The sequence below is a fragment of the Cricetulus griseus genome, chromosome 2, assembly GCF_003668045.3.
Source record: "Cricetulus griseus strain 17A/GY chromosome 2, alternate assembly CriGri-PICRH-1.0, whole genome shotgun sequence".
NCBI lineage: Eukaryota > Metazoa > Chordata > Mammalia > Rodentia > Cricetidae > Cricetulus > Cricetulus griseus.
In genome coordinates this window covers 390,420,805-390,492,893 of record NC_048595.1, presented here as the reverse complement: position 1 = coordinate 390,492,893, position 72,089 = coordinate 390,420,805, and positions in this window count along the sequence as shown.

The following is a 72,089-nucleotide window of genomic DNA, read 5'->3' as shown; positions in this document are numbered from 1 at the left end:
GTAACTAAGTCATCAGGAAACAAACCGGAGTGGAGAATGTACATTTTTCTAATTTTCTAATTGTACTGAATGTACATTTTCTAATTGTGTAGCTAATGAAAATGACTAATTTAGTCATTCTCTTGCTAATTGGCATAGCCTTTCTATAAGTTGTATATTACACAGAAGTATGCATTTTTATTTAAATACAATTATGCCTTTGATCAACATTAGAATTTTGTAGAAACTATCTTAAAGAAGCAGGAAATGACAAAGTATTTCTTAGGATTTTTATATAAGGAAATGGTATAAACATCTAACAATTAGAAAGTGTATCATAGAATGTATATGAAGTGATGGGTTTATAGGAACTTAAAATTGTGTTTAAAATGTTTATTGATAAGAAGAAATAATCTTGATAAAATAAGTACAAGACAAAATATGTCATAAGATGTCATCTAACTGAAAGATAGATTAGTGAATTTCAACCTCTTGATATTTTTGGCATTTCTCAGTTTCCAAAATTCATGCAATAAGGAAATTTATATAATCAAAGAGTTTGGCAGTTTATTTCGAATTCTAAGATGTCTCTCATTCTGCTTGTTGAGCAGCTCAAGGAACACTGTTCTGAAGACACACTGACATACTGGTTACCATGCATTAAATTGAGTGCTGAGTTTAGGCATCATCTTGATGACAAACTTGAACACACCCTCTCTACTCCAGTATGTCTGAGTAACCTTGAAATTGACTACTTCCTTACACCACATCCTCAGAGTTGCCACCCACCAACGCCTGCCTTGTATCACAATTGTTCTTCTTCTTTCTGGTTTTTAGAATTTAGGCACAGAAATTATTTTATAATGTCTAGTATCTCACTTTTCCTTGTACTGAATAACTGTGACTGTATAGAGGAGCTCCTGCATGACATCGCCTATCCAACAGGACTACACAGTCCTACTTAGTAATTGTATCTGCTTAAAGGACCTGAAACTCTCTTATTCTTGGTTGTTGGCATTAAAACTATCTACCTTCTCCTCTGTTGGTTGGTCCCTTCAACAAATACTCAACATGTACCTACTATGTGATGGCCATGCTTATGGACACTGTAGATAGAGCAGTAAGCAAAACCAATGATATGCTTTCTTTGTGGATCTGACTCTATCATGAGAAAATAATTGGACAATACAGAAGACAAAATATGTAATAGTCTAGATAGTAAGTTCAAGGAAAAAGCTAAAGCAGACAAAGGTGATGGAGAAGTTTGAGACTGAATTTTAGTAGGATCACTACTGAGAAAAAATAATCTTTGGGGAAAATCCAAAAGCACTATGATGGCAAACTATTTGAAAACTGGGGTTAAAAACATTTCAGATAGGAACAATAGCAAATTCAAAGGTCCCAGGGTAAGCCTAAGACTTATCTGAGAAAGAACAATGCCAGCTTGGCTAGAGTTACCTGCCTACAGAGTCTAAGTAGCAAAAAGTGAAAGTCAAACATTGATAGGGGTCAAGTTGTGAGTCCTGACAGGATGTAGCTCTTACTCTCTAGAAAAAGTAACTGGTGTATTTTGAAGAGATGAGTGATAGAGCCATTGTGCTCTAAATAAAACTTAGCTGGTGTGCTGAAGGAAGAGACAGGACAAGAAAAGATTTGAATTTCCAGGGATGCTTACAGTCAAGGTGGAGATGTTTGCTTTCAGATGGGAGTGAGCTTAGATGGTGTTGACAAATTGCCCATGAGATAAAATCGAAGGGGTCTGGATAGCTCCAAGGTTTGAACATGAGCAGCCGCAGGGTCAGAGCTGTGATTAACAAGATGGGAACTTCACAGCAGCACATGTGGGGGAAACACAGAGAGAGCAATAAATGTACACATATACACATATGTACACACACAGGCACACATGTACATACACACACATAATAATCAAAATTTTGAGATAGACACTGAAATATGTAAAGCAATGAAGTTTAGGCCAGGCTTGAAGTCATACAACCAGTAATTACAAGGTAATGAAAAAACAAGCAAATTTTTACAAAGAATCCCCCCTTGCCTCAAAAAGAGAGAGAGAGAAAAGGACAGTTGACTTCATATGCAGCAAGAAGTTCACTGAACCTCAGAAACGTGAGGCACCCCAGTTCTTCAGCCAAACGCTTACCACCAGACTTCAACATTTGTCACCAACTGCCCTAGGCTTAGTACTGGCGACACATGCAGCACAGCTGAAAACAGGTGTTTGCATCAATAGACCACAGGCTTTCTCATTGCCTAGAAGCTTGCCAAAAATATAGACTCCCAAGGCCAGGGAAATGACTCAGTAAAGAGACCATATCAGAAGTATTTGGATCTGAGTTCAGAACCTAACAGAACCTAACAGGCTTGGTGACACACATGTAAGCCTAGTGCCAAGCACATACAAACAGGCAGGTCTGTAGAGCTCACTGGTCATCCAGTCTAGCTGATTAGTAAACTCTAGGCTCAGTGAGAGACCCTGCCCAAAAGATAAAATGGACAACAATAGAGGAAGATACTCAAGACATCCAGTGTGGACCTCTCCCTGTCAAACTGCACAAACAAACACACACACACACACACACACACACACACACACACACACACACACACACACACGTGGAATCCCATGTCTTATTCTATACTTTTTCACATATACAATGAAGGTTGGGACATGTTATAACAAAGAATGCCAGATAGTTCCTAGAACCAGTGGAAATCCATGCAATCATCTTGAAGATTCTGCATCTGGGAATTATGAATAATTGAATAATTATGAATAAGATGCCTGCAGCTGTGAATATAACTTCTCAGGAGCTGGGGGATAGAAATGGGAATTATTTCTCTCCCTGAGAATTCCTAGGATAAAACAGACCTGCTGAGGCCTTCACTATTGTTTCCAAAAATCTGGTATCCATTGTATTGGGGTAAGTTTGATAATACCCACACCACTGGGAGCCAGAAAGGGAGGTGCGGCTTGTATTTTGAAATAGAAGAATGCATGATGTGGAGAAGGTGTTTCAACCATTCTGGCAGCATACAAATATAGCAAATATTCCCTATGAACTTGTGCTGGCTTTTTTTTTTTTTTGTCAGTTTGACAAGCTTAAGTCATCTGAGAGGAGGGAAAGTCAATCAGAAAAAAAAAAAAATGCCTCCATAAGACCATAGGCTGTAGGCAAGCCTATGGAAATTTTCTTAATGGGCCCAGCCCATTGTGGTTGGTACCACCCTGAACTGGTGGTCCTGGGTTCTATAAGAAAGCAGGCTGAGCAAGCCATGAGGAACAAACCATTAAGCAGCATCCCTCCAGGCCTCTGCATCAGCTCCTGCCTTCAGCTTCCTAGTCTGTTTGAGTTCCTGTCCTGGCTTCCTTCAATGAGCAACAGTGATGTGGAAGTATAAACTAAACAAACACTTTCCTCCCTACAGTGTTCATCTAGTTCTGATTCTTCAGCACTCATGACTAGTTGTGGCTATATAATTGGCCCCATGGAACAAAACTGTAAGGACAAGAGCTACAAATGTGGATTTCATTGAATTAGACTTAAAGGCATTACTGACTGCCCAGTGGCAAGAGATGCTGGCTGTCCATGGCATGCAATGGCAAAGCAGTCACATATGTTGCCACCTATCATCCTTTTAATCACATATTTAGAGATTACAAGGCCTGGAATGAACAAGGAGTTTCTGCTACCTAACCTTAGTGGAAGGCAAGAATACTCTAGGTTGTTTTTTTTTTTTTTTTTTCATGGAAAGAAGGAAAATCAATGCAAGCCTTAATTTCCAAGCTGCAGGCCTGAGTGAGGAGTAAGCTGTTAGTTCTCTCTGTGTCAACTTGGCTAAGTTATAACTGTTTTCTAAAAGGTGGGTGTTTATCCATAAGGCACTAACCAGCCCTGCAAAGCAGGGTGCAGGTATACCAGTTGGAGCTCAAGTACATCTGGGGCTTCTAGTCCAGTGTAAGATCACACAGGGACTGATGAAAAAGGCCAAGAGAGCTGCTGCCTCTGCAGAGACTGTGCTTCAGAAACTTCCATCTAAATGTCAAAGTCAAAAACTAAACCTGTAGGTGGATGAATTGCAATGCAAATGCCATTCACAAACTCACACTCTAAGCTTGCTAATGTGCCCTGTGCCCTGCTGTTTTCCTTCACCGAGAGCTGTGTCATGAGTACTAATCAATAAAAGATACATGGAGAAACCAAGAAGTTTTGTCCATAGGAACAGCAGAACAGTTTAACTTCTAAAGCTTTCAGGAATAATTTGCCCTATTAATGTAAGAATACACATAGTATGAATAAAAGCAGTCAGTTAAAATAAAGGAGTTGGGTACTGGACTGAATTCCAAATTTGCACTGGATTTTATGGAAACCAATTATTTTTTATTTTATAAAGTCCCGCAATATTGAAGTATTGAAGGAATAGGATATGGGGTGTGTGTGTGTGTGTGTGTGTGTGTGTGTGTGTGTGTGTGTGTGTGTGTGTGTGTGTGTGTGCTGCACTGTACTTCCATGTATACAGCAAACATGCATGTAGTGGCCATACACTCCCTCACTATACCTGAAGCTCACTAATTGAGACAGGCACCCTCACTATACCTGAAGCTCACCAATTCAGCTAGGTTAGCTGGCCAGAAGCTAGTTCCAGCATCTAGTCTCAGCCTGTCTCAGGTCCTCCAGTCCTAGGGTTACAAGCACATGATGCTGTTGGCTTTCTAAACTCAGGTCCTCATGATTGCAAGCACATTACCCACTGTGCCTTATCTTCTGCCCACAGTGTCTTCAACCTCTTTTGGGGGTGTTAGAAGGGCAGCGTTTGTACTATTACTTTGCACCACTCTCTATGACTAAAACATCTTATCAAAATAAGATGAGAAAAACACCTTTATCTTGGGACTTATAAATACACTTCGACTGTTTTACCTTTGGTACAAAGCTTTTAATAGAAGGTGTTTTGTGCTAGAGAAAAGCCAATCAATGAATTATACAAAGCAACTATTGGGAAATCTGGTTTCCACAGATACACTTTCTCAAGATTTAAATAAAATGTTATAGATAGAGAAATTAGAACATATCTTATTTGAACCTATACAAAATGACTTATTTAGGCTGCAAGCACTGCATGGAATTGTCTCTCCCTTCCTCTCCCCTACAGGAGGCAAACAGTGACTGAATAAGAAATAAATTCTTGCCAGAAGTCTGGCCTCTGCTAGTACTAAGCTTCCAGCTGAAGGCATGTTCTGAAAGGCCTTTGCTGACTGAAGAATTACCAAAAGGAAGAGGAGGGTCCCGGCACGAGGGAGAAGAGGAAGAAAGAAAGAAAGAAAGAAAGAAAGAAAGAAAGAAAGAAAGAAAGAAAGAAAGAAAATAGCCATTGGATTGTCCCTTGTTAGCACTAAGTATCTGTACAGAAACAAGGACCAGTTAGAGCATCCACTTGTCACAGATTAATCAAAACAGTCCCAGTGTTTGGAAATGATGGTATCTGGGCCACTTTTTAGTTGCCTTTAAAAAGACTTCTAAAGACAGCATCATGGAGTCGCAATTCCAATGGCTCCCTCACAGCATACACATGGCTTTTGTTTATTCTTGTTTGACTTGGTTTTCACATCTTTATACATGGCCTCAAGGAATGACTTTGATGCTGGATTTTTTTCTGGGAAAAAATGAATAAGTAAATACAGAAGTCACATACACATAAAATGCAAAAGTAGAAATCTCTCTCATGTTTTTCTTAGAAGATTCTGTTTCAACAGCAATTTGCTTCTCCTGAGTACTGGTATGTTAATTTCTGGATTTGTGAACTGGGCATCTATTCAGTCACATTATGAAATGTTGTAACTGTAGAGACAAAAATGTATAAGAGGCATAAAACCATTTAATTTGAGTTTTCCTCAGTAGACTACGAAACAAAGTCTGGCTGGATTCCATGAGGCACCCTTTCTCAAGGGTAGCTAATTTATTACCTGTCGCCCTTGAGAATTTAACTCTACAAGGGTTTTTGTTTGTTTGTTTGTTTGTTTTCTTTTATTCTGTTTGCTCTTTTATGAGAGTAGTTCCTTTGACTTTCTAATTTATTCCATTTATTCATGGAATTTTTCTCCCTCTTATTTCTTTCCCTTCTGTTTGAATCCCTTGTACATCAAGGTGGGTGGCATTCAGCTGAAAATTTTCTTTCAAGAAACATCATAAAAACGTATGAAAGCAGGATTTCATTTGAGCTGCCAAGCTTAAAGAAAACTGTAAGCAAAGTGAATAAACACTCTTCATATGACTTATGGTCATGAAGGAGCTACTTAAAGGAATACATTCAGTCTATTCAAAAAATTATAAAAGGAGACATTTTTCCAGCAGGACTCTGACAAACACAGGATGAGCTCTTCCCCAGCTCCTCAGCCTGCTTGTCCACGTTTAGCCCCCTTTCCATCAAATCCCCTAAAAGGTTTACTTTTTCATTAGCTTACAGAGGACGGACAAGGTTGACCAAATGTTTAGTATTTGGAACAATATACCTACATTCTAAGACATTGATAACAAAGTCAAATCTAAAGTCTGCTTTCAAGTACTTATCCGAGGGTAAGAACTTTGATGTGTATGCTGCATGGCAGGGCATGAGGGGACAGTGACTTTGTGAGCCCACCTGACTCAGACTTTGAAACGTTCTGTCCTCATACACATTGGTACATACTTTCTATTTATATTTTTGCTGTGAGTCCACAGACATGAGTAGATTTAGCAGGAAAGCTAGCAAATGCTGATGTTAATCTCTCTGGATGCATCTTTCCTTCTTCCTTTCTTCCTTCCTCCTTCCTTCCTTTCTTTTTAAAGGAGACAAAGCAGTAGATGGTGAGAAATTTCAGAGGGGGTTGTGTGGGTCTAGCTGAGGGTACATAGTGAAGGGACTATGCTCCCATGGTTGAGAAATGCAGTGGCATCCAGGAGGAAGTCTTCTTAGTGGAGAAGAGGCCACATAAGATCACACTCAAAGAGTCATCCAGGTAGGAGCACGGATATCTATTTCATTCATGGTGACAGGCAGACACCTGGCATATAGACACAAGTACAAGTGCGTTGCCAGGTGGGTGGGAGGAATAGGTGATATGATTTTGCAGTAATCCAGAAAGCAATACTGGCAACAAGTGTGAAGAGGGGAGAGGCTTAAGGGGAAGAGAAGGGTGCCACATTTTGGGTCACTGTAACGGAAGATAAGAGTGGGAAGACTTACTTTGCTGGCAGCTTCAGAGGTTTCTGCCCATCGTGGTGAGGAGGGCACGATGGAGAATCGCAACTTGGACTGTGTCATCAGAAGGCAGATGCTGAGAATGTCTGTGCACGCATAGCTGTGTCCCCCTAGGCCTCCAGCCTTTGGGGTGGTGCCACCACATGCAGGACAAATCTTCTCCACATGATTAATACTCTCTGGAAACACTCTCAGAGACATGCAGAGGTGCATTTTATTAATCCCATGGGTGCTTCTCAAGTCAATCAAGTTGACAAACAAGATGATCTGATCTGTCATGAGAAGAAATGATATATTCAACTGCATGTCATAGAAAGACAGACAGGGGCATGAGGTGTTATTGTGAGACATTCAACTAGCACGTGATATAAAGATAGACAAGGGCATGGAGTGGTGTTATAATATATTCAACTGGCTTGTAGAGAAAGAGAGAGAGGGGCATGGGGTGGGATTATTGGGCAGCTCTGAGAGCCTCTGTCCCAGGAAGGAAGCTTGATGGGTTTTTTGGATTTTGAGTTGTGGGCAAAAGTCAGCTCTAATAGCACTGGTTTCTATTAATGTAGAGTTTGAATTCTCAAAGTGCATACAATGAAAAGGAGTCAGGTGATGAAGATGATAATGATGACATAAAACAATGGAACCTGAGTTTAATGAAGAGAAAAAAGGCAGGGAAAGCAGTGGTGCATGGTTGTAGTAGTACACCCCAGTAAGATTTGCTGAAGAGACAGAATATGAGTAAGAGGAGTTCAAGGCTACCCTAGGCTACACCTTGGGCTGGCAAGATGGCTCAGCCTGTGACTCTGATGAGTTTGATCTTTGGAACCAACATGGTAGAAGGAGAGAACTGACTTTCCCATGTTGTGTTAAGTTGTCCTCTGACCTCCACACAGGCATGGAGACACATGCATCCTTCCCCCACCAGCACCTCTAGGACACAAAATAAGTAAATGCTTATTTATTTATAATAAATTAGAGAAGGGGATGAAATCAATGAGCTAGTAGTAAAAATCAATGGCTTGCTGTATTCCAGTGGGCTTAGAGGAGTATTTGAACCAATTTCTAAATGGAACATGATGGAAAGAAAAGATCACTATAGCACTATAGCACATGATATAAATATATGACCACAGGAATATGTGTAAATGGAGAGAAGCAAAACATGAAAATTGGAAGAGAAGAATTTCAGGAGTAAATATTAGAAGGATTGTCTATGTGGATGAGGAAATAATTGTGAATTAAGAATGGAAAACCAGAAGACAAAAGGTATGGGTGTTTCCTTGTATGTATGTCTAAGGAGCCATGAGGTGGCTGCTGCCCTAGAGATCTGAAGAAGGTGTCAAGATTCCCTGGAACTGGAGTTCCAGGTGGTTGTGAGCCACCAAATGGGTGTTGAGAGATGAACCTAGATCCTCAGCAAGAACAAGTGCTCTTAACTGCTGAACCATCTCTCCATCCCCAGAATATAAAATTCTTAAGAAATGAGAGAAAGCAGCCATGGCTTATGGCATCCACAGTAAGGAGGAGGTGGAGGTGTTAGTGTTTGCAGAGATGAGAAACAAAGCTAGGGTTGTCTTGAAGAAGGATCAGTAGAGGGCTGGACGAGGTAGCAAGGAGCATGGAGAATGCCTATCCCCACCCCATGGACAACACCTACCTCCAGGGACATAGGAGAGTAGGAGAAAACAGTCACCACATGTGGGGTCACTTGAGCTTCTGGACAAAGGGTCACATTTAGAGTGCTACTGTGGTCTTGTACATGTATCTATGCTATCTATGCTTCTTTTTGCTTTCCAAATTTTCAGTGTTCTCCTTTTAACAATTATATTGTGAGAACTACTGCATCACCTCCAAGATATTTCTCAGGTTATGGGAAATAAGGATGAAGCATTGGTGACCAGAATAACTGACAGGACTACAGGTCAAATCTTTTTTTTTTTTCTTTTTGGTTTTTCGAGACAGGGTTTCTTTGTGGCTTTGGAGGCTGTCCTGGAACTAGCTCTTGTAGACCAGGCTGGTCTCGAACTCACAAAGATCCGTCTGCCTCTGCCTCCCGAGTGCTGGGATTAAAGGTGTGCACCACCAACACCCAGCCAGGTTAAATCTTGAATTCATCATTGTAAGATACAGAAGGAAGGAAGGAAGGAAGGAAGGAAGGAAGGAAGGAAGGAAGGAAGGAAGGAAGGAAGGAAGGAAGGGAGAGTTCTTACGTTTGTTGCTTGTGTTCTTTATCTAATTTAACTTTGACCAGTTCTGGGAATACGGGGAAGCTTTAGTACAAGGAGAGGGTTTGAATTCCACACACAGCTGTTAACCACCCCTCCTCTAACTACTCTGAGTAAAATGAAATAATGTTTCTGAATACAGACCCTTGACATTTCTTGGTGTTAATAAGGTGTGAACACAGGCATCTGGAAAGAGAAACTATTACTTTAACTGATTTATAAAATTTCTCTAAATAAAAAAATGTGCTTGTCATGCAAACATTGTCTTCTCACCACCACACATTCCAGGTCTCCACCCTAAACCCCACTGTAAAATTACTTCGTAGTCACTGTTCACTGTTGGCATGCTCTCACTGGCCTGTGGTAGGAGTGTAAATGTCACTTAATTTGTAGATACAACAATTCAATTTCTGACAGTGAACTTGATCTATCTTGAATTTTATCCGAGTAAATTTAGTTACAAAAGTCTTGGAATGTACTGTGTTTGTGCAGTTGTGTGACTTGAACCCTAAAATGATGTTCTAATGAGGTCTCAAGAATATTGTGTGTTTTGATAAATACAGTAAATTGAATCCCTTTGAAATGATTTTCCCTCTCTGAAACCACATGTGATAAATGTATTCCAAACAGAGCAAAGCACAGACTGTTTTGAAGATCCGTGGACTCCACAGAATCAGGATGAGCTGGAAATGTTCCCATCTGACATGCAAGTTACAAATCTAAAAAGGCCCAGAGTGATCTGACATTAAGGGAAATGCCCTATCCTGATCTCTTTCGTTTGCCTTTGGAAGTAGGAAAACTGATGTCTGCTCTTCTGCTAATTACAAAAGGGTGTGCATGGAAGTGGGGTGCTGCAAAAGGAGATGAAATCGAGATTAAAAAAAAAAAAAAAAGCAAGAAATCTCTCTGCTCTGATGACACACTCAACCAGGCTGCATCCACCAGGAACTTCAGAAGCAACCCCTGAATTGAGACCTAGCAACCCTGTGTGTTCAGAAAAGGTAGCTAAGCTAAATATGAAGAACCTGTGGACTTCTCTGGTGATTATAATACTAAGACCTGGAAGTTTTATTTAGTAATGTAGAGAGGGAAGTCATTTGATTTCTTTGCAGATTGTTAGGTGGATCGTTAAGTCATTGATGACTTAATTTCCATGTAGCTCTCAATGTAATACACATACCCATTCCCACAAGCACACAAATTACAGAAGAGTTAATTTTCCACAGGTGTTTTAGCCAAAACCTCCTAAGTGGTTACAAGACTAAGAATATACATGAACTCGGCTTCAGAGAATATTGTGAAGGTAAAAAAAATTGGTTTTTAATTCATTTTGTGGGTCTCCTAAGTCAATCATGCAATGCAAAGGGAATGTAAGTAACATACCACCACCAAGTTAATGACTAAATGGTGAACTAATTTAATAAAATCTAATATTAAAATATATATCACATGTAAATTTCACATTTATGATTGCAATAAAGTTATAATAAAATCCTAGTGTACGCTTGCAATATTATTAAGTTTCCTTTCCATCTCCAACTCCTTACTTTTTAAAAATATGTAATATTATACTGTGCTTTTGGCTTTAGGTGGCAACTGCATTTGCTCTAACTTTTCCCTGGGGGAAGATTGAATCATTTATTTCATTTTGAAAGAAATGGATTTCTGCATCAGAATGGCATAAAAATGATTAACTGTGAAGTGAATCACTTAATCCTGTTTCTTGGGTCAAAGGGCATAATTATCTCCTGCTGAGATACTTAGAAAAGTGTGATGATGTATCAGAACATCAAGTAAGAGTAGCTTCAAAATGGTAAGTTGTGAAGAAGCTCACAAAGGCCTGAGTAGGTAACAAGTGAAGGCTTCAGGAAGCACAACGTAGGAGGCCACACATGGTGGGTTAAACTCACCGAAAGACATTCCTCTATTGGATAGCTGTGCTTAATTCATCTAGGTCTTTGTTAGAATTCTCTGTGACGCTATGTATTTTTCTCTGGGCTTGAAAGCCACAGGCCTTCTATGATGTTGACTGGGCCCACCCTTTTTAGTTCAGATGAAAATTTAGACTAGTCAAGTAATAAAGTTCCCCCATGAGTTTGCTGCATTCCAGGGTGGCCTGTGTGATGGCTATGAGATGGATATAATACGAGGAGTGAGAGAGAGAGAGAGAGAGAGAGAGAGAGAGAGAGAGAGAGAGAGAGAGAGAGAGAGATTGGGAAACTAGGGCAGGAAACCAGACTTTTTTTTTTAGTAAGCTGTGTGGCTTCCATTGAATTGCTCTCTCTCTCTCTCTCTCTCTCTCTCTCTCTCTCTCTCTCTCTCTCTCTCTCTGTCTGTCTGTCTCTTTGTCTTTGTCTTCATCTGTGAAGTGGAAACAAAGACTTAGGTAGCAGAATAGCATAGACACTAAAAGAAGCAGCAGCATATGAAGAGCATCAGCACATACTAGATGCTTGACAAACAGCAGCGTCACTGTCACTGTGCCTTGCACCGACTGACTGAATATCAGAAGCAGTGATGTCACTATGAGGGAGCATTCATTCTACTTTGATGGTTCTTGAAACATCAGAATGAACATCCAAGACATTCCTGAGGCCCCTGCATGCCATTGGGCCAGTGCCATTTTTGCTCTCCAGAGTCCATATTTTGACCTAAGGCCAGTGGCCACCTGTACCAGCATACCAGCACCTGTCTTTCCTTGGGTGGTTTGAGCAGCCAGATTCTCCAGTGTCTAGACCCCATGCTCTTTGCAGGTCCATGCCTGTGTCTTTTCTGAGGGACTGTTATGTCAACAACAAAGATCTGTGTGGAGCCTGCATGGCTACAATTATGCCTCCTAACTTGTATGCTGGATTTGGAAACAGTACCTCAGACTGTGGCCTTATTTGGAAATGGAAGTCTTCACAGAAGTTACTGAATTGTAGTCAGGGCTGGGGATATAGCACGGTGATAGGACGAGTAGTATCCATGAGAGCCTAGGATCAATCCCCAATATCAAATACAATACCAATGGGGGGGCAGGGGGAGAGGAGTCCAGGGTCATTCATTCTTGGTAGACTCCAATCCCATATGAATGACACCCATAGGAAAGAGAGAAATTCAGAGGCAGGCTTTCAATGCAGACAGTGTGAAGAGATATATTGAGAAAACAGCCTTTCACCAGGCAGGGAGATAGACTGGGGGTGGGGTGGGGTGGGGATCCTTTCCCTCAGCCTGCACACCCTAGCTAATACCATGGCTGGGACTCTGCCTCCACAAGGGAGGGAGCAAATGGGTCTATAAGCTGCTGGTTTTGTATTGCTTGCTTACAGCACCCTCAGCAGACAAGCAGTCTAGAAGAAGAGGTTTGCTGAGTGCCCTTTCCCAACTGAATTTTCTTCCCTAGAAAAATACCACTTTTTCCCAGATATTGAAATGGAGACTCTTTCTGCTCACTGTCCCCTATGCCTCTAGCTTGTAGTTGCATGTCATGGGAACCTTTAAAATCCAAACTGTGAACAATGACACACATGCCCAATTAGCACTAGCAACATCTATCAGAGTCAGGGGTCCATTCCTGGAAAGCTCTTCAGGATTGCCCTTCTAACTGCCTAGAAATTATAAATTATTAACACATTTGTCTGGAGCACATAATAGTACAGTGTTATGCAAGATCTTCATCTGTGGAATTCACTAGCCACTCAGAGGCTCGATAATTCGCTCTCTGTTCCTTAATGTAAATATATGCATGTTCCATAAATCAAGCTGGTTTTAAAGCAATATTTTTCTTCATAGTAAAAGCACTGTGCTTTCCTGAGTAAGTCCAGCCGGCCATCACCCATCCACCTCTACCCCACACACATATCCACAGGCATGAAGAATTTAGAATCAGAAATTTGGGACTTGTGTTTTTAAAATGTTCTATCTATCTTTCTAGCCACTTTCAGGTCACAGCAAAGTACAGACACTAGCAACTAGAAATACCAGCTTTTGTCTATATAAAATTTTCCTTTGAAAACAAGGTATGTTAACATCTCTCTAATCTATCACAAATGTGTCAACAAGTTGTTTTGGATTAATGTCAAAGATGCACTGGAAATGTATGCAAAGAGGAAGGCACTGTAAGAACAGTCTTGATTTCCCCTCTCACAACACATCTGTCACAAACTTCTAACACTGTCAGATAACCCTTTATTCAGCAACTAAAAAAAAATCATTTTTAAACTAGAAACATTATTCTTTTCCACCAAAGTGTCTGACAACCCCACTAATTCGTGTGTGTGTGTGTGTGTGTGTGTGTGTGTGTGTGTGTGTGTGTGTGTGTGTGTGTGTTCCTGTTTTTCAAGAGCAGGCTCTCACTATGTGGCCATAGTAAGAACCTAAGGCTCAATTTTCTAAGCATGAAATTTCAGGTGTGCCATACCACCTGGCTGCATTATATTTTTAGTGCACTCCAATAGGAAGGAAGGAAGGAAGGAAGGAAGGAAGGAAGGAAGGAAGGAAGGACAGAAAGACAGAAAAGCCAGAAGAAAAAATATAAAAACAGTAAGAAAAAATGACATATGTTATGTAGGAACTTTCTCATTTCTCAAGTGAACACATATTTATTTGAGTTTAAATAATCTCTTATAACTTGCTAATTACAGTTACTAGTTAAAACTAGTTTTATTAGGTGCAATTTTCTCTTTTCCCTATATAACATAATATAAAAATATCACACTATGGCAGGAATGCAGGTTTTGGAATAAAACCAATCCATAGTACAATGCTGACTCTCTGTAAGCTGTGTGGCCTCCACCAAGTCCCCAGGCTTTTTTGGACCTCTGCTACATTAGCTTAGAGATGAGGGCAATGTGTACCTCACATGGGGCTAAGAGGCTGGGAGCTCGCATGTGTCACTGTGAGTCACCCTAATGAGTGACAACACCATGACAGGTGATGCAGGCCGTTTCTTGAATGTGACTACTCTGTTAACTTTGCCCCCATATACTTCTCTACAGAAGATCATGGTCCCTTCAAGAGGTAGAGGTAACTCCCTGTCTCGTGGCTTGCTCATTACCAAGAGAGGGTGGCAGAAGTAATGCTTCATGACTTCTGAGCCTAGATGAAGAACACAGGCAGGATATGGGAGCATGCAGCTCACTGCTTGCTCTGGGAGCATAGGAGTCTGAGCCATATGGAAAGGAAACATGGAGGCGTTTGGAGAAATAATGCCCACAATGCCCAGCCTCAGAGTAATTTCAGCTCCTGTGGTGATAAGTGAGCAAAGCTGTCCCAACATGAAGCTAGCTCTGGCACCCCAGTCCTGGGAGCTACTCCGGGCATTTGTGTCTCCCCAGCTGACACCCAGGTACCCCATTGTTAGTGTTGTGTAACATGAGTTCTAATCGATCTTAACAGTAAAAACCTGGAGTCGGATATTAGCGGGTGAAAGCTGAAAGATCAGAGAAGCAGCTGGCCACTAGAACTCTTACCTCTACAAAATCCTCAGACTGAAAAGAGAGTGAGTTCCTGTCTCTTCCCACCTATATTCTTCTTTCTGTCCAACCATCTCACTTCCTGTCTGTCTGTACATAACCCAGACCTCTATGGTTAGTTAGTGGCAAGCTCTGCCCTTTGATCTTCAGGCAAGCTTTATTTGTACAAACAAGATATCACCACAGTGTTGTGTTCCCCGTGATGCCTCAACTACCACAGTAGAGAGGATATACAAAAACCACCAAGTTACACCTGCATGGAGTGAGATTTATTCAGCAGTAGGAATGCTACCAATGCACTCAATGGCTAGTCAAAGGAATGATGATGATATGGACCCATATTTCACCCAGTTAATCATGTGTTCAATGTACTTATCTTTAAAATGTAAACACCTCCTAGGAACCCAGGACTCATACCCTTCCCCCAAATGCAGGAATAATCTGAATTTTTTCTTCAAGTTGGAGAGTAGAAAAAGGAACATTTTAGATGATAGGTTTGAGTCTGGAAAGACCATATATAAGCTAGAGGCCATAATAGGACACCAACTGCCTAAAAAGCAAAAGAACATGATGTTATGCTAGAGAACAGAGAGGAAGAAAGGGGGGCCTCCCATAAGCTGGGTGCCTGCTGGGCACTAGCAACAGATGAACAAAACTTTTATTGCAAAGGCACTGAAGTTTCCTTTATCAGAATGTGTTTGTAAAACTAAATGGCTCTCACAGCCTTCACAGCTGCCCCAGTGTGCATTTCCCTCCTCAATACATCCGCAAAGAAAGGAGGAAAAAAAGTTGGAGAGAACTTTCTAAACTAATCTATCTAGTTTCTGAACCATTTTTTTCTCCTCTAGGTGCAAAAATCCTTCATGCTAGGACTGTTATGCCTACATTATCACTCTGCAAATAATTCACATCTAATAGATTACCTATTAGTGGAATGGGACTAAATTTATGCAATATTTGAAGAGACTACCATTCATAGGATTTATGGAATACACAAGAATGTGAAGGGCTCGGTGAAGAAATCCTTCCAGTCCCCAGGAATTTGCACTCTAAATGACCTTTCCTACAGTGGGAAAAGGATGAGCTCATTAAAGAACTCAGTTTGGTTATAGGTATTGTAAAGTGTTACAAGTCAAGCCTTCAAGAAGAGACATAAAGATGTCTTAGCACCAAAGAAAATAAAATGTTAGGGCTAGAAAATGGCTCTATGGTTAAGAGTGTGTGCTGTTCTCGAAGAGGACCCTAGTTTGGTTCCCAGAAACCTCATCATCAACCCCTGTAATAACAAATGCACTAGGCCTGAAACCTTTTTCTAGCCTTCTTGAACAACTGCATTAAAAAAAATAAATATTCAGAGAAAAAGAAAATAAAATTCCAATTTATCACCAAAGCCATTTTTAGTCCCATGGTCATTGTTTCAGTAGAATCCTATGTGGAATTATTCCAGGCACTGGCACTTTCCCTCAATGACTTTAGAATGTCATTGTAGATGGGAAGATGCTTCTTCCACAGGGGAGCATCAACAGTTCCCAGAAACCCCAGACACACATTGTAAGGCTACTTCTCCTATCTCAGAGAGCCTCTGATTGAAAAAGTTCTTGGTACTGAGCTGAAATCTGCCTTCCTTTTGTAGTCCAAGTATTTCATAAAGCTTAATGAAGTCATTCTAACTTTATTTCCATAAAAATTATTAATAGAAACAGAAACATATAAACTAAAACTAAATGAGGATGTGCCCTTGTTTACAAAGGCCGACATGAGCAGACACTTAACTAAAGAGGAACTGTGGGGTAGCATTCTCCTTCAGTAAATACTCTTATTACATTGGTTGCTATAAACTCTATATGCTAAGGTAACGAAAGGGGAATAGAAGAAAATCTAAAAAAGACATAATGTTAACACAATGAAATATAACATGAACATATATATATATATATATATATATACACTTGTAAAACATTCCTAGTAAAAGCAAACATTAGCATGGGTTTTAAAAGAAACATAATTCCAAGCACAGGGCTTTGATTTACATCAAGTACAGAATAAAACTTCTCAAAGACAGCCCTAAGAATGCTTTCACAATTCAAGATGTTTTAAAAAATAAACTGCAAAGACAAAAAGAAAAACCACCAGAACAAAGCAATGTCCTTTGCATTCTGTTCATAATACAGAATAAAAAGGTGGTTTTCTATTCTGAGAATGTTTAGAGGTTGTGTGAGTTTAATTTATAAATAATTCTGAAACATTAAAAGAGACATGCGGGGAGTTTGTTCTGTAAGTTAAATAGGAATTTGATCTCAACATCATTAAAAATAAGCTTTCACCTGTTACTAATTTTCTTCTTGGTTCCAAAGCCATTGTTTGTTTAAATGAAAAGAAAAAAGCACCCTGATGCTGTTTATATAGTCCAAATAAGAGAACAAATTGCAAAGGCCCAGGCAGGCTAAAAAGCAAATAAAAGAACTTTGCAACAATATGCTGAAAATTTGAGCCGGGCTACAATCGATTCTAAGTCCTCCATCCAGAGCCTCAGATACAACCACAGGGAGCACAGTGGCAAGCCACACTGCAACATCTTTATGTGGGCCATTTTTAATTGTAGACTTGTAATAAACTGAAAATCGAACCTTGCATTACAAAAAGTCGTCCACAACCTCTTCCAGCAAAGAAAAAAAAAAACACTTATTTTTTGCACGATGCCTTTGGCTTCAGTTTTATTATTATGAAGGGTGTGTCAGATCATATGTGTGTAATTGTGTGTCTGTTTATAGTTTACATTTATATCATGTTGGCATTGGCTTCCATTTTCCATAGCAGCCTATACCCGTGCCCAACAACAAGCAGAAATGGCCCTTAGGGGCTTCCACATCATAGATGGAACTAATCAGGTCTTCGTCATTCACAAGAATGACAAGACCATGGCTGCCATTTACAAGAATGACAAGACCATGGCCAGCACTTCAACATGAATTTTTTTATAATTTGGAGCCAACCAAACTGGTAGAGTAGGCACCTCCAGAGAATGCTGTAGCCAAGCAACAGCAGGACAGAGAAAAAAGAAAAGACATCTCTCAAAACTTGAATTTGAGTCTTGACAAAAGCTACAGTCCAGGTAGTCTGTCATTCCACACAGGAAAAAAACAAAAGACGACTCTTTATTTACTGAACGTATCATCCAGGCCTCACTGGAAGAAGCATGGTATCCAATGATTCCAGTGACCCTCCCTTCCTTCCTCCCTCTCTCTCTTTTTAAACTTTTAAGCACAGTACCCAGCAGGGTATGACCTTTGACTTTTGCCTCTAAACCATCTGCATCAGTGACCTACCCTGCTGCCTGACAGCCATGCTTCCATCTTCTTTCCCTGAAGAACCACCTGTGAACTCTCTGTCCACAGAGCTGTTCCCTCAACTTACACCCTTCATCTTCCTGAAGTACTAGAGGCTCCTAGGATTCTCCAAGTCATCTTTTGGTTTCAAGATGGCACTGCCTGTTTTCTCACACCTCTGACAAATTCTCCCTGCCTCTTCTTCTCCAGATCTTGTCATCACCATGATGAGGTCCTTTCCCACTCCACAGTCAATTTTACAGTCTCCACTCAGTTTTGTGCAAAAGTTCAAAATCCGTTTCTTACTCCGGTTTTCTTCCCAAAGTCAGTCTCTGGCTCTATGTCAACAATTATATTCACATACTCCACAGAAATCACTAGGGTTTAAAGATGGTTTAGGTATTGAAAATGTTATATTAATAGGGTAGAAACATAATTGACAGATTGGGATTAGATAATCATAAGGGTACAGATCCAAAAATGAGAACTGGGGGGTCTTACTAGGAAGAGAGTGGGGGAGGGAGGGAGAGAGGGAGAAAGAGAGTTTGCATGGTACTTTGAGCAGGAGAGTCAATTTCAGTTTTATACTTGTAAAGCATACTCATCCCTAATCTCAAAGATGCATTTATTGATGCCATGTGGCCATTGCTAATCATATAAGTGTACAATGAGGTCATTGTTCCCACCAAACATTTTCCCACATTGGCATTTAAGCTTGATTAACTCTACAGGCCAACTGATGACTCAGTCATCAGTGTACCCAGCTTGCTGAGTAACCCCATCATCAACCCATTTCTTTCCAGATTTCCCTGTAACCCTGGGCATCATAGAGTGTCACAGGGACCCGGACTTTGAAGCATCTTGGCAGACAGTACTCATTGGAATCGGAAGCCTTCTGTATAAGGGTTCTATGGTTGTCCCAAGTTCTATTATTGCAGTATAGACACTGCAAGTGTGCTCCTCAGGAAACAAAAAAGAAATGAATCAATATGGCTTCTCTGGCATTGGTTCTAGAACCCCTTGCTTTTCCCCCTAATTCTGACCTTGAGTTTTCTATTTTCAATCTATGCCTCTTGCCACACCTCACTCGACACTATACTGAGACCCAGACTTATTCTTACAATCTTGCCCTGCTTCTCTCATAACCTAGGTTGCCTGTCCAACAGATACGTGAATTTCATGACCCCCGTGAATTAAAGTTGTAGGGAGGATAGTGCTGACTCCATCTGGTCACCTGGCCTTGGACATCATTATCATATTTGCTCAAGCAACAATGTGAAAATTAATCCTTTTAAAGACTGCATGTCTGAGAGCAGTTGGGTGTCATCCTCTGAGATATTCTGGGACAGTCACACACTAGCTCCTGGCTGCAGCATTATGCCTTGGAAGCCAAAAGAATTTTATCTCCTATAGGTTGCTCTCCCTCACCCCTCCCTCTGACTAGATGTCACCTCTGTTGAAACAAAAACCTTTCCATCAACTGAGAATCAGGGTCAAACCCATTTGAACTTAATAACCCCACTTCTCACTTCTTAAAATACATACCTGCTTCTCAAGTTCTCTTGAGCTAACTACTAAACATGGAGATCTATGTGCTGCCGGCCATGTTTTAAGAGGCTACTTAAGAACATCTGCCTTCTTTACCACGAAGGTTTTCATCACATCCCAGTGTATAAAGCCAACCCTTCTAGGAACTGTGCAGTGCTGGTGCAGTGCAGTGAGCCGTGGTGCTGTGTATTCTGCAGGAGCAACAGAGGCTCTTATATCTATTTTGAGCAAACCATCTTTGCAGCCTCTGATGCAATTTATTCAAGGATACTGCACACAGCAGGATCCTGCCTCAAATAACTAACCCTGTTACCTAGTGTTTCCTGAACAAATTCCTCTGTGAGGAACAAAACTGGGGCTTCATGTTCCTTTTAAGGAAATGAGGTTTTTTATTGAAGAAAGGGGGAAAAAACTTGTAAGCTCAAACTGAAACCCAAAAGTCAGCAGTCTGAGGAATGTGCATGCGGCACCAAGCTATAGATGGGAAGCTGGGCTGACTTGAGTAATTGGATAGTTTTTTAGCCTCAAGTTCTCTCCTGCTACATTTGTTTGTAAACTACATTTAGAAATTGCTTCTCCTGGGACTCTGTCAGCTCCTGTCTGATAGAAAAGGATTTTAGGAAGATACAGTAACTCCTGGCTCTTGGAGTTCATTTACTAATAAAAAACTAAAATGATAAATTGGATGGTCCTTGACTATGCCTGAAAATGGCAATGTATCTCCCTTGGCATCCCGCTCAGCACAAATAGAAAAATCTGGTGTATTGTCTCCGGTAGAAATACCTAGACAGTAGCAGGACTGGTGGAGAAGAATCCTAATCTCCAGTTTAGTTCCTACTACGGGAAGTGTGTGCACCAGCCTCCAAATCCCTCCTACCTAAATTCTGAAATTGCTTCACCAGTGTTCACAAATAATGGGCCTCTTGCTCTCTTGCAAACAGCTTATCAATTAATCTATTACACCATTTGCATTTTTGGCAGGAGCTTAACTCCTTGGCGGCTTTTGATGTTCTTTCACTCTACGACTGTGTTTTGGTTTTGTTTGCCTTAGTTCTTTGGCTGTTCTATAACAAGGTCTTGCTATGTAGCATAGGCTGGCTTCAAATTCATTATGACTAACTCAGAATTCTCCTGCCTCAAGCTCTCCAGCGATAGAATTGCAGATTTTGGGCACCATGTGCCAATCCTATTTCTTGTCACTGAGGAGTAACTGTGAGCAAAAGGGTTTTGTCTCTGCACTTCAGCTCATGCACTTGACCTTGGTGCTGGCTTCCCACCGTGGTGGCCAAAGTCGGATGCCTCCTTTACCGTCTTACACCAAAAATCTACACCCACTGCTTCCTTGTACCTTGCTCCTGGAGATGTCATTATGCTGGGGGTTGATCATTTGCACTTCAGGAGATGAAACTTCAGGCCTTGAGATTTTGAAGTAAGCAGCTTAAGGCTGTGCCACATTCCCAGCCCTCTGTTTGGGCTTTTCATATAACTTGGCTCAGGTTCCCTTAAAATGGGCCACTGGAGTGGATGAACATGGGTGAGCAAGTATCTCTTTGGTAGAATAGAGAGGGTCCTTTAGGTACATTCTCAATAATGGAATCATTGAATCATCTGGTAGATCTATTTCTAGCTTTTAAGGATCCCCCAAGTAGATTTCCAGAGTGACTGCGCCTATTTGCATTCCTACCAACCCTGAATGAGTGTTCCCCTTTCTGCATATCTCTATGAACATGTATTGTCTTCTATTTAAAAACTTTAGCCACTCTAACCAAGGTAAGATGAAATCTCCAAGTTGTTTTAATTACCATGTCCTTGAAGGTGTAAAGAGACTGAACATTTTTAGTCATTTATCTTTATTTCTCTTTCTTTTCTATTTTTTTTTTTAGAAAACTCAGTTTAGTTTCATGTCTTCATGTCCTAATTTTTAATTGGATTTTAAAATTCAGCACTGCTCTCTTCATATATCCAGGAAATGGAAACAGCCACACTGTCCATCAGTGGATGAATGGATACTGAAAATGTGGTAATTTTACACAATGGAATATTATTCAACTGTTAAGAAAAACTACATGAGATTTGGAGTTAGGAATAGCCAGAAAGACAAACACCACATGTTTTCTTTCATTTGTGGATGCTAGTTTTAAATCCTTAGATATGTCCTTTTATTAGGACTACTCAGAGAAATAATGAAACTAGTAAGGAGCCATGGGGAACTATTGAGGGAGGGGAGATAAAATGCAGACGGTATAAAGGGGCAATGGGGAATAATGATATAAGAATAATTAAGTGGGGTGGGGATGGGAGGGCAGGAAGCATAGAAAAGATAAACATTAAAGACCCTTGAAAAAAGCCATATGGAAATTTAGTATTACATAAGCTTCTAAAATATATACCTTTTAACAAGGGGACAATGTCCCTTCTAGATACCAAGCACCATAAAATAAAAGGCCAAGTGTCAGAAATTGGTTACCTCTTTTAGAGTTCTGGTCATTAAGGTCTCACACACCCCCCACATTTCAGGATATTAACATTACTCTTGGTTACCTTCAAGAACTTGATTTCTGAAGAGATCCTCTATACTCAAGCCATACACCATGAAGAAATAAAACTGGTATTGACCTAGAAGTTTCATCCCCACTGGATAGCTTTCATGGTGTTGAAAAGTGCTATGTACACAACCAGAAATGGAAAAATTATTCCCCAGTCTTACTCATCTGTAGAACCTGAAATCTAAAGCAATAATAGACGTAGCAAGACATGCTGCGCATTGGTGCAATCCTAGCATGAATGTTAAGGGGAGCAAACAACCACTTTCCGATTAGCTTTATTAAGACCTGCTCCACAGCATGGAACTCATGCTTGGCATCTTTACTGGGGCCAAGAAATTTGTAGGTAGATAGGTCATAGGCCCTAGATGATAACCTAGTGATATTATTCTGCTAAATGGATTGATATTAAACCATCTCCTAATGACTTATTAGTGCATCTCTTGATCCTCATCAGAGAAGCTTTATTTTGTAGTAGTTGGTGATTAATAGAGACTCGCAGCTCATTAACATAAAGAGAAGAACATATTGAGAGTCTTCATCCTGAAACCGGGCATCCATGTCATAGCCCTCCTACCAAGGCTCAGAGATTATCATGGAATAGAGAGTAGAAAGATTGTAAGAGCCAGCGGCAGTGAATAATTACATCAAAATGGTATTTTCTGGACCCAAGAGGGCAGTTGCACATACAAATGCACAGCAGTGTAACACTATGCACAAAACCAGTGCAAAATAATATAAAGTCAGACAAAATCCCAGCTATGGAGGGCAGTGGTGGTCAAGAAGTTCTACCCCTAGCAGAGGAAATATTGTCATCTACTAGCTGCTGTGAGAAAGAAAATCATAAAATTGGGGGAGTTGGGATGGACCTTGAAGAACTAGCAGAAATAAAATATCAAAACTCATTGTATGAAATCCTCAAAAAAATTTTAGCTTTTTAAAACAAACAAACAAACAGAAACAAACAAACAAAAAGAACCACTGGAGAATTCCAGATTGAATTAAACTCCAGACCATGTTCTCTGTTCTCAGCCTAGAGATCAACATATGCTAACTTGTTATGAAAGAAAATAATAATAAGGCATCTTTTATTTATAATTGGTATTTTAAATGAACTAATTTGTTACGATAAAGCTTTCTGTCAAAAGCTGCTGAGCCCCACCGCCACATGTGCCCTTTATGCCAGCCGCCCGCCTGAGTTAGGGCCCAAATGAATACACAGAAACTTGTATTAGGTTCAAATGCTGCTTGGCCAATGACTAGGATTTCTCATCTGTTAGCTCAATCTTAACTATCATAAATCTATATATTTTATAAGACTTATCTTATCAGACACCTTATTGGCGTCCCTCCTTGTCGGTGGCTCACATCCCACCGCTGGAGGAAGGGCAGAGGGGAAAAGGGGGCACTTCCTGTTTCCTTTGCTTAAGTATCAGTCTCCTTGCTATGTCACTTCCTGTCTGGATCACCACCTCTCTACTACATTTCCCAGAATCCTCTTTGACTCCTAGTCCTGCCTAACTTGCTGCCATTGGCCAAACAGTATTTTATTCAACAATCAATAAGATAAACACACACAGACGTACATTCCCCATCACTAATTATTTACTAAATTTCTTCATTGATAATAAAAGTAAAGTGAAATGATAATACTTTAATTAATCAGTCTTCCATCACCGTGACAACACACTGGAGATGAACTTGTTAGAGGGAGGGGGTTACTTTGTCATGTAATCTCAGATCTCAGTCCATAATTTGGAGCTTATAGGAAGGGAAAGCATCATGGCAAGCAGGGCAAGTGAGAGAAAGCTGCTTATCTTGTGGTCACTGGGGATGTGGAGCAAAGAGTGAGGCAAGGTTCCTCCTACCCAAGGGCATGACATCACTGACTTCCACTAAGCCCCACTTCTTAAAGGTTCCATCACATCAGAATACCACCACAGGCTTGCCACCAAGCCTTCAGGACATGGCACTTGGGGGATGATTCAGATTGAAACAGGGATAAAGTTAAAAGCTTTTGTGAGCTAGATCATGCCATCACCAAACACTTCAAAGCACAATGTCCACAACAACAAAATCTAGGTGCTTTTAAAAATTGTTTTGACAGCCTCGGGATGGCTAAAAATCAATTCCAATCCTTATCCTAAGAGAGTCAACATACATGAAGAGAAATGGATAAGTTTTCTGGTGACACTTGACCAGAATTCAAATCTTTACCACTGTCCAACCCCCAAGATCTGGTCAAGTTCCTAGAACTCACCAAACCTCTACTTCCTTTTTTTTAAAAGATTTATTTATTTCATGTGCATTGATGCTTTTCCTGCATGTATGTCTGTGTGATGGTGCCAGATTCTCTGGAATTGGAGTTACAGACAAGTGTGAGCTGCAATGGGGGTGATGGGAATTGAACCAGGTCCTCTGGAAGAGCAGACAGTGCTCTTAACTGGGGAGCCATCTCTCCAGCCCAAGCCTCTGCTTCTTTACTTTTAACATAAGGACAAAATGTTAGGTTAGAGAGTGGTCATCAGGGATAAAGAAAATGATACAGACAGCGTATAGCACCCTGCCTGACAATAAATAGCAGGGCACCATGACATTACAGTCAGTCTACATGGGATACAAACGGACTTAGCGATGCGACCATTGAGAGACTTTTAGGAAATGATATTTGAGCTAGTCAAGTGAGTCAGTACAGGTTTGGGGAGGTGGGGCTGAGGAATATATCACATGACAGAAAACTCCAAGCCTGTGTCTAGTGGAAGGCAATGGCAAGGTATAGCCCCACCTTCCATGGATGCTCATGCTGTTACCTACACTATGCTGGTGACAGCAGCAGCATTCAGGCTATAGTGCTATAGTAGACATACGTCTTTTCACAGAAAGAATCAGGAGGCTCAAGCCTGAAATGTCATTTTCCGGATGAACTGATAGCCATGGGGTGTTCTTCTCCTGGGCTGTCTTAACCTTGGTGTTTTACTCCCCAAAGCAAAGCCATTCTTTTATGTCTGCCTCCACTGCCTTGGCATATTCGTATTCATTGTCTCCCTTTTCTGGCACCAAATTAAATGTCATGGGACTTGCAAAGCCTCTCAAGCTGCCAGAGGGTAGGGCTGGTCTTCTTCTTGAAGAGACACTCCTGTGATGAGCAATATAGCTCACTTGCTCACTTCTGGCTATTATTCTGGCACCTGTTTTAACAGAAAAAAAAAAAAAATGATGGTATAGCAGGTGTCTTTGTTGAAAACCTCTCCACGACCTTAGATGAAGAGGGAGCTTTTTGTCTTGGACTGTCTCCTCCTACCCTAGGCCTCAATTGCTCTTTTTCCACTTTCTGCTTTATCTCTTCAGGCCAGATTCCCAGAGCAAAGGTAAGCTGGGTTCACACTACAAATCTACATGTGCTGAAAGTGCATGTCTGTGGTTCGGAGGGTCCAGGAGCCTCATAGAAAGGTCCAGGGCATTAGGAGGTTTTTCTTTCAATCACAAGACATATAAGAAGAGCTAGGAGGTCCAAGACAAAGAAAATCATTTCTCTTTAGACCAGGCTGGCCTCAAACTCACAGAGATCCACCTGCCTCTCTACAAAATCATTTCTCTAGTCTCAGAAGAGTTCTTCACAGTCAGAGTAGGCTATTATCAGAAGGCAATAGGCACAAAAGCAGCCAGGTGTCCACCAAACAGCCCTGCACACACTCTTGAAGTCTAGACCCATAGCTTCAGTCAGAGAAATTATAAAATAAATCTAGACAAAGCATTAAAAGTGTTGCAATTGCAAAAAAAATGTGAAATGCTTTATGGAAATTGCTTTAAGGGAGAGTGGAAAGCCTTTGGCTTGTCATGCTTAACAATGGAAGGTTATTGTTATCTTTTTAATAAGAGGGAGAACTGCTTTGTGCCCATATGTGTATACATTTGCATTCTTGTGGAAGAAATGAACTTAAATTATGGAAAGATGTTTATTAAAATTCATTGCAATTCTCAGGCCATTCTTCTTCTTCTTCTTTTTTTTAATAACCAGTTACCTTGCCTCTGTGGTGTTCTTTGCCTGAGATAGATGCATAGGGCCTCAGTGAGGTCAAAAGCAATGCTTCAACGTATCCTTAGGGACTGGCCTGTATTTAGTCATTTACGTGTAAAAATTGATTTAGTTGTGTAAGTACATTTGAGTGTTTATGTTGAGTGCATTCCTGAATTGCAAATACATTAAGTAAGATGGAGAGGGAAACAAGCACCCAAATACACTTGAAAAGCGTGGATGATTGATGGCCCAACCTGAGGTACCTTGAAACTCCTCCGTGTCCTCCTGCACCCAGGGAAGGGCCTCATCTTCCAGATGCAACCAGCATACAGGACAGACGGTCCTTCCTAGATATGGGGGTGTTCACTTGTTTAAAACAACAGGGTAACCCAATTTTAATTAAGATAAATCACTCTCATAGCTTGATGCTATTTGTTCTTATTGTTTCTTTTTTTGTTTTGTAGAAAATCCATATTATTTTTTTCTTCTGAATTTAAAATAGGACCATGAAAATATTCTTATAGGAGCACAGATAACACCATGCATATGCATAAATATTTATGTTTCTTTTGAGGGGATTTAAGTCTGATGTTACATAAAAGGAGACTACATTGTTAAATTAATATACCTATCTTGTAGAGCACAATGTTTAACCAAATCCAACTTACAAAAAACTTCTATTCCCTTTCTGTGGACTCTGGAGACTGAGTCGAGGAAGGGACAATGACTGGGCACAATGTCGTCAGGGTTTATTCTCATTTACAAGGTTTTGTTCTTCTTATAGCAAATTTTAAAGACAGTTCTTGAAATGTTGATAATGCCTAAATATGCCTTCATGGAGGAATTTAAAGGACATACAGAGCTTATATTGATTATTCTAGAGGTGTACTTTTGAGACATGAAATGTATAAAAATGTAATTTTATTTATTTAGTTAGTTATTGCTTTTGCAATTATTTTCCCTAGCCTAGAAAAGCAGGTAGTAAGAAAACTGTTTCTAGGTGTCCACATCCATGCAAGAAGACACTATTTTTTTCCTCTGCAACAAAGAGAAATCATTAAATACTAATTCGTGGATCTGTGAAAATACCATTAGAAATTCGTTTGGTTGAATAAAAAGAAATTATAAATGCCATCCAAAACCCAAAATAAAACAACAACAACAACAAAAAACTGTCATACAGAAGAGTTAAAAGAAAACAAAACAAAACAAACAAGCAAACCAAACTGCCTTTGAAAAAAGATTCCAGCAGCTCCAGCATTTGACAACTTCACCCAGATGGAGAAACCAAACGTTCAGCGCTCCGCTGGCGTTTCCCCGGGTTTGGCCTACACTGTTTTATATGCACGCTGTATTAAATCTCTCTAATGTGGTAGTTGTCTAGAGACTGAGCAGAAAGGGAGTGGACCAAGAGTGTTGTAGGTAACAGCAGCCGCTGGCACCAGCCTTCTGAGGGCTTACCGTGTTTGAGAAAGAAAACATTGTCAGGGTGGTAGCATGGCCCCCAGAGTAATAAAGTGGCTGGCCACCTGGAAGCAATTATGTGCATGGTCGAGATTATCCATCATGCTTTGCTCACTGTCTCTCTTGCAAAGACCTTTGTTTTTACACTCTCAGTAGCTAAATTTGGGGCTGAAAGGGCTTATTTCACAAACGATGTTTTCCACCGAGACCCTTCCACTTACTGCCATTCCCACGTGAGGTCTATCATTTGTTTGCACAGCCCCGCGACAAGCCTCAGAGCCCCTGTAATAATAAGTCGGTTACTAGGCCTGCACAAGCAGCTGCATCAATCATGTGCCTGCCAGGACAGAAACAAACGCCTTTTGCCCACCACCGCCGCCACTTAAGAGCGCCCAGACTGTGTCCCTCCAACGGAACTGTTTAAATGCCACTTGCCATTTAGGGCCTAATTTAATAATTCTCTAAATCAGATTATTGCTTGTAAGCTATGATTGTTAAGTTCCTCCTGACATTTACGTTCATGCAGATCCCATTATTTGCCCGGCCATTGCTGCAGGGCATCAACTCAGTCGGCTCCCAGATGCAAGGGTTTCCCCCTCCGGTCATGGGATGGCAGAACTACAGAAAACAACTGGGTATTCCAAGAATATTCTAGAGAAGTGGTTCCCAACCTTCCGCATGCTATGACCCTTTAATACAGTTCCTCATGCTGTGGTGACCTCCCAACCATAAAGTTATTTCGTTGCTACTTCATAACTGCAATTTTGCTACTGTTAGGAATTGTTATGTAAATATCTGATAGCGACCCAAAGGCTTGAGACCCCAGGATTGAGAACTGTTCTTGAGCCTTGAAAACTTAGCTCTTTAACTTCCCTTCAATACTTGGCAAATGAACTGAATAGAATTCTGGAAGTGGTGAAGATTCTGTGGGATTCATACAAGCACACCCTGTGCCAAGCACCCATAAACATTTCTGTTAGAGAATTTACATGTACTTAATTGGCCTTATTGATATGTTACTTGCTGACCCTCTTATATATCAACTCTGTCCCAAACCAGGGAAGCCTGAGCTGTTTAGCAAAGCGTTTGCTAGTGGATTTGGGTGTTTGTTTGTTTTGTTTTGTTTTCCCAGTCTGGTCTTAGTGTCTAAAAAATTTTCTCTGAATCCTGCTAGATCCCATTCTAAGACCTCTCGTAGAAAGTTCTGGCTCTTAAAGTGCATCTAGGAAAGTGAATATGAACTTTTGAGTTATTTATCATTTATTACATTTCTCACTGGCTGTGCATGCTAGCAAACACTTATAATTCAAGCACTGGAGGATGAAGCAGAATGTCTGAATTTGAGGCCAGTCCTGACTACATGGAGACCATGTGTATTTGGAATACACTGATTGGATTCAATGAGCGATTTTTAAAGGGGGGAGGGATGGAGAGGCTCAAGGTAGACCAGAGGAATAAGAGAGCAAAAGGCCAAGGTGAATATGATTGAAATATGTCTTAGGCATGGATGGAATTCTGAAAGAATAAATTATATTTTAAAAATCCAAATTGAAATAAAGCAAATCAGAGAAGCCCCTGCTGTGCCAAGACACATTCAAACACCCCTGATGAAGCAGCCCTTTTCCTTTGGGAGCTGACATCTGAACACTGTGGAGCCAGCCATAATTTTCAAAGTGGGGATGGGAGCAGAGCAGCCCCTCCTCTGTCTCTGTCTGCCCTCTTTTACAACCATTTCTCTCCTCAGTAGCATAACTTTCAAGAACTTCAGTATGAGGCTCCTAAGCCAGACTCCACATCCTTCTGTTCCATCTATACCTTCCAAGTGGCTTCATCTTTGCCATTTGGAAAACCAGCTTCAGTTACTTTCTGTGTAGTTCCTGCAAGAAACCTGCCTCTCACTTCTGTGCCTCAGATTTGGAGCTAATGAACCCCTTCTGACAGATGACATCACTGTAAAAGTCAGGCTCCCTCACTGCCAGTTTCCAGTCTCAAAGGAGGTGTTTGGTTTTTCTTTTGTTCTGTTTAGTGACTGAGAGGTCCATGTACTTAATACTTTCTGAAATGAAAATATCAATCTCGTGTCAATCTGGTTTGTAAATCATCATTATAGAAGGTGGGAGATGAGAGTGAACCTGACCTCTTATTCCAACAGGCTGACAACATGTGTGAAAACCCCTTCTCCATACAAGACTTTCTTCCAGTCCTGGTCTGAACCCATAGAGAGTTCCAGCCCTGTGCTTTCTCATATCTTTCAGGATCATATACTTTTTATTAGCGCATACTCAGTGTACAAAGTGATGGGTTTTAGAATGACATTTTTGGTCAATTATACGTGTGATTTTTTTTGGCCATACTCACTTCCCATCACCATCACTCATCCTCTTTTTCTACTGCTTCTAGCCCTTACCTCCATGCCATCTCTCTTTCACCGTCTTGGGGTGTGTGTGTGTGTGTGTGTGTGTGTGTGTGTGTGTGTGTGTGTGTGTGTGTATAAAACCTATGTTCCACCTTGGAGAGAAAATATGCAGTATTTATCTTTCTGGGTTTTACTTATTTTATTTAATATGCTGATGTACAACCCCATGAATTTTCCTGCATATGGCATAAATTTGTTCTTCTTGGTGGGTGAGTAAAACATTATCTTTCATCTGCTGGACATTTATGCTGACTTCATATCTTGGCTGTAGTGCCACCATAAACACGGATAGGCAGTATGCTGACTTAGACTCCCTTAGGTCTGTTCCCAGGGTGCTGCTGCTGGACTCCTCCCCATTCCTTAAATAACACTCTGACAGGCTAGGTGACTGAAGTGACAGCCTTCATTCTTGGATAGTCAGCACTCTATTTCAGCTTTTCTCGAGGCAAATTCACCACAGAGAGCACAGTGAAGAAAGTTGACAAGAGCTTGGCAGCTGAGTCAAAAGGTCCCCTCCCGGGTTAATTCACATGGCAGTCCAAAAGTTAAATAAGCCAGATATTTAGTAACTCTATTGTGGTTATGTAGATCTCATACTTCAGATTAATTACTGAATTAAAGTCCACTTAGGCCTTTCCTAGGATTGAAAGACAAATGCTGACTGATGTGGTAAAATAGTCTTGACTTTAGTGTTGCATCCCAAGTCCATATCGAATGCTTAGGGATACAGTAGCACCTATATACTGATTTTTTGATAAGATTACCTGGTGACTCTGAAGGCTAAAATCTCATGAACATTAGCCTAACCTGCAAGGATTGCTTAAGGGCAGGACAGCTGCCAATCAAATTCCAAAGCCCTCACCTGCTGAGCATCCTCCAGCTAAGTAGCCCTGGGCTTGTGCAATTTTCAAAAATTATCCAAACCACTCCAATATACCTATGGCAATCAGGCTCTGAAGATTTAATCAGGCAAGATTATAACCACATATAGCATGGTGTATTTTAAACTCTGTAATATCGCCCACATTCTCAAACATGTCAGTCATCTGAAAGTGGGGACAATGAAGAACAAGATTCATGGTTTCTTCAGCATTTGGTAAACTAGTCTCAATACAGCAGACAGCATTTCCAGGTTTTACTTAAAATCCTTCAACACAAGGGGAGACCATAAACTATATGAGGTTTCTGGTTCAGAATATCAGCCATTTCTCAGATATGCATCCCTCTAAACTATGGCTTGCATCCTTCCGGTGGCCTCATTTTCTGCCATGAGAGGAGATGGAGAACAGCACATGGTGGCAAACACAGAAATCCAGTAAGGGATGCATGATCAGTGTGTGCTGGGTATTGCTGTCATCAACACCACTCCTAAATTCCCCTTTTGTGCTCTACAGTAGGATCAGAACAGCAGCCAATTTATCAACTGTGAATATTGGTGTAAACAACTTCAAGGCTGGCATATTTTTCATATCCCCTGGAAAACTGTCATCAGCACTGTAGCGTGGTAAGGAAACCGTTGATCCATTTAAGGAACTGTCAGCAGGTGTACAAAGAAATGAGTGATGGAGGGTTTGGAAAGGTCTTAGGCCAGGAGTCTCCAGCTGTCCGGACATAGTTTCTCATACAGACTAACAGAGAGCAAGGAGAACTTTGGGCAGAACACAGCCTAGAGCCTGAGTGTACCAGCAACAGGAGAGAGGAAGAAATTTCTAGACATGAATTCCTTATCTGTGACATGTTTGAAATATAGCCAATTCCTCTGTGCACAGTTATCCAGAGTGTCAATTCGTGGATTGTAGTAAATGTGTGGAAATTCTAAACTGAGCCCTGGACCCCCACCCCTTTTTCTAAAAACGTTTGCAACCCACTGCTTGGCATCATACACTAGATCTAAATCTTTGGAATTTTCCTTAAACCATCATGCTTTCCCTCTTAAAACCCGACAGCTCATCTAGAAATTAGGACTTTGCAGACATCATTTATTCATCATTTGATTAGCGTGAAAACGTATAGATTTGCCTTTTATGGAAAAAGACACATGGACCATGTAGACCTCAGCTCTGCTTGAACACACCACCACCAAGCATCTAACAAGGCTGAGTTGCTACACTGATTAAGTGATCAGATTGAAAATTAGTCTCAGCTGTTAGCCACCAGGGATACTGACTGGGATAACCCCAGATACAAATGAAACAGTCATTTTAAAACCCATTTCTGGAAGATGTCTTTGAGTAGTAGAGATAAAGCAATTTCAAAATTTTGTAAGTACTATGAAACCATCATATTTAAACCGTGCTAATCAACTTCCATCACTATAAGAAATGCCCAAAGTACCTACTTTTGAATAAGTTTCTTCTCATTCATGCTTTAGAGACTCCAGTCTAGGGCTGTGTGGCCATGTTGATGTGGGGTGGTGGCAGGGTAGCAAGTCTCAGTGGAAGCTCTTGAGGGAACAAATCATTCTCTGGGCACTGAGGAGGGAGCTAGGACACACCTCAATAACATAAGACTTCATCTCCCAAAGGCACCTACCTCTTTGAGAAGGAAGCCTTTAATACTGACTTGGCTTGCTAGGAATATCACAAGTTCAAGCTAAAACAACCAATCTTGTGTATCACAGGGTTAATTTAAAAAAAAATAGTAAGCTACAAACAGAATCAGGTAATATGCCTATTTTGGTAGAATTTTAGTAACGGTGCATACTATTAAAATTGGCGTTGTTCTTTCTTTACAATGCTCTTGTGGGGTGTGTGCATTTAATAGTAATTGCAATTGAATGTGATAAGCAAAAGAATATAAATCCATATATGGAATAAAATAGGAGGTAACTGAAAAGCTAGACATCTAAACCTCAAAAGATGCCAAGTCTATTCATCAAACTCTAAGCAACTCAAGAGCATCCTAAACTTTGCATTTGGTTCAACTGACTATATGAAACCATTCTTTCTTCTGTACCGCTTAGTGATGTAGCACAAACTTCTGTTAACAGCAAACAAATTCAGACTTTTCTCATCAATGGTAGTTCCCATGAGACCTACAAAAGGAGCACAGCAAGCAAGAGGGAGTGTACCAAATTAGGAGCTTAATTTCTCTAGTCTAGTCCTGCTTTCCCTGATTGTGCCAAACACTACTTACTGTAGGAAAAAAATATCCTTAAGTTTTGCAAAAGAATTTATTTGGGCACTGGGAGTAAACAGACTGCTCAGAATCATCTTGCTGGCTGACTTACTTTTCTGCACACTAGAATCCATGTGGAAAGGACGTATTGTCTTGGCTTGGTGCTAGCCAGAAGGGCCCACTTGCTTTCGTGTGAATAGTCAACTCCTCACATCTCCCAAGTTCTGGTTTTGCTCTTTTGTGTATTGTTTGGGGTCTTACTGTTTACTTTGAACTAGCTAGTCATGGCTACTGGACATGAAATGAAATACATGATAAACTGTAGTTGCTTCTTTTACTCTTTGGGGGTCTGCCACCCAGCTCTCAAATAAATACACAGAGTCTTACTTATAAATGCCTGAACTTAGTTTGCCTTGTTTCTGGCTAAACTTAAGTTTTCCCATCTACCTTTTGCCTCTAGGCTTTTACCTTTCTCTATTCTATATTCTTTCCTTCTTATTCCATGGCTGGCTGTGTGGCTGAGTGGCTGGTCTCCTTCACTTTTTTTGCTCCTCCTATTTATTCTCTCTGCCTGGCAGCCTAGCCTATCTCTCTGCTGACTAGCTATTGGCTGTTCAGCTCTTTATTAGATCAATCGGGTATTTTAGGCAAAGTAACACAGTTTTGCAGGGTTAAACAAATGGAACATAAAAAAATGCAACACATCTTTGCATCATTAAGCAAATATCATAAATGAATGTAACACATCTTAAGATAATATTTCATATCAATAAACAGTCTAATTCAGATCACAGTATTACCACCAAGAATATCTGTCTCTAATATTTTGGTGTTAGAATACAAATCCAAGTTAAAGCCATCACCAACTCTCTATCATACATTCAAGCACTTGGAGAAGTCATCGTTGCAAGATGGTGTCTAAACCTAAAGACCATTTCACCTATTCCTGTGATCTGTGGTCTTATTTTTTTTAATGACAGATGATAGTTGTATAATGAAAAATACCTACTTTGAAAGGTTCCTGAATAAGTACTCATGCTGAAGACATTATGTCAGAGAAAGGAAGTATTACAGAGCATTGTAGCTAGTCAAGCCTGTGACATGCATTAGCTCTAGAGAGGAAATTCCCTTCTAGTATAGCCCCAGTGTGATAATCATAACAAACATCCCTCCCACCAAACTTCTTTAAATTGTCTGTAGTGGGTTTTTTTAAGAGTATCTGGGATAATGTCAAACATTAAGTTCCTTTTCTTAATTGGTAGTGAATTTTCCACCTGTGATGTGGCATTTTCCTAAGACAGTCATCAACATCATCCTGTAGCTCATTAAACACTCCTACATGGGAAATCGGAAAACCAGAGCAAATTTGCCCAAATCTGAAGACATAACCTAGAAAGAAAATCCCCCTGAACGCTACTGCCTCCCCACCTCTGGCCCCTGAGCCAAACACAGCATGGAAAGCATGGCCCTCTCCTAAAGCTAGAAGCATCAGCATTTTGTGGGGGAAGGGGGTAATAGGGAACTGATGCCTGACTTTCCATAGTGTGCAGCATCACTTCAGCTAAGCAGAAACTCAAGATAACTACAAACACATTTTTAGTAACAGCAAAGGTGTCCAAGCAGAACCAGAATCTTCTCAGATTTGTGCAACTGGCTCCTTCCCCGTTCATGAAGTCTAAGGAGTCAAGTCCAATGTTCCTCTAGCCACCAGTGGGTACTTCTGCTCCTCTGAAGCAACTAATGTCACGAAGCTGCAGATGCAAAATAAAAGCAGAAATCTAAAAACACATGCTAGTTTAAAACCAGGGCATAAGGAGGGCAGGAAAAAATAGATACTAGGAATCTTTTTTAAAGTTTATTTTCTTTGCCACATCCAACACTGCATCCTCCCTGGCCCCCACAGGCTTCCACGCAGAGCCTTGTGAGTCCTTTCAGAGCTCCCACTCTAAGTCACTGACTATATTCTCCCTGGTCTTGGTGCTGCTCCTGAAGAAACTCCTGCTCTGTTTCCCCATCCTGCTGAGGGACTACTTTAGTTGATACACTACTGGAGGCAGAGGAGGAAGAGGAGGAGGTGACAGGTTAAAAACCAAACATCCCCGCTTGACTTTGAGCTCTGAGACATATCCCACCCCCTCACACCATTTTTCTTAGATCCTGGAGGATTTCATGCTGAGGGTGGTGGTGGAGGTGGGAGATAATCTTTCAGTGTTGTGGTGGTTTGAAAGAAAGTGGCCCTCATAGAGAGTGCCACTATTAAGAGGTGTGGCTTTGTTGGAGTAGGTATAGCTTTGTTGGAGAAAGTGTGTCAATGTGGAGGTGAGCTTTGAGGTCTCCTGTGCTCAAGCTATGCCCAGTGACACAGTTCACTTCCTGCTGCCTGCAGATCAAGACACTGCATTCTCAGCTCCTTTTCCAACACCATGTCAGCCTGAATGCCACCATTTCCTGTAGGGGAAGCTGTAGCCACGCCTACTTAGGGGTTAAGCGAAGGAGAACCAGGAAGGGCCCTTTTTCCTGTTTGCCTGCTCCAGCGGCACGATGTGATCCACAAACAAGGAGGGACGCCAATAAGGCGTCCGATAAGATAAGTCTTATAAAATATATAGATGTATTATAATTGAGAATGAGCTAACGGATGAGAATCCTAGTCCTTGGCCAAGCAGCATTGAACCTAATACAAGTTTCTGTGTATTCATTTGGGCAGGCGGCTGGCATAAAGCACACACGTGGCGGTGGGGCTCAGGCAGCTTTTGGCAGAAATATTTATTGTAACAATTTCCCACCAAAAGGATAATGAACTAAACCTCTGAAACTTTAAGCCACCCCAATTAAATGTTTTCCTTTATAAGACATGCCATGGTCATGGTGTCTCTTCACAGCAATAGAAACCCTAACTACAACAAGTGTGATTGTGGAAGATGGCAAGGGTATCATTTTATAGTCTATCTATCTTCTCAGGTGTCCTTCTGGTTTTGCTGCAGCTATGGCCAGGAAAAATGATTCTTCATTTTGGCTTAAACAAATCTACTGTCCTAACACAGAAGATCACTGCCCCCCACCCCCCCACCCCCCACCCCACCCCCCACCCACCCCCAGCACCGCCCTTTGTGTATGGCACAAGCTCTATCTTACATCATGGCTGACTGCTGACATTGTTTCTAACTAACCTTTTTCTTTAGCACTTTACCCCATTTTTCTAGGACAATCCAAATCACATGGTAACCCTTCCAAAGTGTCTCCAGACCCAGTGGGTTATCAAGGACAAGCCACTGTGTTCCTCCTGTGAATTTGGTAAGCTTTTCATTCAAAAAAGGCTTGATCTCCACATTCTACAAGGAGTGGTTTTTTTTTTCTGCTTTTTCTTTTTTATATTTCCCTTTAGGATACAAGGTCACATGGCAGACACACATGTACAACTTGGTGGATTCATGAATTCCCAGTAAAAACACTCCTCTGAGAAAATTTTGTTGTTGTTTTTGCTGTATAAAACATTTTGGATTTTGTTCAGCTCCTTCTTGTTAAGAGGACTTTCACATTCCATAGTTCCATCTCTTTCTAGATGTATAGCCATCAGGAATCCTTGGAGTCTGTGCTGACAATACCTACAACAAAAATCACCAGATTCCTTAATCGCTGCCACCCTCCATGGCTGGAACCAGCAAATGAGCCAAAACTCCTGATAGCTTCTTGAAAAAATTGGGATAATATCAAATCTGGTTAAGCCACTGCCCACATTTTTATTTCTCAACATAAATATTTCATATGAATGAACCAACTTTTTTTTTCATAGGTACAAAGGGGTATTTTAATCCCCTTTTAACTGGGTAGGGTTAGAAGTTAACGTGCATAGACAGTGTGGCTATGAATGCCGGCTTTGCACGCAGTGGCCTCGCTGACCTTTTAGCCTTCTGGAGTTTAACCATTTCCTGATGTCTTTTAACAGTCCTTTTCTTGTTGGAAAAGCCCTCTCTAACCTGATAGCATCTAAACAAGCCTCTACCTTAATTGGAAAAATTCTCCCATAAATATTTATGCTGTAGTGATTAGGCCGTTTACTGAACTCAACTGCCCATTATGGGTTAAAACAGGGAGCATTGTTCGGGGGTTGCCTAAAGCCTGACATGGTTTATTAGAGGGGACCCGAACCTGTAATTTATTTAATCAAGCCTCTGACCCCAGCCCTCTGGAGTAGCTGGTAATTGTGAGGAAGAACTAAGCCACAGCCACATTGACTAGAGCCAGTATTCTGGGTTGTAAATTCTGAAAGTCTAATTGGAGAAAAACAAGAAAAAGAGCAAAGTATATTGAAATAAACACTCCATGTCTTTGTACATTTTACTGTAGCAAAGATAAGTTAGAGCACGGGCAAATATATGGACAGATGATAGCTAAATAGCATTTGAAAATGAACACTTCAGAGGCAGCATCTGGTTTACCTCGGGGCCTCTGTCCTGCTGGCCCTCTGCAGCTGTGTGCCTGCTGTATGCTTCTGAAGCTCTTCTCACACGAGAGCTGAGAGGGTAGTTCATTGAATTTTGACTTTTTAAAATATATCAGATTTGGAGATGCAGAGTGTAAAATCTGTTAAGAAGAGTGCTGCTCAAGCACGAATCCTACATGGTTGGAGCCCAAGGTGAAAACACACCCGTTTCTCCTCAGCTGCTAATTGGCATCAAACTACACCAACCTTGTGGTACACAGGGGTAAGATGGTGAGTATGAGTGTGTGTGTGTGGTGTGTGTGTGTGTGTGTGTGTGTGTGTGTGTATGAGAGAGAGAGAGAGAGAGAGAGAGAGAGAGAGAGAGAGAGAGAGAGAGAGAGATTAAACAATTGCAAATGTGTGTATATGTGTGTGTGAACACCATGTCCACATGTCCAGGTTTTCTTTCTTTTCTTTCCTTCCCCTTTCTGGTTGGAGATAGTCTCCATTTCTGAGCCACAATTAATTCATATTTTATAATAAAGATAAACCTCTTCCCTTGTGCACTTCTAACCTTCCAGCTATGTGTTAGGCAGAATATATTTTCTTGTTTAAACTATTTACTACAACTACCTGGCCACCACTGTCCCAATTTCTGGTTCAGGAAAAAGATCCAAAATAAAAAATGAAAATCACTTATGAAACCGTTAATCATCTTCCCTTTTGTTTAATTGCATCTCAGTGAGGGCCTTGTCTTCGGTAGCCCCCCATGGAGTTTGGCCATCTAAATATCTTTTAATGACTTTTCCTGTATGGTTTCTCTTTAGCAAGCATTTCAAACACTGTCAATATATATATATATATATATATATATATATATATATATATATATATAAAATGTGTCACAAGTTGGCCTCTGCACTATCCTAGCCATGAGCCCTGATACACAAAGCAGTTTCTACAATAGTGGGAAGAAACGAAGCAGCTTAGTTTCCCAAAGGACTAGACTCCCAGGCCATTTAGCTTTTCAGGGCCCTGTGACTTTGGGTCCTGCACTGTGAAATATTTCTAAAGGCTACAAGGAGGCTATATTAGAGATCCAGAAAGGAGGGTTGTTGCAATAACCACTCAGAGGACTCTTTATATTAACAAGAGCAAATTATCTTGGCCAGATGCCTTTGTATTTCCAAATCATATGTAATCAGTTTCATTTCATTCATCTAAGATACAAATTGCCTTATAAGGAGTTCCATACATACAAGAAAGGGTTGATTTAGTTTTACCAAATGGATTGCCTCACCTTTAATTCAGAAAATCTCTTTGAAGATTCTACTGAGAATCTAATTTATTAAATTTTCCTGTTAAATTATTCATTCTACTCGGGTGTTATTATCTCTGTCAGAGTGATGGATGTTACAGAAACAGTCATTAGGTTAAAAACTACACAGGTTTTTAAAAATGCTAAAACTCTTGCCAAAACAAAATAGAAAAAAGCAAATAATAAATGTAATCCTACAAGTTCCTCTGTAAGGGTACCATAGGAGCTATGGAGACATGGATTTCCAATTAATGAAAAAAATGTCTCAACAGGAGAGAGGAGGGAGGGGGGAAGAAATATGGGTGGGGGGATGCAAACTATCTCCCTATGATGCTGCTACTACAACTTACGTCGTAGTTGCTCTGAACATAGTTGGAATCCACACTTGCCCTTCTTGAGCATAGCACACTCCACCCTCTGAGTCCTAGCCAAAACTCAAAACTACACATCATAGATTAAAAGAAAAAGTAGGCAATACTATTAGAGCCTGGCCAGGAAAAAACAAGTATGCATCAGTAAATGAGGTTCTTTTTTTCCATTTTTTATAAATCAATGGTTACTCTTATCTGGTCTTTCCTAAGGGTTCATCACAGTTTCAATAATATTATTCATTTAAACTCTCAGCAACCACCTTTCCTCTCTTTTTACATATAGGAAAAACTGAGAAGCAGAAAGATAGGTTTCCTGTTACAGTGTTGGTCAATGGAAAAATTTGGTATTCCAATTTAAATAGCATGGCCTCAGATTCCATGAGCTCAGGTGCTCTTATATATAAGGAGGCTCCAATGAGTTTAGGAGTGAAGTGCTTTGTCTCAGTCTATCCCTGAGTCCACAATAGGTGTCATTGAGGGAATAAAAGAACCCTCGATGTGGAATTGTCACCAGCCATTTCTACCCTCCACTGAAGAACTCAAAACGTACGACCCTAAAGATACCATTTGGGCTTATTGATAATTTTGAGCAGAAATCAGTTGAGAATAGTCATATGCTGAATGTGGGCTCTCTGTCCTCTTTTCTACCTAAACGCAGACATTAATTTTCAATGAGAAAGGTGGCTGCCTTGAACCAGGAAGAGGACAAGATTCTTATGCCCAGAGGGGACAATGTCTGCCAAGCTGATTCTATACAAAACAACCTTACTGAAACAGTCCCTGCTTCCCTTCCACTCCACTTGTTTACTATCCACTTTTCCACAATTGCTCTTCTTGGTGCAAGCTCCCTCACCTTAGGCCCCACCCCTTATGTCTATCTAGGGTCCACTCTCTGTTGACCCTTCTAGCTAGCTTCCTGCATGATTTGGTTTGGGGTAGTCTGATTTTCATCTATCCATTAATATCTGATTCATGCCACACCTTCTGCTTTTACAGAATGAAGAATTCATTTGAGAGGCTTGCAAATGTTGCCTGCCACACAGCTAATGGCATCAGACTGGGATTTAGACACCAGTGTGTTGGCAACCCTGAACAGTAGAGTCCCATTGTGCATGACTTCTTTCCCTTTGGAAGAGCCGACGCACTTTACCTTACTCACCCGATGCTCAACCAAGGTGATGACCCTGTTTCATGGCAAGAGGAACATCTGGCTCTGACAGATAGACTATATTCCAGTCAAACCGCCTATGAGTTAGTCTTGATTTTAGCACTTACCTATGTGACTTAAACTCTGAGCCCTGCTTCCCTCTCATGAAATAGAAGTGCAGAAAGTATCTGTTGGAGGGAACTGTGTTGATCAATTTAGGTTATCTACAGGAAACCCTCAAGAAGTTCTAGTCAGTAGAGCTAGTACTGGAGGGAGCCATTTCCCTCCTCCACTCTCTCTTCACTACCCATTGTCTGAAACGTTTAGAAACACCAGATCCCTGCATGTTCTCGCCTTCTCCCTGATGCTCACCACACAGGGTGCTCAGTGCCACTTTGAAAGTCCTTCAGAAGCTGCTGACAATCTATTGTCACCACTCACAGATTTGTTTCTGAGAGGAGCCCACATTTGCATCTCCAACATGCCTCTCAGTATTTCTCCCCTGCAAATACTCTGGGCCTAATGTGTGAGAGTCAGAGCAACCTCTTCCCAATGCTCGCTCACTTTCTTTCCTTTTCTCAGCTTCTCTGCCATCACACTCCATCCCATGAAACACACCACAGCTTACCACTGGTTTGTTGAGGAATATTTGCATTGTCTTTAGTCTGGACTGCTACAAATAGCTCAGCTCTGAATATTCTAATACATGCATCCAGCCACACAAACATGTTTCTCTACTACATAATGCCAAATCATCTCCCCAAATGATGGGATCCAAAGGATAAGGCATTCATTGAGGGTTAATGGTCCCTACAGCTCAGCATCATGACCAAGCACCAGCTTTCATGGTTTGGGATCTATAATACGTGTTAGTAGTATTATTATTTGCATTTCCCTAGGGATTACAACTTGAAAATATTTGTATGTGCCTATTATTCTTCACACAGCTGAACTTTGTGTCTTCACTGGCTTGACAATTTTGTCTAGTAACTAAAAATATTAGCCCATACTTGTTTGTGACCTTAGTTGACATATTTTGATTTGCTTCCCCTTTCTTATTTTGCACTTTCTAAATCTTCTGCGTTTTCTATATTTCTTTTAACATATGTATTGTATCTAACACACATATGTATTTAATCAAAAAGTCTAAAACTAGTCACATGTACATTGTAGAAATATAAATTCTCTCCTTATTATTTTAATCATTAACCTAGAAATGTTAACATGTGCATTTAATTTAATAAATGCTAAATAAAACTAATAAAATGCGTTTACCAGAATATTTTGCTTATATCATTATTACACCCATGAAATTAGACATTGTTGTTACTGTTTATACAAATGGTTCTCATTTATCTGTTCCTATATTTTTGGAGTGCTATTGATCAAAATACATCAGTGTTATTTGCCTGAAAATTATATTATATTCAAACTTATAACTTTTCTGGGTACAGAACAATAGATTAGTGAGCTTGTTTTTGTTGACACTGTTATCACTGAGAAGCTGGTCAGTTCTCCCACAAAGATGTAATAGACAACCTTGAAATTTGTGGCTGTTGCTTGTTGCTGCTTCTGTTGCTATTGCTTCTTATCTATTGGGAAGGGGGTAGGAATGAGGAATCTTTGGTATTAAAATTTAGAATGCATACTGTTGGTTTAGGTTAATTTTAATTCAACTTGCTTGGAACATTTTGGACTTGCTGCTTCTAAGAATTCAGACCTTAACTTCAAATACTGTCTCTCTGAATTATCTCTGCCCTTCATCTAATAGTTCAGTTAGGGAAGACCTACACTACCTCTGAACTTGTCCTGGTTCTTTATGTCTCTTTCATAGTATTTTATTTCTTTTTCTTCCTAAATTCTACACTTCTTCAGAGAATTCCCCAATCATTAATACTTCTTATTCACTAATTCTCTCTTCAGCTTTGTCTAAGTGACTACTGTTCACTGTCCTTTTTATTTCAATCATTATAATTGTTAGGTCTATAATTTCAATGAGTGTTTTAAGTCTGTTCACTTTTAAGGTTCCTTTTTCTACACTATATTCACACTTCACATTTTCCTTATTTCTTTAAGCATATTGACTACATTAATGCAATGATTATAACCAATGCCTAATATGTATGGAAATCTAAAGCTAATGTTTTTATTCTTAAATGTATTGGGCTATTTTGTGCTTCTTCTAGTTTTGTCTTTGTTGATGTGTGCTCATGGTTTCTTTCTTCAAATGCTAAATAACTTTGCTATTATAATACAAGTTAAATAAAAATTCCTCTATGTGAAGTTTTAAGGCATGCTTTGAACTTTTAAGGTTTCCTTTCCTTTAAGGTTCCCTCATTATTTAAGGGGAGGGTAGAGGGCTACCATGTTCATGTATGAGGCCCTGTATTCAACCCCAACACCACATGTCATGAAGACGTTTGACTGAGCATTGTTAAGAATAAGGGGTAATTTTAGGATCTGACATGATGATTGAAACCCCAACTCTCCCAGAACATACAATATCATGTCACAGCTACTTTAATGAACATATAACAGGGGCTGGAGTGATGACTTAGCTGGTAAAAATGCTTAAGTGTGAGGACCAAATTTAGGAACCCCTAGAATTCAGATGAGGCCATGTGCTGGCTAGATCTTATGTCAAGCTCACATAGGCTAGGGTCATCTGGGAAGAGAATGAATGTCAATTGAAAAAGTACCTCCATCACATTAGCCTTTAGGCAAGTTTATTGGGCATTTTCTTGGTTAATGATTGAAGTGGGAGGATCCAACTCATTGGAGGCAGTGCCACCCTTAGGTAAGGTGGTCCTAGGTTGTATTTCTTACACAAATCAGCAAGCCACGAGAAGCACACTGTAAGTAATATCCCTCCATGGCCTCTGTTTCAGTTCCTGTTCCGACTTCCCTCAGTGATGGACTATAAATTGTGAGGTGAATCAAATACTTTAGTCCCCAAGTTATGTTTGGTTATATTTGTCACAGCAAAAGAAACCTAAACAGGACAGGTAGCCACCTACAATCTCAGCACTTGAGAGGCAGGGACATAGCGTCTCTGGATTAAGCTGGATATCCAGATTATCGAGAATTGGCAAACTCCAGGTTCAGTGAGAGACCCTGCTTCTGAAAATAAATCAGACTGTGATCTAGAGAGATACCCAATGTCACCTTTAGTCTTCCAGAAGCATAGAGCATGCCTATGCACACTCATGTACCCATACACACATAAGCACACACATACATACATATTGTATGTGCATATCACCTGTATGTACATGTACAACCAAAACTTTAAGAACCTATAGCAGATTTCATAAGGTATTTGAGTGATTCGTCACCACACTTTCTTCACATAGAGTGTGCTGGAGTTTTAGAGGGAAGGATTTCTGTTTTCCAGTGTCTCTCCCATAGCTACAGAGCAAGAATTCTTCAGAAATACATAATATGGGAGCCTGCCTCTCCCTGTGCTTCCACAAAAGGCTTGTTTTTAGTGTGAGACTCTTATGTTGTAACATATCACTGATCTCCCACCCACTCCACTGGATTAGACCCCTTGTAGGTGGGGCGTCTTGTTTTGCTGTCATTGTATTCTCAGAATTTAGTGTCTGGCTTGGCTTATAACAAGCAATAAATAAACCTGGACTCAAAAGAACCAGATTCTAGGTGCAGGAGACTGGCCGGGGAGGTGGGAGAAGTCAGTCTTTCTCATTTCAAGAACAGCACTGGATCCCGTGGTTCTGATGAAATGGAACCACCTGCCTAAGTTTCGCCAATGGAAACTGAGGATCAGGCTCACAGACCACTCCTGTTGTCTTTTCTGAGTTTTAATGTAAGGTCCGGAGAAGGAGAGAGAATGGGCTTTATTCTTTCCTTGCGCAGAAATCAGAACTATTTTCTTCCTGCCATAGATTCTGATGAATAACTCAGAAGGAAGAGCTAGTCCCTTTGTCATCTGTTTATTTTAAGGAAAACAGATGTGAAGTACTTTCAAATCTTTGGTTTTTCTAAGCTTTGTAAATGAGCTTAGATTGGCAACCTCGAAATAGTAGCTCGAATGTGGTAGAATGATGGTTTTCCATAAAATCCCACAAATAAGCATTTCAATATGGTCTTCAGTATATTTTGGGGCAGTGTCCCTAAATTAAGCTGTTGAGTCTCTTGATATTTCACTACTGGAGGTCATTTCAGCCGGTGCACTCTTGCCGGAAGTCTCCTATGACTATGTCATCTCACCTATGGAGCTAGGGTGAAAGATACTCTGGGAACCTGGCAGCTGGAGTGCAGACCACTCCCTTTTCTGTATAATCTGCTTGGACAGAGAACTCCAGACTCAGCCTGTGGATGACATGTGTACCTCACTGAGAGTCAGAAATCTTCCCTCAACCTGTTGGATTCCCTTCGCTGTTTATCTGTCCTGTTTTCCAGAAGTTCTGTCACAGAGCCTGACTTGACTCTTAGCTTTTGTACTGAAATTCTCTACAGGAACAGAAATATTCCTCCTCCCACTGCCAGAGTGAAACTGTGAAACACTGCATAGACATATACATAGACATATGTATGATAAGCCAGGCACAGTGTTTATGTCTTATATACAAAGCTACATTTCCACTATTTTATTTCCTCACTATCAAATATTCATCCCATGTGACGGATTTCATGATGAATGGGTCTATGATGATGAATGGGTCTACTATGATGATTGGGTCTATGATGATGAATGAGAAAGAACTAATCCCTACCTCCTTGAACTGCTACTGACAAAGGTCCATATTGGATGGCTATACCAGGGTATCAAATGAGATATTATGACAAACGTTGTATATGTTAATGGCAGAGGGTTGGGGTTGTATCTCAGTGTACTGAGAAAGGTCCGTATTGGATGGCTATACCAAAGTGTCAAATGATACATTGTGACAAACATTTTATATGCTAAAGGTAGTGGGTTGGGGGTGTATCTCAGTGGCCCAGTATTTGCCTGGTCCATGTAAGGCCTAAGTTTCATCCTTAGCCATTGACAGGTGGGGACAAGGACACAGCTAAATGAATGGAATTTATTTATATTTTGTGATCAGGAAGAATAAATTTAAGCCATCAGTGGTAAAGAAAAAAATGCAACCTCCAAGATGAGCTATCTTTAGTGGGGACAAGAAACTATTATACAGTCAAGCCCTGAAGCGTGGAGTACTTGGGGCACTGTGGGATCTGAAGGAGTGTGGCTGGTGTTTAGTGAGTAAGCAAGAAGAGAGATTTGAGACAGAATCGAAAACCCAGAACACTGCTGAGGGGTTGTAATTTATTCTTATTTCCTAATAAGCATATTTCATGAAGTCCTTAAACCACCTTTTTAAGATGAATACAGATAAGCAAACTAATTCCTATACCATGACGGAGCTGACAGAGAGCAGAGGCAGAGTGAGGAAACAGACTTCAAGACCCACATTTAAGCTCTTTTTAAAAATAACAGTAAGCTGCCTACTATGCCACCAGAAAATCAGCTTCACAGCCCTGAGCACTGTGTTTTTAGCTGAGAGCTTGAGGTGAGCAACCAGTTCTTACTTTACACCCTGTCTTAATCATAGTGCAGCCATAGTCTCGTTGAAGAACCAAATAAATACTCATGTACATAAGGGAAAGGCTCAATCAAGCCCACATACATCCTCTGAAAAACATTTTGGCAAACCAAGAATTCAGCCAAAGTTAGAAGAGGCTTTTTCAACCAACCCCTTAGAACACTAATACATTAGAACTAATTTCATCTGCTCTCTGCTTTTAGGAGAGAGCAACTCAGAGAATGGCTTTTCTCACCTCCTCATAAACGGCTTTGATAAAGCAACATGATCTCAGGGGGTTTTAAAAGAATACCGTCAAACTATCACATATTAAAGTAATTGTTACTCTTACATTTTTAAGCCCCCCCACACACACACACACAAGCTTAGAACGACTTCAACCAAATGCCAGAAAGGAAACCTGTACTTTACACACAGTCAATGTAACATTTGTAAGGTCATTACGACCTGTGACAAAATGGGCTCAGAATGCCAGCAAAGGGAAAACTCATAGATTCTGTCTAAATGGCTTCCTCTGATCCTCAGCCAGAGTCTCAGATTCACTCCGACTTGGTTCTGTAGCTCTTGTTTGCCTTCCCTGATAGCTTTGCTCAGCAAGTAGAGGTGAAAACAGCCCACACCCAGGAAGGCAATGAGGGCAGATAATAAGCTGTATTATATGTTATGACCAGGAGTACAACACTCAAGGACACTTGCAGAAATTCATGGCAATGTATCATACTTTCTTCTGTACCCAACCTTCCTCAGAGGCCCAAAATTGTCATATTTGCTCTTCTTGCCTCTTTCCTTCACCTCCTCTTTGTTCTTTTTTTAATTTCTGTCTGTCTTTTCCTTGCTTCTCTCTCCCCTTCTTGTGCTGTCATAGAGGAGGCCAGGCCCCCTCATTTCAATGTCTACATTCCCATGATGCTGACCTCAAGGTTAAGTCATCTTTAAGAGCCCCCAGCTGCTGAGCTGGGAAACCCCAGAACCTTCTGCTCTTTCTCCCATAGATTTGGCTGCCCTTAGTAGACCATCTCTCACTACCTAAGAACATCCCTCCTTACCCATCCTCTGGTCACATTTCCATCTGCATTGCCTCCACTCTCATGTAGCACTCCTTCAATCTTGCCTTGGTGCCTCCAACACACAAGTAATCATTTCATTTATTCAATAACTTTATTTTGCTGATTTGCTGTCCTAAATTCCAGCCAGCCAGTTACTTGAATGACATGAAAGTCTGTTTGTATTCCTGACCTCTGCAGATTCTAGGGCACCACCTCAACAAGCAGCAGCCATGTATCTTTACACCAAATCTGTAGGTACAACTCTCTCTCAATAGAGTGAACCTACTGTTCATCATAAAATGCCAAATGTCTCTTCATTTCATATACTGTGGATAAAATAAGCTGAGATGAAAGTTATCCATCACAGCCTTTCCTCTAGACAAAGCTAGTGGTGGTGCTGGAGCAAGAGGACCTCTGTGCAAGGAGCTTCAGGGTCAGGAGAGCACATATCCCCTATTGTTCTTCCATGTCTTCCCTGTTATGATAAATCTTTCCGCCAAAAGCCACCTGAGCCCCACTGCCAGGTGTGAGCTTTATGCCAGCTGCCCGCCTGAGTTGGGCCCAAATGAATACACAGAAACTTGTATTAGGTTCAAAGCTGCTTGGCCAATGACTAGGATCTCATCTGTTAGCTCAGTCTTAACTATCATAAACCTATATATTTTATAAGACTTATCTTATCAGACGCCTTATTGGCATCCCTCCTTGCCGGTGGATCACATTGTGCCACCGTAGCAGGAGCAGAGGGGAAAAAAGGGCCCTTCCTGTTTCTCCTCCGCTTAAATATGAGTCTCCTTGCTATGTCACTTCCTGCCTGGATCAGCACTTCTCTACTACATTTCCCAGGATCCTCTTTGACTCCTAGTCCCATCTACTTGCTGTCTCATTGGCCAAACAGTATTTTATTTAACAATCAATAAGATAAACATACATAGTACATTCCCCATCACTTCCCTCTTGCTCTTTACCCACTGGCAACACAAATGTTATGACACAGCAGCCACCTTGGAACCTTAAGAGTATAAATCTTCTACTAAGGTTTCTTCAGGGCAGAAAATAAGAGAATAAACTTAATAGCATCATGAGACAACCCATGAAGGCCCTAGATTGTTTATTGTAGCACTAGAGTTTGCTATGTAAGCCAGAGTAGTGAAGGCTTAAATGAAACTTGTAATTGATGATAGCTCTAATCGATGTATATGTTACACACACACATACACACACACACACACACACACACACACACACACACACACACACCCTTGCTGCTATGTGCTCTAAGGGTTTTATATGTGCTATATGTATTGCTTGAGAAAAGCCACTATGTGGCTTAGACGAGAATATGACAGAATAAGAAGTGTACAATAGTACAAATAGTGACTATTTTCTTGAATCCACTCAATAATCACAGAAGACAGGGAGCATCCTTCACATGTTACAGATGAGTCTTTAAGAAGATAAATAATGTCACTCAGATCCTATAAACAGAAGAGGCAGAGTTGAGAAGTGAACCCATCTCCCTGATTCCAGAACAAACATTGTCTTATTCAGTACATCATGATGAAATCGTGGTGAAGAAAAGCCAGTATGGATATTCAGTCTGGGTACCAAAGAACTTCTGCCACAAAGAATCCTGGGAGAGAACATAAGCTAAGTATGGGGTTCCTAGAATAAGCACCCAGATCTGCCACTGCCAGCCTTGTTGGTTGAGACAAGTCATTTCTGATTCAAGGGTGATCTGCTTTGTCTTATACAGTGAACAGTTAGATTTCATTTCATTTTGGGGTTCTCCCAACTCTGAAAACTCATTAGTTAATGATTCTCTATGGCCCACTTACAGACACATACACACTCTGATTTTTGTAGTTGAATCTATTTGTCTCTATGAACTTTACCTAATTTTGGGTCCTTCTTTGCCCAGTTTTTGTAAACCCTGTCTGTCTGCTTGTTGTTGTGCTTCCTGCCAAGATGGTTATGGATTCACCCTCTGAAACTGTAGGCAAGTATTTAACTGGATGCTTTCTTTTATAACTTGGCCATGGTGTCTCTTCACAAAAGTAGAACAGAAACTAAGATGAGGATCAATCAATATGGAGTGCAGAGAAAATCAAAGCAAAAGAGAAGGGGAAGAGGTAGAAACAAAGCCACTTTTAGAAAATAGGGGGGAAAATCAGGCCCAGCACATTGCTCAAGAATTGCTACCTCAAGGTTGAACCTCTGTCTTCTCTCTTATTCTTATATTCTCACCAGGAAAACACCAAAGGCTGAGATACACAGGTAATGGGACAAATGAGATTTTGCATTAGGAAGGCCTGAGTCACTTTCAGCCTTGCCTTTTGTAGATCAGTGACTTTAGACTTATCCCTCTGTTTGCAATGGGGCTTTGAATGTTCAACTACAATTTGCAGTCAGCAACTATCTTTGACTCTCATGCCTGTCATCTAGACCAATGTGTGGTATATGTAGATGTTGAGAACTGTAATGGGCTCACAGTGGACTCTATAGAAAACTTAGCTATATGAGTTTAAGTCCTGAATGGGCATTGAATTCTCTGAAAATTCAAGGTTAGAAGATTCTTTTATGGAATCAGAGGAAGCTTTGCTAGCATTTCATAAATGTTGCTTGTTGAATTAGCTCACACTTCTGGGCTGGGCCATGAAGACTCCAGGATGTACAAGGTCTGTCTGGTGGTAGTGGGTTTCTTTTAATAGTTGTGTGGCTTGTTGTTTGCTCAATTCTGAAAAGCAACTCTACTCAAAGACACAGACTGCTATTCTATTCAAATTTATTTCAGTGTAAGCTGCAGGAAGGTATAAATTGAGAATTTGTCAAGGAAGCTTGCAGTGTCCGGACAGTGCAGCTTCACTTGATAAGCACTGGTCAAGAGCCTGCTGGCCTCAAGTCCAAGCTTGTGACTCTTCTGTCCCATTTATGATTTAAATATTTGGACTAAATACATCAGGAGTATCGCAAAACACAAAACACTGGACCATTTTGCTAAGTAAGGAGAACTCTTTCCATTCCTCAAGCTCCCATCCCACATAATTTCAATGTAACTAAGGGTACTGTATTTGAAACTAGCCCTTTTAGAAAAGAATTCTAGAATAACTTCACCTAGGCTGTTTCATTGAATTGCTACTGGGCAGCTGTTAGCTTCAAATAAACTCAACACTAGATTTGCAACAGATGTTCCTAAAGTAGAACAAAGAGGGGGATTTCTGGATTCTTTGCAAAGAAAAAAAGAAGAAAAAAAGAATCAAAATCTGGCAAGGTCATAGTTAACATGAAGAATGAGCTTCGGCAAGCCACAGACAGACGGGTTCATCTTTCCACTGAGGTTCAAGAGGAAATGCTTGTTCAGTACAACCAATTTTCTTGTTCCTCCATTCAGCCATCTTTTTTTCTTCTGAGTTTCACTTAGTGCCATTCCAAGTGTTGCCATCTTCTTCAATTAAATACTTCGGGGATGTTACAGCTACAGCTTTTACTCATTAATGACTTTATTACACAGGACTTCGTAAGCCAAGGAATCATCTCTAAAGAATTTTGTAGATCAACAGTGTTTCTTCTATCTGCCCAAGTGGATATTTTTTGTTTAATGATGTGGCTTTTGCCAGAAAGTCTCTGAATAGCTGTGTACCTGTGAATTTAAGTGGGATTTAAGTTTCTTGCCTGCTTGTCTATAAACCTCCATTTTAAACCTCCATTGCCTGGTGACTTTATTTGCCTTGTTAATGTGGTCATCATGTATCCTAGTGAAATACATGGCATAAAGGAACACTCAAAGAGAAGTTTCCCCTGTCTGTGGTAGATGGCAGCTAACACAGGGACCACCCGCCCCCAACCTGGTCAACATACAGAGAACAAAAGACCACGGAGTGTTCTAAATCAGACAGTCATATCACACCCCTCACCCCAAGGAATCTTTGTAGACTAGGAGATAGGAATGTTGCAAGAGCGAGAGGAGGTTCTTAATATCAAGAAAACAGTGTTTTCCAACCCAACAGGGAAGACACACATCTGGAACTCAGTGACTATGAAAGCATGCAAAAGAACTTCTCATTCTCTAGCCAGAGAAAAAACTCTGCATGGAGGTGGAAGAAGTGGACATGTAACCCCACCACTGGCTGAGGAACTGTTGGCATTTGATAGCTACTGGGAGAAGAGTCAGTTTCCTTTAATAAAGGGCCCCTGATGGGCTGACCTCACACCAGGGAGGCCTCAACCCCAAGACTAGTTGAGCAACACAAACTGGGAAAGAAGAAGAAAAACAAGAAAGAAAAAATCCAAAGTTGTGATGGTGCAAAAGGTCATAAAACAAAGTGTTAGGGAGTGGAAATGTTCAAAATTCATTGTATGAAACTATCAATGAATTAATACAAATATTGTAAAAAAAAAATAACTCGACTTTTTGAACATGGTAAAAAAAATTTAGGGAGGTATTGACTAAAAAGTTTGCCTTATTCTCTCTATTGTTCACCTATCTAGCAGCAGACATGAGTTGGAAACGAATGATAAAAAGGATTCAATAAACAATCTCTTGTGTTGTTTTAGTTAAATGCATATCTGTAAAAAGTAGAATAATCATATATCCATATAGTTCCCCCATACACACCTTTTTTGTCCTAGATACAAAGACAAAAATCTATTTGTGACCTTACCATCTACTTCTAAAACCACCAACAACAACAAAGAAAAACCCCCAACTTTTGATTTGTAAAGTAAATAGAGATGCTAAGTACACCCACTGTAATGTCATCTATGTGATAGTAAACACTGGCATTTGGATATTGTCACTATTAAACATAATGAAATAGTTTTAATAATGTGGGGTAATAAATGTTACCTAAAACAGGAATTCATACAGAATTTTCCATTTGCTAATATTTTTGGACTGCAGCTAATGATGGATAACTGAAACTATAGACAGTAAAACTACCTCCATCTCTCTACCTCAACTTTCCTTTCTAGCTCATCACCTCTTACCCTTATCAAAGGAGTCATGACTCATAAGTAGAGGAGGGCCAGCTCACATCTGCTGTTTCCACAAGAAGTCTCACAGGAAGCAGCTGAGTAGAGGGCAGTGTGGAGATGATGATGCTACCAAAACTGTAAAAGAGAACCGTTATGTGTTTTTGCATCAGACTTGTGATTCATTCACTTATTGCTAATGGTGTTTTATAACTAGAATATGAGCTACAGGTTAAAAGAACAAGACAAAACCATGTTCAGTTATCTATGGCCACTGAGTTTCTAGAGAAATTTTCTAGCTTGAGGAATATAGTAAACAACATTTCTTGAAAGGACTTTCAACACAACAGACACACACACACACACACACACACACACACACACACACACACACTGTTTTAAATGTGTTGTTAAGACTATATGTGTGGCAGTTTGAATTTAACTAGCCCCCATAAACTCATTGGAAGTGGCACTATTAGGAGGCATGGTTTTGTTGAAGTAAATGTGGCCTTGTTATAGGAAGTTTGTCATATACACTCAAGCCCAGTGTCTCAGATCACTTCCTGTTGTCTTGGGTCAAGATGCAGAACGCTCAGCTCCTTCTCCAGTACTATGTCTGCCTGCATGCTGCCATGTCCCACCATGATGATAATGGACTGAACCTCTGAAACTGTAAGCCACCCCAATTAAATGTTTTCCATGGTGTCACATCATAGCAATAGAAACCCAAATTAAGACAATGTGAGAATAAGAAAAATGTTCAAAGTCCCAATCGTCTTCAGTTCAAAATACCAAAAGAGTAAAGGGAGGAGTATGAACAGCCAGGGACAAGGTGCCATCCCTAGAAAGATAATGAGAGTCAATTGCTGAGTGACCAGTTCTAAAACAAAGCCTTCTGGAACGTGTAGCTTATGAAAGGCAAGTTTGAATTAATAAATGCTGAAAATCGCTAGACTGCTCTGATGTGTTTTCTTCTGCAAGCTGCCCAAAATTAATTACATAATTGAATACTCTGAAAGTAAAGATATGTGTTGGGGTGATTAACTGTTGGCAGAATTCTACAGGAACAAAGAGGGAACTACATGTGTGCCTGGTGACATACCACAGAGAACATTCAGAGGCTAAAAGCTCAGAATTCTTGTGAGGCTCTTTCTGCCAAAGAATGTGGGTGCAGTCTTTGGCGCTCCAAATCAGGCATCTAAGGTTGACTTCCAGATCATATCCCAGCAAAATCCCAAATGCAAGTGTTGGGTAGTTTTTTCCTTTGGGCTTTTAGACACTTGGGGATGAACCAACAGAAACCATTCCACCCAGGCCATCTTGGCCTGCTTACCAACTCTCACACTTCTGTAACTATAAACATATAAATAGACACAGAAAATTTTACTGTTCATTTGACTATTTGACTATTGATATATTTTATTTTTGGTGATATATTGTGTGACAACAAGGCCACTTCTTGTTTTCCTTTGTACTTTTGTGTCTTTGTACCATTATTGATTTTCATATAACAGGTATTCAAAAGAGCTACTGAATTAGATATTCCTATGTCTCTATTTAAACTATACTTTGTTTGAGGGCTCTGGCTCAATGTTTAGCACTGCAAAAAAATTAAACAAGAAAAGGAAGACTATTTTGAATCAACATTCCGGTCTAATCCAGAAATTGTCACTACTATCTATCTACATTTACCCCTCACTTTCTGAGTCATATGAATTTCTTGGTTGCACTATGACAGTGTATGTATTCAATGATATCCCAGGAAAGAAAATAAAATATGAAGAACCAATAAAAGCTCCAGAGTTCAAGTAAGACAATGGACTTCATTCATGTGTGAATCCAGGCAGGTTAAAGACCTCGTTGGGTGATATGTCCATTCATGTACCATGTTCTGGCCAAGGCAATTACATCTTCCGGACAGGCAGTCTGCTCCCTATAGGCTACCTTCTCACCCTGGACTGACTGAACTTTGGATAAATTCCCATATAAATATTCCCATAAAGGTCAGGGAGAGGGAAGTCTGTCTTCTCACAGTGTTGAGGTCTGACTCACTCTGTGTCTTTCTCTTTACTCACCTGCACCCTATGCTTGCTCTGACTCTCCCACCACTTACATGAATGTGTCATTGAAAACCATAATGAGAAGAAACCCCCACTATCACTTCCTCACTGCCTTCTGGATTAGCTGCCAATACCCAGTTCTTGTTTTCCTGAAGGCCTCAAATGTCCTCAAATTGATGTGTTGGTGACATCAGGCTTGAGGGTGGTATGACTGGTGGAATATTAAATAAATTACATTTTATAAAGTAGCTAATGTGCTAATATTGGGGAAGAGGATAAGCTCTCTGCTATCAAAATTTCTATTTAGATCTCAGAATCAACCAAGACTAGAGAAAACTACTTTAATTAGTTTATCCAGCATGCTTCATTATGCTTCTTTTTATAAAAAGAAAATAATTAGGCTATTAGCAGTAACATTCACTATGTGTAAGCCCACCACACACAGAGAATATATCATAGAAGGATAATTTTTATTAATGAATTTATAGAGATAAAATTTGTCCAGTCATGCCCAAGCAGAATGTCTTAGACCATCTGGGCTTTTACAGTAAATTACTTTAGCCTGGGTAACTACAAACCAGAATTTTTTTTCTCATGGTATTTGATGCTAAGGAGTTCTAGGATTGAGGCATCAGTAAATGATGTGTCTGTGTCAGATGATGGCTCCCATCTGGCTCACAGATGGAACATTCTGGAATTTTTGTCTTCACATGTGAAAAGGAAAGAACAACACAGCCCCCTGGAACTCTTCCTTTTTTTTTTAATTTTGCTCTGGGGATGGTGGTATGGCAGAATGTCAGGATCTTGCTGTGGATCTGTGCTGAAGCCAAATTAATTTCATTAATAAGGGTTGTGTCCTTAAGACCTAATTACTTCTCAGACTCCTCACTCATTAATGTCTTCATGTTGATAGTAGGGTTTAACCTAAGAATTTTGATAGGACACATACATTCATATCAGAGCATCATGTATACTATAGCAACATTACATAACCATAGCAATTTGCCCCAAATAACTTCACTTTAACATCACTAATGATTTCCTGTGGATACCATGTACTCTTTTTAACCTATCTTTATTAATTGAGAGCACTGGAAGTGGGTGAGGGAGCTAGGAGAATGAGAAGGGGAGAAGAGGAGGGATGCAGAGGTCATGAGGGAGCAGAAAGGTTGAGTCAGGGGAAGAATAGAAGATAACAAGAATGGAGATACCATAATAGAGGAAGACATTTTTGGTTTACAGAGAAATCAGGCACTAGGGAAATGTCTGGAGATCTACAAAGATGACACCAGCTAACAATCTAAGCAACAGAGGAGAGACTACCTTAAATGCCCTTCCCTGGTAATCAGGTTTATGACTGACGTATATGCCACCTGATAGCCCTCATCCAGCAGCTGGTGGAAGTGCAGACACCCATAACTTATCATTGAACTGAACTGGAATCCAGATGCAGAAAAGGACGAGTGAAGAGCAAAGGGGTTCAGACCAGACTGGTAAAACCCACAGAAACAACTGAACTGAACATTGGGGAACTCTTGCTCCCCAGAATGATAGCTGGGATACCAGCATGGGACTGATCCAGACCCCAGGAACATGGATTTCTGTGAGGAAACCTCGGAAATCTACAGGACCTCCTGTAGTAGTTCAGTACTTATCCCTAGCATAGGTGTGGACTTTGGGAGCCCATTCCACATAGAGAAATACTCCCTGAGCCAAGACACACAGAGGTGGGCCTAGGCCCTATCCCAAAGGATATTATAGACTCTGATGACACCCTATGGAAGGCCTCACCATCAAGGGGGAGCAGAAAGGATATGTGATAGGTAGCGTTTTAGTTGTGAGGGGGGTGGTAGGGGAGGATGGGAGGGAGAAGGGAACTGGGATTGTCATGTAAAACAATCCTGTTTCTAATTCAAATAAAAAAATCTGAAAAATAAATAATAAATAAAAAAATAAATTTGGACTGGGAAAAAAAATAGTGCATGACCTTAGAGGAATTCCTACCATATAGCCCCAGTTCCCATCTAGTCATGAGAAACTTAGACTGGGAGCCCTTACATAGGACAGTTTGCCAGTCATGAAAATCAAGGGAAGATGGGTAATAGTCACAGACCAAAGGAGTCTAGAAGAATGTCACAACTAAATGCCATGAGGTACACTGAACTGAACCTTGGAAAAGAACAGAGAGCATTAATAGGAACACTGTGAAACCTAAATAAAATCTTGAGTTCAGTAAAAGAAAAAACATTCAAGATAGCCTTGCGGTTGAGTCTTCCCAGAACAATCAGAAAGGAAAATCCCAAGTACCACAGAACAGCACTTGGAAGCAGGCGTGGGCAGTGCTCGAGTCCACAACCCAGTGTCAGTTCTCAGGAAGAGCAGAGATGTGTGGACCACTCACTCGCTTACTAATTCATTAATTTGCTCAGCAAAATAAAAGCTGAAGATTTGTCATAAGCAAGACCCTCTTTAAGAGACTCTGTCTTGAAGAAAAGCAACTTGGATCACCACCTACATTTCTAATCTTTTTTAAAATCAATTTCTCATCTTTTGTTACCTTATTGCTTGTTGTACTTGGACTGTAATACAAAATGCTGTGGAATGCTTGTCCTAAACAACAGAGATTTATTTGCTAACAGTTCTGGAGACTGGGGAATCCAAACTCAAAGTTACAGCCAATTCCTTTTCTGAGGATGGATCTGTTCCCGATAGACAGACAGCCGCCTTCCTACTAAGTCTTCACATGACCCTTCATGGAACATAACAATTCTCTAGATGCTCTTACAAGGACACCAACCCTACCTCACAGCCCCACCCTTAGGACCTCTATTAAATACTTTGGTAGTCAACATACAGCCATAGTAGAAGATAGGGCTTCAACAAATGCATTTATATGGGACACATATATATTCAGCCCATTAAAAAAAAGTAAACCAAAAAAATGAAAATAGATGAGCTATTGAGCCATCCAGATCTTCATCTAAGACTGGGGTAATCTGAAAATAATAATAATAATAATAATAAAGGCAGGGAATTTAAAATCCCCTCTTTGGGGAATCTTGGGTTTCTTTTGTGTACAAGAGAATGTGCAGCTTTGCCATGGTAAGAAGTAGGAGTGTCTAATTGTGGATCTGCTACAGTTACCTCTAGCTAGATATCTATTCCACTTAGTTGAATTCAATTAGTTTCTGGCCCTGCTTGTTAGTCCCTAAGAGGAAGGGAAGGTCTAAATCTGGCTATGACCGATGCAACATGGATAGAAATGAAACAAGAAAGCAAAAGTCAATGTAAGAAGACAGAGCACACCTCTGATTCTAGAAGGTCTTCTGGGTTGAAATGGGTACCATTGCCAGGCCATTTTTCTGTGAACACATGACATAGTGCCTGGTAGCATGGCAGGACAGTCACTGTCATCAACAGTGTAATTGCTGGAAAGCAGCTGGTTCTTTTCTAACAAAGCATAGGGTTTTGGAGAGAATGGATGCTGCAGTCATCATGGCCTTAAGAAGGATGGTTTTTTTCTGCAGGGTCACTGTTTATTTAGGGTGGGCTTGCCATTTGCCTCATTTTACCGTGTTCTCCGTAGCCCTGTTGAAGAGGCAGGCACAGTTCCGAGTTGTGGAAGATACTTTTTTTTTCCACAGTGGCATCTGGGCATCTGGTATTTTGGCAGGAAAATCAGGATGATCTTAAAATGGTTAGTTTTCTCCCCCAAATCTTTTTCTTTCCTTCAAACACTTATAGAGGCTGAACTTTCTTTTCAGAGCTAAGAAATGTTCAAGAGACATTTTGAAAGAGAGAGCGTCATTCTGGAGACCAGCTCACCCCAATTCTCCCAGAGGCACATGAATGTGAGGGCTCTCTCTCTCTCTCTCTCTCTCTCTCTCTATTTCTCTCTCTCTCTTTCTTCAACCTGCTCTTTCACTCTCTCTTGCTTTCTCATTTTCTCTGAGAATGAAAAACTGAAACAAAATCAATACCAATTTGCTATGAGTTTTTTCTAAATGGAATTAGGAATTCCCCCTTCTTTTTTTTCTGAAATGTATGAACCCCATGATCAAATTCCCAGCTTTGGGTTAATCCCTTGGTACCTGGGGTGGGGGGGAGGGGAGCAGAATGTTACCACAGCCAGCAGACTGCTCTCAATTTAGATGCAAACGGATCTCCAGCTTGTCTGGAAGAGCACGTTGGAGTGAGATTTTGCTAAGCCTTTCGGGTCTTTATAATGATAAGCTCAGAAAATTTTATAGCAGAGAGTCACATGACCAAAGCAGCACTTTCAGATTAATCAGGCTGCAGTGTGGGGAGTGGAAAGTGGAATCAAACCAAAGTGGAGCAACAGCCAAGGCGAAGGTTGCAGATCCTGAAGGTCAGGAAGCAATGACAGCAGGGTAGCCGAAGGATTTGTTTGGTATACATATTAATGTGTTTAACTGGATGCAGAAGGCATTTCCCTTTGTACTCCAGGGCCAGGGGTCTGGATGATAGTCCTTCCCCTGTACCCTTGGCCCTGCATGCTGAAGGCTCAAGACAACTGTGCTTCCATCCGGCCACTCCCACAGGGATGCCAGGGGTCACAGTGCCCCTGCCACCACACACACTCTCTCTTCTAAACTGGTCTCTTTTGTTTCTCTCTTACATAATTTTTCAAATGAAGGTCCACCTAATCCACTTTATTCCTACAGCTTTAAATTAATTTTTGTCGTCCTCCACCTGTCTTCTCGGGTTTGACTCTAATCCACACCCTTAATCCTGAGGAATGGTCTAGTTTTGGATTTTTGTCCCACAGGAATTGGGCTTTTAGCCTTTCAGCCTGGGCGATTATTACAGTTTTGCTCACGTTTTTGAACCTTTATTTCATTGGCTTATACTGTTTTGTCTTCCATTTTTAAATCTCGTCTGTATTGTATTTCTAAACTCTTAACCTTCACTTTTAGCTTACCCTATGCCCTCTTTTTAAAGTTTAAGTCCCCCTTAATCCACTGTCCCTTTTTATTTTTAAGATTTTTCGCTCTTTTTTCTTATTAATTTGTGCTGTTTCTGGATGTGAGCCGGTTTTCAGAATGAACACGAAAGGCCATAGAAGATGCCAAGCCACTGTAATGAAGGGAGTGTGAGCTCCTCCCTCGTCTTCATTTCGATCACCTAACCTTCCAGTGTACTGAAACCTTACCCAAGAGACCTGCAACCTCTGTCTAGTAAGACTGGATTTAAAAACCAAACAGCAGTAAACAGCTTCTTAGTGAAAAAAGAAACTGTGTTTGCACTGACCATGACCTCTGCCAGTCACAGACTATGCAGTACTCCTGAGACCTGCCTCGGTAACAGACAGGCGTTTTTGGCATCCTATGTCGAGATACTATAGGTGGCCCTGCCCAAGCTACGGGCAGCACTTGCAGACAGTGTATTTCCAGGTGAGTCTTCCTACGAGGAAGATTTCCTTATGGTCTCCTCTTTGCTTCAGTATGAAGGGGAGAGGCTGCCCAAAGGAGAATTTAGAGCACAAGGGAATTTTAGATAGCAGAATCCCACAGGCTACTTGTCATGATTCACATTGGAGAACCTAAGAAAAAGCAATAGGTCATTTTACATTCACACAATGGAAGTAACTTTCTCTCAGAAGATTTTAGGGACATAACAAATGGATTCTCAACAGCGGAGGTGGGGGCTGAGATAGGGGTTGGGGGGAGAGGGGATGTTGATGTTTTGTTTGTTTGTTTGTTGTTTCCTGATCCCATAAGGACCAGGTCTCCAAAGTCATGCTTAGTAGTAGCACTACCACAAGCACTGTCCTCACCCTGGGGATTCCCATCAGCTCACCACTCCAGGGCTAAGTGACTCTCTCTCCTGAGAACCTGTTCTCTATCTTACTCTATCACCTGTAATCCCTGCCACGCCTCAAGAAGTAACCATGGCCTGCAACCCTTCCTCTTAAAGAACACACCAGATGCCATGCCTCTCACATTGCACATGGCGCTGCATACCAAGTCCTAATCTACTGCAGTGACCTGTTTTAAAAAGTGAAGACACAGCCAGCCAGTGCTATCCCCAGAACAACGTCTTTTTTCAGCAAGCACATCCCCAGAACCCCAAGAGCTTTGACATTTTAGCCATGTATCCACAGAACCACAGAGAGATTATCACCATGCACTGTACTCCATCCTGACTGACAAAACAATGCTTCTACCATCATGGAACTTATATTTCAATGAGGAAGGTATGAATAATAGGAAGCTTGTAAAGAAAATGGAGAGTGAAGGGGGGTGGATTTAAGTGGAGACAAGGGTAGGAAAGGAGGGAAAGAGAGGGTGGTGTTGGGATAACAACGCCTAAGGATTCTTGAAAAGACTATATGGAAACCTAGAATTTTAGAAGCTTCATATATAATGTATAGGTATGAGTTCAATTGAAGTTACCCTAAACAGGAGATTAAACTCATCCCAAAAGCTGTGTGTTGTTCCATAAAACATCCAGGATCAGGTATGGGACACCTTCCCACAAGTTGTTTGTCAGAGGTGTCCCAGAGATCCACAAAACAATAGAGATAATTGCCATTGCTCTCAGGTGTCCACCAGAACTTAATAGTAGACCCTACTTCTGAAAACACGCACATTGGTCACAGAGCATGCAGAAATCAAGTCTTGCTGACTTGACTAGGAAGCTTCCTTCTTTCAGGCTAGCTCTCACAGTAGTAGAAGGCTGCAGTCACTCTCTGCACTGTCTTCTTCCCTCATAGATAACCCCTTACCCTAGCATCCATGCACCCTCACTTTCCTCCTTTTCACCTGTTCCCTTTCCTCTGACCAGGATGTTCTCTTCAAATCCCATCACTCTCCCCACTCAAACTCACTCCCTCTGCCCTGTTGCTGACTTGGGATTGTGTGTGTACTTTCATCTCCTTGTAAGGCTAGGATCATTCCTACCACAGCCAACTCGTTGCACGCAGGAGTTACAGAACAGAATGGAATTTACATTCTCAAGAAGTGCTGAATGAGCCGGAAGTTGGTATCGCACGCCTTTAATCCCAGCACTTGGGAGGCAGAGGCAGGCAGATCTCTGTGAGTTCGAGGCCAGCCTGGTCTCCAGAGCGACTGCCAGGATAGGCTCCATAGCTACACAGAGAAATCCTGTCTCGGGGAAAAAAAAAAAAAAGTGCTGAATTACTGAACCAGGGACTGGTGATTCTGAAGTAGCAAGAAATACACATGACAGCAAACTAGCCAATGGTCATCCTCCCAGAGAACAGTGAGGCTTCTCTAAACACTACTTCCATAGTCTCTCTCACCAACTGCGCGCACACACATCTCTTTTCTATGTAGTCTCACTGATGTTCCCAGAAGAGTTGCATGATTCACACCGGCACCTAGACCTCAAATGGGGCCTGGAGGTCAAGTGTCCCTGATGATGGCTGACTTTCCCTGCCTTTTGAATGAGGTCACCTGTCTGTGAACGGGAATCATATGTAAATTTTGCCCTCAACCATTACCACCAAAGGGCAAGCAGGTAAACATCATTTCTCTGTCTACACAAACTTTCTCATGACTTTTTCTGATTCAAGGTCAACATAGTTTCTACTGAAATGATGCCTTTTGTTTTCAGTTTATAGCTTATTTCTAGCTAGAGGTGATGCATGGACTCCCTCCTCATTCCACTTCTCCTTTACCAGTATTTTTAATTGGCAGGGCCCAGGACAATACACCCTTCATTTGTATTATAGGGCATCCTCACACCTTTCCACTCCTAATTAGACCTGACTCTTTCACCTTCATGAATAATAGATAAAGATCTGAATGGAAGAGGCTGAGTGTTTTTAAATACTCTAAGGAACTGGTTGAAACAAATGTCAAGATTGTGCTGGTGATGAAGAGTTTTGTCTGATCTCCAAAGTCCACGCACATTGCCTCATACATGTCTGTGGCTCGGCCATGACAATCTCTGTGTAGTTGACAAGTGAACAGATTCTACTCCAGCATGGTCTGTGCCCAGACAGTGTTAGAAAGTGGGAGTGTAATAATTAATAAAAGCAAGTCTGGTCCCAGTAGACATCTGCGTATTGACATCTACTGGGTGTAGACTTCTACTGGTGATACTGTGTCATAAACATGGCATGCTCATCCTGAGCGCCTATGTATTCGTGACTTGGGAGGATGTCAACCCAATTTGGAGAATAAAGAAATTTCTGTAGAGAGATAATGTTTAAGTAAAGAGCTGAAAGAGGAGTGGGAAGTAGATGGTAGAGATAGGGAGGTGGAAAGGAAGTCCTAGAAAAAGGAACATGATCTTCAAAAACCTGAAGGCAGAAGAGAAAAAGTCATTTTGAGGACAATGCAAGTCATTCACGGAGGCTAAAACACAAACAAGAAAGCCAGCCATCGACACGCCCACTGTGAAGGAATCAGATGCCCCTGCTGGAAGGCCTGGGAACCCTCCTTCTCTGTGTGGAAGACCAAATCACCATCAGATTCACCTGTTGGGACACTCATGAGTCTGCATCATAGTATCAAATGAAGAGATGACATAAAATGAACAGAGTGACCCTCAGCTATGGCGGGGGGTAGGGTGGGGGGGTGGGAGTGGGGTTGGGGGGTGTGAGGAGCCCCATGGGGAGGAGGGGACTGTGAAATTGGAAGAGGAAGACGGACATACTGTTGCTAAGGAGGGAGAACAGGCTGTTGGTGGTGATATGGCTGAAGATGGCTTTGTTTCGCTATCTAGGTTCTACTGGTCTTTGTGGTGGAATGAAGGGATGGATTTAAGGTTCTGGGAAGTTGGCAGACAGACATTTCTAATATCTAGGTCCTATCTATGACCTCATCTGAGGAGGTTTCTGAACAAGAGTTAGAGACTAGAACTGTGCACAGGTATATGGCAATGGATTTGGCTCCACTGAGCAGAAAAGGAAACAGACAGTACAATTTCCAAGGCATTAATGTTGACAAAGTAGACTATTTGTTGAATTGCTTTAAGTACCTCCCTACCCCACCCCAAAGACAAACCACAGATTACAAAATACTTTTCCAAAATACACTGCTTCCTGAAGGTTTCAGAAGGCATTCAGGAGCAAAAAAAAAAAAAAAAAAAAAAAAAAAAACCGTCCAAAAATAGTCTCATTAAGCTCCTCTCATATGCAAGAGCCATGCTAAGGTTCTGGGTGCAGAGATGAATGGTACTCAGGGCCTGCCTCTGAAGTACCTTCAGAACAATGGGCAACTGACACATACAAAAGCAGGATGGAAGTAGAAAAAAGGAAACAAAGAAGAAAAGCTTCAGACAAGTATAGAAAGCTTCACTGAACTGGCGCTTAGAGATTTAGCCAGACATCAAAGGTAAGGGCCCTGGAGATTGGAAGAGGGACACAGTCAAGAGCACAAAGCAATCTCACAATTTTTCCATTCAGAAAACAGCAGGGAGCTCAGGCTACCTTGGAGAAAGCAGAGCTGGACGACTCTGTCATAACTGCCCTGCTGACCAGTGTGCAGAACACAGAGAAAAGCCTGTTTGGGGGTTGCAAAATTCCATGTGAAAAATTGTAACAGCCAGGACTAAGACAGTGACAGGAAGATGGATGCTCCCTTAAGGGAGATGCCAGCAGAGATGGAAAAAGTGGAGATGACAATTTTAGATGTATGCCAAAATTAAAACTGCACAGAGGCAGGAAGAAAATGATCTACATTTATGTTCCTTGCAAGCTTACTGGTATATGAAGTTAGAAATGCTTGAAATGGCATCTGAGCCTTTGAAATTGATTATGGTGAAGTCATCTAACTACATCCTACTATAGAAGTCCTCTGGACTCTGCTGACAGGGGTGGAGGCAGTTGGAATTAATGAACAAGGAGACGTTCCTGTAGTGTGTTGGAGTAATATGCCTGATCCTTGGTGTGTGAAGGATCTGGGCTTGAAAACTGGCTTCACTAATACCTATACAACTTTGAACTCAAACACTGTCAGAATGAAGTGTGATCTGGATGGTAATCTCTACATCATGTGGACCATTAGTGAGAAGGGAAGGGTGTGTGTGTGTGTGTGTGTGTGTGTGTGTGTGTGTGTGCGCGCGCGCGTATGTGTGTCCCTTTAAGCTGGATAATACAACACATAACAGGAAGCTCTCATTTTTCCAGGGAATTGCTGTGACAGGAAACCAACTTCAAGAGTCCATAACTGGAAAAAGGCTCACAAGTCCTTGTCCGTCACGTGCAAGTGTTCCATGTTAGTTAAATGTCTATAAACATTCCCAGGCTGGCTTCAACTAGTTGGATGTTTCTGTTACTTTAAAGACTGAGGTTTGGGAATGGATACTAAGCAGTTCTTTCACTAATAGCTCTGTAAGGAAAGGAAATTAGGAGTTTTCTGAGCTCACATTTAAAGCTGTATTCATTCCCAAAGGATGTCCTTGAAAATCTCACTCTGAATCACTCATAGAAAACATAAAGAGAGGAACATTTTACAAATTATATCAATTGTCTTTCCCAGAACCTACTACCTCTAAGTCCTTTACATTTCCCAAGAACTTAATCACATCTATCATTAAGATCCTGAAAAGTCATTGATGCTAAAAATACACACTTACAAACATAATTTCCAGAAATACATGTAGGCATACTTCCATACATGCACACATATATATTTCCATGCATGCAGGCAGGCATACTTTCAAACATGCATGCTGGGATACTTTCAAAAAGAAATAATATATATATTAATAATATTATTAATAACATATTAATAATAATATATAGGCATATTTCCATGCATACAAAAACACTACTATATATATGCATACTTTCATACATATGTACAAGCATATTTGTTTACATATATGCAAGAGTACCAACAAACATATCAAACATATATTCAGGCAAACTTCCAAACATAAATGAAGGCATACTTGCATATATACATACTTCTATATATATATATACACACAAGCATACTCCAAATATAAACGCAGACATACTTCCAAACATGTCTACAGATATGCTCCCATAAGTGCATGCATGCATGCTTTGAAACATGTCTGCAGGCAAACTGACAAACTTCCATATACCTACAAGCATGCATTATTTTCCCAAGTTCAGAAATAGGTGTGTCACTCTTGGGGCTACCAGCAACATCTTCTCCCCCCCCCCACTTTTCCTCTTGGTCTTTTGTCACTGGAACAAGTGTTTACCCCAGAGCTGACATTTCCACGTCATCCCACCAGGTGTCTAGAGTTGTCTCCCCCATAACACTCCTGTAACAGATGGCGCAAATGGCCCAGCATGTGGATTCTGATTCATTGCAGGAAAACAAACTGCCAGACGGCTGACAAGCTAGAGGGGGAAAAAAGCAAGTTGTTGCTTTAAAAAAACATTATGAATTATGTGTCACATGGTGACTTTGCATTTGTCCCTGCTAAAAGATGATTAGCAATTTATTTACGCAGATTAAGTAAAAGCTTTTAGAGGACTGCCCTGTTTGCAAAGACATCCATTGGTGGCAAGAACTTGTCAGCACAGAGCAAAAAGCAAACAGCTGAAAGTTCAAACAAAATTACATTGGATGCAAATTGATTTTTAAAAATTAATTTAATACACGGATTGGTAAACATGCTTATAAAAATTTTGCTGATACAAGTTCCAAATCTCTAGACCAGAACTGAACCTTAGTACGGCCAATAGTCTCTGGAACTGAAGAATGTTTTCCAAGAACATTTAATGTTAGTTATTTTGTATAAAGGGCTTCTTTTTTAGACTATTTGGAAAAGGCAATTTGAAAATGTGATGGAATTCTCCTGGTCAGAGAAGGAGGTCTTATATTATCAGAGCCTTAGAATTAGATACTCAGTTTCCCATCACTCCTGTATGCACTACTCTTACTTTGAGTCTTTTTGAGAGCTGAGAGATCTCTTGGATCTCCCTAAGAAGGCTCATCTATTTTCATTTCAGTTCCTGTAGCTTGGAGGTTAGACTGAGCCATAATGCCAGAAAATTAAGGATGTCTTGATTTGGCTTTTACCTCTATCATTGGAGTTGAGGTCTCTATAGATTCAGTAGGTCTTAATATGAACAAAATACATTATCAGACCACAGTGGTAATTAGATAAAGAATCAGTAGTCAGAAATTATACAGAAAACCCTCAATCATGTGCTAGAAAATTAAAGAAGACCCTTCTAAATAGCCTGTGGATGACAGAAGACATCAGAGCATACCTGTAGATAAATAAAGATGATGACACTGTAATGTGCCAATGTTTTTGAGTCGCCACTGAAGTAATGTCTACAGGGAAACTTAATCACATTAAATGTATGAGTGTTATATATACGTATATATATGTGTACATATACCATCAAAGCATTTCGCTCAAAGAAAATACTGATGTAAATTCAATTTCTCTGAAATTAAAAGCCTCTAATCTTGATGAAGAAACTCATGAAAGGGACTCCCCATCATTGATCATTAGGGAAATATAAAACCATAATAGGATACTGCTGTCCCTCTAGTAGAGTGACTCAAGTTAGTGAGACTAGCAAAAGCAAGTTCTGGAAAGGATATTTAGAAACTGTAACTCTCTCAAGCTGCCAACAGAGATGTAAAATTGTATAATCACTTTGGAAAAGAAGCTGGCAGTTTCGTAGAGTGTTAAACACGCCTATTCATTCCGCTCCTAGGCCTTTACCCAAGAAGAAAGAAAGCACACCCTCCTATACAGGCCTGGGCATTGACGTTTACTATGGCTCTATTTTTGTCATTAAAAGACTGCAAACATCCTAAATGCCCTTCAATAGATGCATGGATAAATGGCTCAACCATAAAGCCTTATATCACCCAGCAGAGGAAATGTACTACAGCGTGGATGAATCCCAAAATAATTATTCTGATTGAAACAATCCTGGGTACAAAAAGAATACATACTGTCTTGTTTCATTTATGTAAAACTTTGGAAAACACAAACTAGACCTGGCAAAAATAAGTCTGTTACTTGCCAATATGGTAGACAGTGGAGTGGTAGAAGCTCTGGGGGTGATAGACACATTATTACCTTGATTGTAAAGGTGTTTCATGGTATGCATATGTCTAAATTGACAAATTTGTATGCTTAAATGTATGTCAAAAATATACAAAGCTATTTGGAAGCAAAGTACCAATAGAACATTGGCTGGTATCTGGCAATATTACAATCCCATCTATCAGAGATAAAGTGAATGGTTTTCAGGTTGTATTTTGAGAACATAGTTAATGTCTCTCTTTTCACGGTCACTAAACCAGAAAGGTAGGGTTATTTCCTTAAAGGCACACGGCTAGAGCCTAATAAATGTCTAGATCACCTATCCCATAGTCTCTCAACTATCTGTGTACTCTTCTTGGATTCCTCACACTAAGGTTGCCAAATGTAGTTATTTCCAAAGGTTTGCCATCTCAGTATAAGTAGATATATTATACTAGACCCGTCTAGGCAATGAATTTTTTCCACATATGGAACCTTGTTTTGAAAATCAGGAGAAATGAGGTTAGCAGGGCATAAGCTATATTCCATGGTTAATTTTTTCAATGCCATGGGAAGTTAAACAAACGTTAGCTAAAACAAAAATGCTTTTTAAAATGTTAATTTATAAGCTAGTGGTAGCAAGACATGATCACTCATGTAGGAAGCAAAGGCAGGTGGATCTCTGAATTCAGGGCCAGCCTGGTCTACATAGTAAGTTCCAGGACAGCGATAGATAGATAGATAGATAGATAGATAGATAGATAGATATGTAGATATATAGAGATATAGAGACATAGAGATAGATATATAGATATATAGATAGATATATATATCTTTCAAGAAACAAAAACCAAAACAAAAGTAGTGGTGATGAACATAGGTATTAAAAGCAGCCAGGTTCAAATTCCAGCTCTGCAAACTCCAGCTGTTTCTAACAGTAGTTCATTTGACTTGCCTCCATCTGTTTGTTCATCTTTAAAATGGAACTAAGAGCCACTTACTAAAGAGGTGACTGTTGCTGAAGTTCCTTACTGGAGGAGAAACAGAAGTCTGCCCCTCCTCCTGTTCTCCCAATGACAACCAGAGAGAAGCAAGATTCCACCAAAGTTTACACTGATAAACAAGTTAATTTTTTGGACTGACTTACAGAGCAGTGGGTGAGGGTTAATGGGCAGGAGTGTGGGTGATGTTAACGCAGCAACTCCCCCATGGTTCTGTAAGTGGAACCCCTTCCCCTAGCCCATTCCCCACATATATACTGTAGACCAATGGTTTTCAATGGATGGGTGGTGACCCCTTTGGGAATCAAAGGATCCTTTCACAGGGGTCACATATCAGATAGCTTGCATATCAGATATTTACATTACAATCCATAACAGTAGCAAATTAAAAGTTATGAGGTAGCAATGAATTAATTTTGTAGTTGGGGGGTTGGAGTCACCACAACATAAGAAACTGTATTAAAGGGCTGCAGCATTAGGAAGGTTGAGAATCACTGCTCTGAACCTTACCCAGAACTCAAGGACATGTGAAATTAGGGCAAAAGATCGTATACAACTGATTGGGAGGAATGGCTGAGGGTGAGAGGCCCATGACACTCCATTTCCCTACCTTCCAAGAAGGAACACCAATAGCACCAAAGCCAGCTATGGTGATTTTTGTGAGCAGCCTTATTCCTCAAGATGGTGGTAGTGTGGTTCATAGGAGAGTTCTGTACAAAAATTGCCACGACAGTTTACAGAACATCAAATGTTACATTTACACCAGTAGAGCAGAGAGAGGGCAGAGATGAAACTGTGGATCTGGAATCATAGGTAATCTGTGTCTTCTTGATGTAGAGTATCAAGAAGAAAAAGTGAAAAACAAGGCTAGGAATAGATTTTTTTATTTTATCCCTAAAACTTAAAAAACTAAAATGAAAACTTGAGGTACCTAGAAGAGCAGATATCTCAGACAATAAAACCCCACCATGCTGAACTTCTGAGAACTTTCAATGAAAAACATAATTTTGGTAGATCTGTTTTTAAAAACCAAAGCACCAGCCAGGCAGTGGTGGCGCACACCTTTAGTCCCGGCACTTGGGATGCAGAGGCAGGTGGATCTCTGTGAGTTCGAGGCCAGCCTGGTCTACAGAGTGAGGGGCAGAACAGGCTCCAAAGCAATACAGAAAAACCCTGTCTCGAAAACCAACAATAAATAAATAACATAAAAATCAAAGCACCTAAGTCTATGGAGTACAAGAAGGTTCACAACCAGCTATCTAAGAGACCTCTTCATCTGGAGAGCCCTGTATGCTGATCTGAAGACAGCCCAGATGAAAATGCCCAACCTTGAATCCCACATTCTTAGGCAGCCATAACTACCTCCCACACACACACACACACACACACACACACACACACACACACACACACTTCTCTTCACAAATTTTCTGCTTATGGTAGCTTCTGTGAGACATAACTACTTCTCAACAACAGAAAGCCAGAGTCAACTGGATCTCTCCCTCTCCCCAGACTTTGAACCAGCTCTCCAGATTCTAGCCATTTCCTGTTTCTCTTCTCTGTTCTGTTCCATCATGTCTCACTCTTCTTCATTCTGGAAGGGATCATCTTGCTCCTTAAGTACAATTAGAGCTTGTTAACCCCATCTTGGTCTCTGCCAAATCAGCTTCTTTGATGTTTAAAAATTCTCTCTAAATTATAAGGGCAACCAAGACACTGTACTAATTCAATCATTTAAACTCTCCCAGTGCCTATCATGTAAACACATGTTCTTTAATAATAGCACAAACAACCCCTCCTGGTGAAGCTTATGTTTGGATGCAGCCAGTAGGCTGACCAATTGTCATCCCTCCATTTTCATGAATCAGAAATAATGAATTTTTAGAAACTACAGCACACTGCATTGATCATGTAGTTCTTTGCCTAGAGAACCTCTTCCCACATTGTACCACCTAGTGACTCCAACAAGCTTTTGTGACACATACTCCACATTAGGTCTTCACAGGGCCTATGACTGAGATATCTAGGTATTTATATTTGTGCTGTTGACTGTGTTGGACTATCCTATCACAATGTGCTTCTGTGACTACCTGTCATATTCTACTATCTACATCTCAAGTCTGGAGACTGAGTCTTTTATTGATACAACCTCATTGCTAACTCAGGGCCTGGCATAAGAGCTTAATTTAACTGACGGGTCACCCTTGGTTGCAAATATGTTAATAAAGATAATATTTTTGTAGGATCTATTCTAGGAATTTCCACATGCCTAGGTTATAGTGCCTAATAGAAATCAATTTAAAACAAAACATTCAGGGGCCAAAGAGATGGTTTGGTGGATAAAGTGCTTGTCACGCAAGCATGAGGACCTAAGTTTAGATCCCCATAACCCATGTCAAAGCAGAAGACGTGGTGGTCAACTGTAATTCCCAACAGTTGGGTTCACACATGCAAATATACATACAAACATGAAAAATACCACACATATGCAAAAAAAATCCTCTGCAGCTTGAACAGAGGGATGGGATATTAATAGACACTGGGAAAGGTACCATCTAAGCAAACATCCAGAAAAGATGTCCCTATGAAGTTCCTGCAGGAGGACAAGAGTGTGCCCACTCTAACGTTATGTAGGTGGCAGATAATTTGAGAAATTTGCAATTCACTGGTGTTGATACTTTAGGGACCCAAAATCAATCCTTGGCTCCCCCTCTGACAGGTGGTGCCCTTCATCATGGAAAAGGCTCTGTCAAGATGAGTCAAATGTTTACTGCACTGACTCAACAGCACCAGCTCTACTAAATGCTAACAGCACCTCATTAACAAGCAGCACAGCTCTCATGGCTCCCTGTGACAGGCAGCACTACACTGGGAATGCTTAAAGGTGTTGTTCCTAAACCCAACTGCATTGGCCCAGGAGCAACTGGCTCCTTAATCTCCTTTATTACAGGCCATGACTGCTTAGTAAATTCTTTAACTGTTCCCAGCATTTCCTCCCACCTGCTTTAAGGGTTGCTTCTGTGCCTGCTTTGCCTTTCTGAAACTTCTTTCCTCTCTCACTGTTACATCAAAAGGAGATAAAGGGTTTTTTATATAAGTTTACCAAGAAAAACAAGTTAGAGCTTATCAGCACAGAGCGATCCTTCAGGCCAAACAGAACTCAGTCCTCCAAGTCAATGCTAGAGCAAGAAATGCCAGTTCCTCATATATGGCCTTCATTCACAGACATGGTCTGCAAATGGAACATTCTTGATCCACTCAACAATCTGGCCCTGTGTATCAAAAGGAAGAGCTGTTTTCACTAACAAATGGAGTCCAACATTTAGAGAATTCTGTCAAATGGGATTTCCTGTGACGAGAAAACCGCCCAAATGAAGGAAATACACTGTAAGAGAAAAATCCTATCCAGATCTTCCATGAGGGACAGTGGGAGGTCAGGCACTCAACCTTAACTAGTGAGGACAGTGGTGAATTTAGTCCATTTCCTACACCACACTGTGAAAGCAATCTTTTTTTTTAATTCCTCTTCAGCAGAACCCTTCACCTAAAATTCAGTTCCTGCACCTAGGTATTACTTAACATACAAAACAAAACAGGGGAAGAAGATGCAGGGGAAGACTGGATGTTGCTAAGTAAAAGAAGTCAATCAAAAGGGATGCGTTCTGTGCATTTTCACCAGGATGACATTCTAGAGAAAGGCAAGAGAGTGAGATCAGTGACCAAAGAGGGACTGGAGATGAGGGGCAGCTTCATGAAGTACAGAGAATTTGGAGGGGACAAGAATCATGAATACAATGTCATTATACATTTATGCATTACTCAAAACACACAAAACATTTACTACCTTAATTTAGCACTCCAATGGCAGGTTTC